Source organism: Atractosteus spatula, chromosome 4, assembly GCF_055471065.1.
Source record: "Atractosteus spatula isolate fAtrSpa1 chromosome 4, fAtrSpa1.hap1, whole genome shotgun sequence".
Lineage (NCBI taxonomy): Eukaryota > Metazoa > Chordata > Actinopteri > Semionotiformes > Lepisosteidae > Atractosteus > Atractosteus spatula.
This window is the reverse complement of record NC_142709.1, coordinates 56,303,312-56,375,400: the sequence shown is the minus strand read 5'-3', so window position 1 is coordinate 56,375,400 and position 72,089 is coordinate 56,303,312. Positions and strand designations below refer to the sequence as shown.

General features: G+C 39.7%; 1 long non-coding RNA gene across 1 annotated transcript; it reads right to left on the bottom strand.

Annotated features, from left to right (window-relative positions):
* Positions 1-29,532: 29,532 nt before the first annotated feature.
* On the bottom strand, positions 29,533-50,179 carry LOC148836635 (uncharacterized). The gene is made up of 3 exons (XR_016090931.1): positions 50,120-50,179; positions 31,856-31,936; positions 29,533-29,683 (listed from the first exon to the last, which is right to left on the bottom strand). It is a non-coding gene; the product is annotated as an uncharacterized LOC148836635 (long non-coding RNA).
* Positions 50,180-72,089: the final 21,910 nt, after the last annotated feature.

Sequence of the window (72,089 nt, the reverse complement as noted above, 5' to 3'; positions counted from 1 at the left end):
ATGGACAGTAAGATGGAGTAATGGAGGGTGCTTCCAGAAAAAGAGACGGTATATTGCCCCTAATTCCAAAAACATGCGAGTGTTTTCTGGCAGCACATTGGTCTTCTGTAATGTTCACCAGACCTAGGGTTAACTACTGTGTCTATGAAATGGAACAGACAGGCAGAGCGAGAAGGGGGTGAGGAAAGAGAGGGAGAGAAACAGACTGAGAAAGCAGGCTGCAGCCCTCCCATTGCTACAATTTGTTTCTGACTGTAAAGACAGAGAAGGACAGACTCCTGGCCAGAGGGCAATGCAAACTTACCTAGGAATTGAGCAAAGTGGCTGTTATATGTGGAAATATTTCTCTTTTTTTCATTTGTTTTTTTCCCCAAGGGGGTGTATGATAGAGGCAACTGGAACTTTGTCAGAATGCTGGGTGAAAAATCGTCCTGTGAGAGGACACCTATTACAAAACATGTGCTTAAAAAATACTACAATCTGAAACATTTCGTAGAAAGGATTAGGCATAAATACTACTGGCTGGGTGAGTTATGGGGTTTAAGGTATCAGTCATGAGGAGCTCCTCATCCAGTCTCATGTCTTTCCTTGAGCTCAAGAGCTGCATCATCATCATCATCATAGCCTTCCTCACCCCCAGGATGGACAGCTTCTCTGAGCAGCAGATGGATATAAAGACCAACCATAATCTTAGAACAACCATCCAGGAAGATCAGTTCTTCTAATCCATCCTACACAGATTGATTAAAAGAACTGAGATTCTTCACTCTTACACAGAGAAGATTAGAAGGAGACTTGAGGACACAACTGGAAAGTACATAGATGTTCATAGCAGACTGTTATGTTAACAGATTGGTTGTGGAAGTTCAGGAGTCTGTTGATCTAAGATGGCACCCCTGGGATCCCCTCATTAAATGGAAAGAGATCATTGGGTCACATAGCTGAAAACAACCAAATTACAAGATTTAATGGAAGTATTATAGACCACAGAAAGCTACACTGGAAATCAGTGCAGGTTTGCCATGTACTTTTCACTTGGGGATCTGACAACCCCAAAAAGGGGGCAGTGTTTGACTAGCATTGCTGTGCAGATATCACCCCCCCCCACACACACACACACACACACACACACACACACCCCAGAGCTACAGGGCACCTGTCATTATAATCCCAAGATTAACCAGGAGGCGTCACCTTTCTTCCATTTCATGAGAGACAGCAATTTCAGCTTCTACTGGCACATTGAAGAATAACATTGAAGATCGTTTGATCTATGAAATGCAATATGACAGGAAAGCCAATGAGCTAAAGGGATAGGAGCTACTGGAAACAGGACATATCCTGCCTGCGACTGCCAACTATTTTCACCCAAATAAATCTGCTATTTCTTTTTTGATATGTGAATGTCACATATGGACCATATAATTCAAGATCTAAGATGCTATCACTTAAGTAGGCAGTGGGAACTGGGAACAAATTTCAGAAAGAGAGATGCTTGTGGGTTGCAGTCATCTATACAGAGAGACAGGGGTCAGACCCTGTTACCCAGAACACCCACAACTTGTGAAGACTGTATACATTTTACAACAAAACATGCATTATTTTAGTAGTAATATGCATTATTTTACTCACAAAACAATCATACATTATAGCAAAATGGCCATTTTGGTTATGCTATACCCGTATGAAAGTTTCCTGCAGTGAATTCATACTAGGACCTTACTCATTCTTACTAGGCTGCCAGTAGTGTACTGATTCAAAAATCCCATTTAGCTGTGTCTTCAGGGAAATTAAGAAATTTGCTTCAACCACATAGATTGGAATCTTGTCCCAGGCACCTATCACCCGTTTTGTAAAACAATTTTGATTCATTGTAATTTTTAATCATGTCAGAACAGCATAACATTTCCCACCACTCCATACTACTAATCCCTCCAGGTTCCTATTAAATTGGCCCTAAAAGGTTCAACAGCTTTGGCTTTTGGCTGAGGCTCTATGGTTTCCTCTTCAGTACCATGGACACAGAGACACCCACAGAGTTGTCTTTTGTTGTCACTCTAAATGGATTCCCTGGTAACTATCATGTGTGGCCTTGAGTCTTCACAACCTGGATGAGCATATGGATTGGATTCACACCGTCAATGCCTGCAAGAATTTTTCATATTTTTTTACATGTGCTTGTAAATTCACCCAGTCAAGACTGAGGCGGTGCAGGACCTTTTACCTTATCACCTTTTCTTTGCTGTGGTTTTGGATGTTATGATGCCTTCAGTGTGTTTTACTAGGCTGTAGTACAACAAAACCATGAGTTCTATAGCAGAAAATCCTCAACACAAATGCGTCATGGGATCTCATGGTAATCCCTTTCACCAATGTAGCAAAATACATTTAACTGAAAACCCATAGGAAACAAAAACAAAAGTGATGTGAAGCTGCAAAAGAAGTGTGTAATAGCAGGATTTACCATTCAACAGCTGGTCCTAAATTTCAGAATTTCAAAGGATGCTTGTGTCTCTTGAGTCTTCTAACAGCTGGCTGGTGAACTGGAAAACCCTGTCTCAGGCTCTTCCAGATACAATCTAGCCCAGATTTCTTCTGGGCTTAGTTCAGCTTTTCAGGCAGGCAGGCAGCACATGAGCAATGCCCACTCATGGAAGGACCATGAGCTTCTCACGCAGAGCCCTCTCGGGGTTTCTTAACAAATGTTCTGCAGCTACAGTATATTGAGGGGCTCTCCTGGGTGTTATTTCCTCAGTCTAGGTTTTAGCCTAGTGAAAAATGAGACAGTTGAAGGAAAAATAGACTTCCCATTTAAAGGGGAGCTCACACAAGCGATACAAAAATGTGTTTTGAATACACTAAGAATATGAAGAAATATTAATAATTAGAGAAACAGTAGTGCTGGGCTTATGAATCAAATTTGCTGAACCTGAATTAATAAGGCACATTAGGAAGATTTTTTCACAGCTCCTACACCACAATATGAAAAGATAGAGATAATAATTAACGCCTATGAGAAGTGTTCTGTAAAGAATGTAACAGCTGAGAAGGCTCTGGGGGCTCAAACACCTCCCGCCCCGCTCTTGTAAGTGAACATACCACAATAAGGGCGTCTCTTATGAAAGAAGACATGTCATGTTGTTCAGTCTAAGTGTGGGGGCAGTGAAGCCAGGCTGAGTGGGTCAGACTGTGTTTAAATGTCATCCCATACGCCACGAGAGGTATCACACCTATAAGACGCATGAACTCACTGCACCTCACGCCAATAAGAGGGCTGCCCACACATTGCTGCAAAGTGAAAATAACTTTTCTATTTTATTAATGTAACAGTCAGCCCACTCCAGACTAATATGGGAAAATAGAAAGAGCAGCACCTGCACAGAAAAACTGGATTGAAAGCACTGATACCCCTCAGTTACTTAAATGTACTGTATCTTTAAACTCTAGCTTGATCTGTCTTATAAATATTCCTTTTTAACATTTTAATAGCTGCCTGCTTTCTTCTCGATTGGTCTAATACTTCAAAGTCTGTAACTGTTAAATTTTTGGCATTGGGTATTTAAATTTCTCAGCTTGGTTTCTCTATAAGTCGTTCCTCTTTTTATTGATTTTGTGTTTTTAGTGCAAGGGTAGTTTGACAGAAATAATTACTCTTGATCCGTGTCGGTCCCTAAAACTGCGCATCATTCCTTACCTGCATTTTTATGGATGCAGAGAGGAAACCAGTAAAGGTAAGGAAAAAGGCAGCCTCCTTGCAGAAGCCAACCAAGTGTGGAATCGAATCCAGGAGCTGTGAGGGAACTTAACTAACTGCCAGACAGGACTGAGAGTCACAGATCCACATATGGCTAATGGTTATGTACATATAGTACTGTACAGAATATTTCAAACCTGAGCCTTCTGTGCATGAGATGAAATTCTAAACAAGAGAAGAGATTTGTGGATACACCCCAAATGCTGCTGTCCTCTGTTTACTTGATTTTGTATAGGAGATTTACCAGCTGATAAGTTATTGATATTCTTATTGAGTACACAGTGCACAAAGGGGTACGGTACAGTATATAGTGTTTGTCAAATAGTGCTGAATACGTTCATATCAGACAGGGGAATATTGCAAAGTTTACTATCAATAAGGGAACATTCAGCCTAACTCATTTAATTTATGAAGATCTACTGAAGTCAATGACCTTAACAAAGGTTTCTGAGAATGGTTCTGCTTTATCAGGTTCCTCAAGAAATGCTTTCTTACTACTGTACATATCCTAAATGTGTATGGCATTTAATTCCAAATGTCCTGTCATTCTAGTGCCTGTTTTAGAGTCTATTGATGTAGAAGAGATAGCTAATAATTTAGAGATCATGTGGAACCAAAATGGGCATATCCGTCAGTCTCTATGGAGCACAGCTCTGTTAATTGATCAGATAACTTTCTTAATCTACCAACAGCATACAGGTGTTGCCTACAACATGTTAAGAAAAAGATTACCTCCAGGACCAGGTCCCTCATTGTAGAATATTATTATTTTTCAGTTGTTTGGACTCAAATGCTCATTTTACTGTAATTCTTTTAAAAGCAAATCACAGGAACAATGTCCAGGGGTCTACCACTGTCTGTGAGATTATGTCTGGCCAAGTTCCGCCCAGTTTGTTTCACTGACGGACCGTGATCTCTCCACTCCTCTGAGTTGCTCGATCTGTCACAGAAACCCATGCAGTATTTTTTTTATCCGAAACTCTGGTAATCCCCCAGGAAATGTGCTCGACTCTCCTTCATGAGGTTTGTAGATGCACGTCAGACCGCTGTCTGAGCTGACACCTGAACAGATGTTTCTTGAAAGATGGGGGAAGAAAAATGAATGTGCTTCTGACAGAGAGAGTGAGAAAGAAGGATGGAATGAAACGTCTATTCAGTTTGACTATACCTGATGCATTTTATAAGACTGTAGTCAAATTCCAGCTCTGATAATGCATTCTTTTAGGAGGGTATGACACACATCAAATTAAATGGTTCATCATTAATTATATTTTTGCAATAATAAATGTCAAATAGACACATTTTCAATAAATTTAAATATAATTACCAGTGTATCAGTTCCCCTTGGTAGAATTGCGATCCTGTGCTGTTGTAAACATTTTAATGTTCTGTAGCAGAGTTTCATAGTGGTATGGTTTATTTATATGACGATTTGATTACATGTCTGAACTAGCAAAAGTGATTCTTATTCATGACTGTTTGGTGTTACATCCTTACGACACACATTTCTTAGAGTGTATAATAACAGTCCTTTCATGATGTCTGCAAGTTCATCACAATGTAGTCATAAACAGTTCAAAGAAATTTGCCTTTGGCCAGCAAAACCTAAAGGCCCTTAGGTCATTTCACAGAAACCAAACCAAGGCAGTAAACATGTAATGGAGCAGCTTGGTGAGAACCGCAAATAATAGCTGAAGGACTGAACAGACATTTCTTTGAACTTTTACAACTGTGATGTGACAAAATATTTCAACATATTGCATTAGGACTGTTATTAAACACCTAGAGGAATGCCTGTGGAATGAAAATAACACGGGTCCTGAACTAGAATGGAGGAACAAGCACATCCTGAGTAGGATCCATTTTCTAATTATATTTAAGATTTCTTGGAAATATGACAGTTTGATCTTCCGGGAACTGGTTGTACGTTCCAAAGATCTGTATTGAAATTGATGGGAAGGGCCTAGGATCTACTTAAGTACTTCTCTTTTGAGAGTTAATGTTCACTGGCATCTCGATATCTTCCCCCAAGCAGCTTGGTGATGCAAGTGCTGCTGCTGTGCAGCTATTGGGTCCTGGATTCAATTCCAATCGGAGGTGGAGTTTGCATGTTCTCTCCAAGTTAGTGGGAGTTTCCACCAGGGGGACCCCCCTGCTTTCCACGCAGCTTCCGAAGATACAGGTCAGGTTAAAATTGGTTATTCTCAATCATCCCAATGTGCTAGTGGATGTGTGCCATGCGATGGATTGTTGTCCCATCCAGGGTGTGTCCTACGGTGTGCTCTGTGTTTCTATGATAGGATCCATGTTGCTGCACCCCTTTCTAGAAATAAGAGCCCTTATGATAATGGATGGAAGGACCTCTTTGCTGAACCCCCCTAGTATGTCAGTCATAGGGGAGCAGGTTTGTAGGGCAGTGCAGCTGACTTGCTCTACCTGCTCCTCATTATCAACCAGCTGCAACTAGAGTAAGCCACAAATCAGTCTAGGAGTGATGACAGGTAGTAGTGGCAGAGAGAAAGCACATTCAAATAAATGCACTCTGAAAACACCTCTTAAAACCCTTAGCATATTAGTGAAGGACTCCCACATTTAATTTTTCTAGTATGAGACTTTCATTAATGTTTCAGTGTTCTATTTGATTTACTTAATAATCACATTTGATTCTTCACTTTTCCTGTTTTCATAAATTGTTATCTTCTCAATTGTGCCCAATAACTTAACTGCTGCTGGAGCTATTTTCAAATGATCTGTCACAAAGCCTTTACAATGTTAAGTGTGTAAGATTGTATTTGTATTTAAATAACTACGACTATGTCCCTAAAAATAACTGTTTTGAAAGAGGAAAGGTAACCACACATTCATATTAGCTTTGAAATCCAAGGCTTAAGTGAAGCTGTAGATTCAAAACTTTCTGGAAGATGCTTGTTACTATATATGTAATATGCCATTAGAAGTATATGACATAATGGAATACATTCATGGACCTCAAATATTTTATTTGATTTATTGTTATATGTCTTTATATAATCAATAACAGTAATTGATTAATGTGTACTGTGTAAAAAATGGTGAGTTCATTCAGGAGTGACTTTGTGACTTTGTGTTAAATGCAAAACTGATATTGATTAACCATATTTATTTTTGGAAATTATTTTAGTATGTTTACTATGTATGATCAGTTCATTCTAAATGTATTGATGAGATTTAGATGACGAATCCAAGCTGTGATACAATTACCTTTCAGAGGTAAATTTTTATCAGCTTTGTAAGTTTCCAATTGACCTTTAAAATGGAAAAATTGTGCTTGGTTTTGTTTGTTAACTGGCATGTGAGCACTGAATAATATATCTGAAATTAATATTTATGACTATCAGTTGCAATTGACTAATTTTAAATTGTGATTATTCAAGCATTAATTGATTAATTAACTTGAAATGCAATTATATTGACTTTGGATGCCTCCAGCTGATATATTTAACTCCTTTAAAGGTCACGACTTAATATTTTGGCCTTGACCTGATGAAGATCTCAAAGCCAAAATACCCTCTTTTAGAATAACCTTTTATTGAAAGACTATTGTTCTAATGTAGTTACCCTCCCCTTTTGGAATGTATTTATTACTATTATCTAAAATTTGGATTTTCCCACTAGGGTTGAAGATATGAGGAACAAATGCAGCAAATTTGCCTGTGAAAGAGTCACACACAGAAACTTCTCAAGCTGCATTTAAATGGACAGAGTATTTATTGAACAGGACAAAAGTAACACTTCTTCTCACAGATGCATAAGATTTACCACTGCTCAGTCTTGAGTCAAGTGTGGCTTGTAAATCATCAGCTTTGCAGGGCCACGTAAAAATAAAATTAAATATGTTCTGTTCAGCTGATAATAGGATCAATGTAGCTCACAGAGAGCTTGAAAATCAGAAGGTCTCTGCTCTCCAGGAATGTGAAGGTACTTAAAAAGTCAGGGATCTGGGCAAGAGAAAAAACAAACAGTGTAATCCTTTGAGGAGGAACAGCCTGTGTCTGACCTGTTGAGGAGCCGTGTGACAGATGCTTTTGCTTGAGGATTCTTTATCATTTTACTATTAATGTTACAGGATGCTGTTAAGTAAGGCTGCATGACCCCTAGGGCACAAGGGCTTAGCACTGAGCAACAGTGTAAAGGGAACAGCCAAATTGCTTTTTTGTAACAAGCTTTCCATGCAGTAATGGCAATAGCAGCTGCACAGTGCAGCTCTGCAGACAAAGTGTTTGCCCTCTCTGAAATGAGCACACTCATAAAAGAGTAGAAATCAATCTAAAGTCCCATCTTTATTACTTTATTCTTGCCTCCCTGACCCAGCATGATGATCATCATCAGAGTAAGCCCTGAGTCGCCAGAGTGCTGGGGTCACTACAGACTAGGCTTTTTCTGTACTGCAGCTCCAGACACTCTGTCATGAGAACAGCAGAAAAGGGGGCAGATTCCAGAATTTATTGGTTTAATAATTTGGGATTTGTGAGTCTCTCTGTGCATAGTTGGTGTCAGGACAGTGAAACAGACAGGATGGCATGTGATGTCCAGGTGCAAATACCTGGCAGTGAAAGTTCTGACACAGCCCAGGATTACAGGGCTTCTGTTTCTTTCTGTGCACATCTGAACACAAACTGCGCATTTGCTAATATCCTAAATTAATGTGAGAATGTATTGCACAGAAGTTGAAATGGTTTGAAGATCTGTTTAAGACAAACCTCTGAAAATAAGGAGGCTTTAAGAAGTTTAATCATTTCAACCACAGACATATCTTTTACAAAAAAATTCTACACTGCAGGTCAGCTTATGCTAAAAAGCATTTTCTTAAATACTCTTTTTCCAATTTTCTGGTTTTCTATATCAGTGGTTTTAAGTCCTGGAAGACCCCTGTATCTGCAGGATGTTAATCGCTAGTGCTAATTGGTACCTGTACTGATCTGCTTCATTAAGGATTTTTTTGCACCCTAGTTACAGTGCACTATTTGTGTGATGGCACAAGCACACTCAGTACCAACTAACACTGCCAGTCTATCCTTTTTATTTTTGTATTCAAGCAGTCTGTCCTTTTCTTTCAGACACCCTCCAGGATCCTAGATCTCCATTGTGGTATCCTTTCAGGGAATACTGCTATCCTCTTCCTTTATTGTTGCTCTTCACTTGTTTCTAGTCAAGGACCAGAACTTGTTTTGAACAGACTCTAGATCACTCTAATCCACTCTGTGACACCCAGCTTCTTCAATGATCACACAGCATCATTCCTACTACACAATGGCACCTATTTGCAATATTCATGAAGATTGGTACTTTAACTCAAAGGGACACTTCTGTATCAAACTATTTAGCCCTTAGCACCTGGTTGTTAATCTTCACTAAATATTATTGACTTTACACAGTAACCCTGGAGCATTGAAGTCAACTTAACGCCATTCTTCCCCATCTTCACATTAACAAGCCTAGAACTCACTCTTCACTGGACACCAGATCTTGGTTAGCAACCATTAACTCCAGCTGATCCTGCTTAGCCTGGGACACCACTCTTTAATAACCCCACCCCCCTTACACATCAGCAGCAGCTGGTGTGAGGTTTCCCCACAAAAGGCCCACCCTGTCCTCCATAATGCCCTTCTACACCATTGAACCTGGCAAGCAACCTATTCAACACCCACCCAAGCAGCACATTTAACATCCTTCAGTACAGGTCTAGCCTGTATTTTCTCAAGCATTCATTACCCACTGACTTGGTTGCCAACTCTATCCCTTACCATAAGAAACCCCACCCCCAGAGCTCTGCTTAAAGTTTAAACTTAATCGGAAAACCTTCTGCTCTTTGCAAATCTTTTAAGTCTCACAATTAGCCCAGAGGAATGACCAACTACACACAAAGCCTATCACACCAGTTCCTTTACCTCATGTGGAATTTCACTCCATCTGTATGCTAATTACTCTTTCGTAGAAGTTGTGTCTAAAAATCAGTTTTTTTTAATGAGCAATAAGTATGACACTTTTCTACAACTTCAGCAACTAGGACAGTCTCTTCTCAACTTGATAATGAAAAATTTGCCTCTTCCTTATGACTACATAACTTTTAAATAATCAAGTGATGATGAGCAGACACAGGTGGGAATGATACTGCTTTAGACAACTCTCACAGTGAGTCAGTGTTTTTCCTTTTGGAAAAACAATTGACTCAACTCCAATTTTTGACGTTACAATTAGCACACCTGAATGAGGGCTGTCACTAATTAGCATTAGGCTTCATACCAATTACAAGTCTCATTCAGCTCTGTATTAGCTGAAAGCAATTTTTAAAACTACCTCAGATAGAAAATGGAAATAATTTAGCCTGTGATTAAGAACTCAACCTACCATAAGAACCATGAAAGTGAAGTCCAAAGAATTAAATTGGAATCCACACAATTTAGATCCACTGTATTTGGGTACTTTTGAAACCAAGTCCTGAATGCAGAAAAGAAAACCTAAACAAGGAAGTAGATGAATTACTGGCTACAGTTAGAACTTGTAAGTAAGAGCTCATTTAGAACAAAAACATCCAACAGACGGGTAGTCCAGGACCAGGACTAAGAATGACTGGCATAGATGTTCTACTGCTGTCAGTGTATAGGATTTTTGCAAGAAAGCCATTGGACATCACTGCTGTCTTTGGTGATTGAACTGCAATACTGTGCATGACATTTGAGCTCTGGTGGCTCTTCATGCCTTTACATTCAGAGCTAGAGAAATTAAAGATGCTGGTAGTGGTAGTTTGATAGCTATCATGCTAAAAGTACATGTTTTTACCAAGTTCCAGATCTGCTCTTACTATTTATATTACAGGTATCTCAATTAGGTACCATTGCCCATAATCACTTAATCATATGTAACAATGTCTGCTGTTGCAGTTATGTCTGACTTTTTGTCTGTCAGACTGGAAAGATAGTCCTGACGCCTGCTGTTCCTTACCTGATAAGTCAGGGTTTGCACCAGATCGGGTTCAAACACCCCACCCCTGGTGCAAACAGGCGATTATCCTTAATCAAATCAAGCCTTCTTAAGAAAAGAGAGGAAATTTAATTTTTCTCAGTTACGGTTACAGCCTTGGTTACTTCGCTCCTGGTCTTGTGTAATGAATGGTGAGGAAAGGTGTCAGAATAGTCTGCAGCTGTTAGGACAGTCGGCTTTTTTTCTCCCATCTCTCGGAGCACGCAGCCCAGCTGACACTATCATCTTCTTTTGTGTTCCAGGTTCAGTGTTGATCCTGAAGTAATACTCTGTGTTGATTAATTAATAACAGCAATTTCAATACTTCTTATCAAGCCTCCTCCCCATTATATTAGGGTTCAGTATTATTTGGAACGGAGGACCTGAGTATTAGATTCTGAGGACCTCGGAGGACCTGAGGACCGGAGAATTATTTGGAATGGGGGATTTGAAAGTCAATTTCAAATGGACTTTCATGACTGCAGACTGTAATGCTGTGGTCAGCTACAACTAAAAGGGTGGTGATGTGTCAGAACCCAAGCGAAAGAGACTGGAGAGTGGCGGAACACCCAAGGAGACCCAACTGATTGAGGCTCAGATGCTCTAGGACAGAAGAAAGGTGAAAGGGAGCAAAAGTGCAGACATGACAGAGTGAGATTAAATAAAAATGAAGAAATGAACAAAACATAGTAGTGTAGGGAAAAGGGGTAAAATTAACGATCACAAATCACTGTTGAAGCAGCGCCTCAGCATTAAATAGGAAAAGAGAACTTGAGTAATGAATTGGATAGTTGTTGATTGAAGGCAGATCACCTGAAGGCAATCCAGTTTGTGCAGCTAGCCCTGGAAAACCGCAAGCCCTCGTGAGAATGTAAAGCTGCAGGAATGTGATCTTGCCACAGACAGCTGTTTATTACCTGAACTTTCCCCCGACATAAGTGTACGTCCTTTACTCTCATGCCAAGTGCTGTTTATCTCCTGTCACACATGAGACTGATAAACAAACTCTCCATGTTCAAAACAAACTAGCTGACTCTGTGACCAACCAAGTGTGGTTCAGAGATCTCAGAGCAAGCCAATGGGCATAGTTGTTCACACTCTTTCGGCTTGCTGTTCTGAAAACAAATATTTCTTATAACAAACTGAAGAACCTAATATGTGGAGAAATGTAAAAAATGAGAGATATGTTCCCATTGATGAATACAGCTAAAGGTCCCATTCGGGCTGTATGAATCTAGAGAACAGGTCTTTGGTTCCCTTAAGTGATTTTCACTTAGCAGAGGCACAGGAGATATGGATGCTCTTGAAGAGTCTGGAAGTGGAAGAATTGGCCATCTGCCACCCTGCAGCTGCTTTCTCTTAGCTTAGGGTATTCCACAGAAGCAGGCCAAGACTCGTTCACAAGGAAATAAACATATTTTTTTGTATTCCACACTGAATAAACTCCCCTCTTCTAGTTCAGGGGTGCCACACTGTGGAACTCTGAGATTACAGTACAGGAGTTTGACTATGCTCTGTGAAGGAAGAACAGCCAGTATGGAATTTTGTCTCCATTATCATGCTTGACAGTGTCCCAGGAGGACAGGTTTCACTGCTGTTATGCTGCTGCTAGGATGGTCTACTACATAAAATTTGAACAACAGAGCGTGGCGATCACAAGCTCCTCTCCCGGCTTTCACCAATCGTCACTTTTCCACACAGGAAGACAAACAAGAGTGTTTTCGCCTGTGAACAACAGCCGGTCTCGGATACAGATAAGAGGAGAGAGTGCTGAAAGAAGGAATTTCTTGGCTGACTGGGAGAGAGAGACTGCAGCCCGGTACCGTTGTTGGGCTGGCAGAGTAAGGGGCTCTCCGCATGGAGGGTAACCAAGGTCTTACACAATAAATTCTTCAGCCTTGAGGACAACACTTCAACCCAATATAAACACAGAATAGAACCTTCCTGTTGAATCAACTCTACACTATGTGAGTTATTTATATGAACAGTTCAACAATTGCATGATCAATAAGTTGCTTTAATAAAAATGTCAGATGCATTAATTAATAAATCCTAATAAAAAGTGCCATGTGCAATATCACTTTAGTTCTTTTTTCATAAATATAATGTATCCTAAATACCTATCTTTCATATATGCAGATTTATATGACATACTGTCTCCAGTTCATATCAAATACACATAGTATTTGACATGGTGGAGATAAAAGTTTCCATGTCTACATTGTAGAATGCAAATTTTTGTATTGTGGCCAAAAAATTACACTTTGAAAATCAAATCACTGTAATTATGACTAAAAGTGATTAAATATTTGGGTTGCTATCTATGGTAGCCACTCTGTGTGAAGTGCCATTGTGTGTTATTTGAGAAGAAGCAGTGGGAAGTCCCTTCTATGACAGCAACGGCTATTTTGTCTGTGTCTGCGTGTTTGAATGGATTTCTGCGATTTACATTTAGAGTAGCGTTTCAGAGCTTCAATTCACAAGCCATTTCCACGGGCAGCAGAGCCTGATGGAGGCAGAACGTGGTGCTAATCGCGTGCAGATCTGGGCTCAGACACCCTCACAGAGAACTGTGGCCCAGAGGATTCCAATCAGCCGCAGACACACTGGGAATGTGATTTGAGATGATTTTACATGGGAAATGCTGAGATCCTATTTATCATTCTGTCTTTTAAAAGAACGGACAGGAAGTCATAGATTTTTTTTTCCAATTGCTTAATGCTATTTTTTACAGACCTTCCTAATCTGTCACCAGCAAAATCCTAACTGAGAACCTTATTTTTGTTCACTCTCTGTCTTTTCCTTCTGTTTTCTATCTTCTTTTCTCTCTCTCTCTGTCTCTTGTATGTCATTAGAACGCATGGTAAACATGTTTTACTGCTGGATCTCCTGTCTGAGGGAACAAATCTGCTTTGAATTTGGGATGGGACAGGCCCATGCAGGGCAGGTTAGGGGGGGGGAACTGGAGGAGGAGGGAGGAGGGGGGAGGGGGGCACGTTCCTGATGTAGAGATATGGACCCAGATGGCAGGAGATTTATCTCCAGCCCAGCTTGTTACATCTTTAAAGGGTTCTCAAAACAATGAGCCCTTTAATCACCCTTCTCTGCCACAACGCCTGAACTCCCTGGCTCTGCTCTTTTATCCTCTTCGATCAAGATACAGCACGAATCCAAACCAGCACTCATATAAACCTAGGGAGTATGGCCTGGCCCCTGTCTGACTATGTGATGTATGCATGACATGGAGGTCAGAGGTCTCACAAGGTCTTGTAAAGCCTAAGTCCCAGTCAATCTTCAATTTTCCCCTGCCCAGCTGAAAACTCAAAAAAGAACCTTCAATCCCAATCCGCTTCAGGTTTTACCCACTGCAGACTCTTGTACTTGAGCCAACACTAGAAGCTGTACAGTGCATATTTGTTAACTTATTTTGACTGAAATTGATAAGGCAGCTATGTGGAGTTGAAATAATATTAAAAAGATTCACTTGTCTGCTTTGCAAGTACAATTTTTCCAAGAAGATGTAGCTTGTCGGCATAAAGCTAGACTGGTTCATGACATTTCAGGTGAAGTGGTCAGGAAGATGTAAATAAAAATATATTCTCTGCTGGCATTTAGGACATTTTATTTTTGTATTTGCTTGACATAAAGAAATGAAAACAACACCCCCACCCCGAAGTGTCTGGAAAGAAACCCCTTATTTAATAGGAAGAATATAGTGATTCAGTAAATCTACAAGGCTCTGTATTTTAGTGTCTACCCTTACCACTAACCCACACTCCCTTCCTCAGTATCTCTGCTCTAATCACCTGCCTACTCTGCCTCCCTCGGTAAATACTAGCCCACACTGCCTCCCTCACTATCTCTTCTCTAACCACTAGACCACAGTGCCTCCCTCAGTATCTCTGCTCTAACCACTAGCCCTCACTGCCTCCCTCACTATGTCTGCTCTAACCACTAGCCCACACTGCCTCCTTCACTATCTCTGCTCTAACCACTAGCCCTCACTGCCTCCCTCACTATCTCTGCTCTAACCACTAGCCCACACTGCCTCCCTCACTATCTCTGCTCTAACCACTAGCCCACACTGCCTCCCTCACTATCTCTGCTCTAACCACTAGCCCACACTGCCTCCCTCACTATCTCTGCTCTAACCACTAGTCCACACTGCCTCCCTCAGTATCTCTGCTCGAACCACTACCACCCATTGCCTCCCTGCCAGTCTCTAAGCAATAACCCTGTCACACAACAGTGCCTTCACTGTTCTGCTGCATCGGCTCACCTTCAGATATTGTTCTCTCAGCTCAGAGAGACTCCTGATAATGAGGAGACATTACTGTGCAGAATGATCACCATCTAGGGGGAAAAACTAAGAAAACAAAAAGCAAACAGGAGGCTGTAAATCAGTGACATACACTAAAAAGAAAACAGCAACATTTTCTAATAGACTGGAATACTTTTTGGTGCCATAAACACTTGATTAAAAAGTGAAAAATAAAAACACAACACGCAGCTAGACTTTCTTTTACTGCTAAGCAGTAAAGGCATTTTGTCTTCCTTGAAATAAAAGTCAGTCCTAGCAATATGACTTAAAAGATGTTTTCTTCAGCTGATAAAGATAAAAGCTCCATTCTCATTCCCAGAAAGAGCTTCCTGTCAGCATGGTTCTCCAGGACAGGAGGGGTCAGTTACTGGATTTTCATGTTCTTAAGATCAACCAGCTCTTTAATTGCTGGATCAGCTAATAATCCTATAATTAAGATGCTAGTTGTACCAAAGGCCTGACCTGGCAGGTGCAGTATCATAACCATCCATGGAGTACACCTAATGCCCCTGTGATCTTTTCTCCCTCACATTTGCTCCAACTTTTTTTATCAGAGTGGGGAATTGTATCAGAATACAGGCTGCAGGTCTCACATAGTCCCCAGCACAATGATCAATTCATCATGTTTCAGTTTACTGATTGCTGCCTTGATTCACACCTTTCCTATACACCTGAAAGATTGTATATGTTACTTTCCTCCTGTTTTGGTCCTAGAATATAATTAGCTTGCTCCTAGGTATCTTGCTGATAATAAGCCAGCTGTATTAATCCCAGTAAGCAGCCCTGAAATTGAGACTAACATAGGGTACATTTCAAGAGTGAAGTGAAGGTTTGAAATGATGCCACCATGGAGTAGAATCTCAACCACATCATCTACCCAAAAAATGAGCTAGATCATTTTTGGTCCACATGTCCTAGTGAGCTTCTTGCTAGCTAAAGTATATATCTTCATTGATCAAGGACACATTGTACTATATTTATGAAGGAGATCACAATTTGTTCCATGAAGAATGCTTCTTTCTGCTACTTTCAAAAATTGGAATGTCATCCTCCCTGTTTCCTTTTAATTCAAGCACAGCTAGCAAGTCCTTGGTAGGCAAGCAGCATTGTGGTTTGATGCTAAGTCAAGCCTAGTTGGTCATCAGGCCAGAAATTAGTTCCTTAAAGTCTGAGAAGACTAAGACTACATGACTCCCCACCTGGATACGACACTAGTTAGTTTGTTTTCCCACAACAACGCAGGTACCTATTGCTCAAAAATATGATAACATTGGCCGCAGAAGGGTCTCAAATCCTCAGAATTCTGGTTAGGAACTGGGAATCCTAGACCCTTTTCCTTAAACTCCTGCAATGGATAGGAAACACACGGAGCCAGGACTGAAGTCCTGCCCTCCTTGTTGTGACACAAAGAAGCAAAAGCTTTGAAGTTTGGGCCTTGCTGTCTTATTTAAGTGTGTGACTTCCAACACAGTTTGTTTGCCATTGGTTCCTTTCTACTCTATTTTTCTCTTGGCTTGTGTGGATTGGTCTGTTTTTTCTTAACCATTAAAGGAGTCTCTGTGGCACTGGTGGCAGTTACTGTTGGTGAGCCAGTATAATGACAAATATTTCTGTATAGTAGTTGGCACAAATCAATACTCAGTCAGACAGACATTCAGAGAACCTGGAATGCAATAGACATGTAGAGGAACCCTATGAAAGTCTACAGTACATTAGTACATTAGTACATTTAACAGAGGAGTTTTGAAACTTTACAATGGTTTTACTGTAGTTTTTTCCATTGTTGAACTGAATATATACTTTTGATCATTGTCAAGCTGGAATGCTCATTTTCAGCCAAACTTGTGTGTCTTGTCAGAATGAACAAGGTGTTAGGCTAAGATGTCCAGGTCCTTGTGGGAGTTCATGATTTATCCTATCTCATCACGAGCTCCAGGACCTTTTCTATACCAAATTTAATTTTGATTATTATGTGTACAAAACTCAATTCTGTTTCATCTGACCATAAGACATTGTTCCAAATGGATTTTAGATATAGTTTGTCGTATTCATGTTACCTACTGTATGTTTGTGGTTCACCTTCAGATGAAGCTTATTCCTTGCAACCTGGCCTTGGATGCTATATTAATGCAGGTGGCGTCATATAGTAGTTCTTAAAACTTTGTATTACAAACATGCCAGTTTGACTTGGAAATTTTTATCTTTGCCATTGGATTTATTTTTGCCTCCTGGACCTCTTGTATCACAGTCCATGATGGCAAGATATACATGTGTCTGCTACCTGGCAAGGCCTCTACATAAGTAACCTTAAGTTTCTTAGTAATGGACACTGGAGTGGATAGTGGTAGTTTAGTTTTATGTCGATTCTTGCCCCAGCTTTGATAATTTTTCAGCTGTTTTTGGAAACGTCTCTGACCTAAACCATAGTGACACATGCTACCACTAAATGTTTTCTGTGTGTTACCTCCTTTCATACCCCAGAGAAACAGGAAACCTTCAGAGGCCTCTATATACAGTAGTACTGGAGACTTCCACTGCACTGCCAAAGAACAGAATATTCTGGATTCAATTTTGTTAGATTTTTTAAAGGACTTTATTTATTTCTTAAGGTGTAAATAAAAGTGAGTCTATGTTTTCAGAATTTCACATAATTGTATATTTCACATACATACAGTACAGTATATGACAAATAACATGTGCTTTGTGCAATGCTATTACAGTTACTCTATAACAACTGTAGGTTTTGTAAGTAAAGTACATTATTTAATCCACAACTCATTCTATTATGAAAATAGTTAATAGAACAAAAAAATGTTTTTGTTCATATTTCATTTTGAAGAACACAATATTTTTAAAAAGAATTTTGCTACAATGCATTGTGGTATTCCCATAGTGAGTACAGTAATGCAGTAAAGCCATACTAAAACTGGAAAGTCCATAGTAATTGCATAAAATCCTGCTGCAAATATGCTTACAGCAGGGAAGTGATTAAACCAGAAAGCAACAGGCAAACACAGGGTATACATGCAGACAAGCATACTGTACATGCAATCTCAGAAAAAAATGATGAGAGAGGACCTGTGCATATGAACATGTGGACGTATAATGTGTGTCCGGTAACACACAGACATCTGTGTGCACAAATCACACAGAGATCGCACACGTAGAGCAAAGCTCAGTAGATACCTGTGCGTCTGTCTGCTGTAAGGGTTTGGGCTCTGCCAAGGGGAAGAGAGATGAGTGATTAGGAACATTTAATATGCTGGGGAAACCAGCCGTACCCATCCCTGGCTGGGAGGGAAGAGACGCTGCTTTTACTGTGTTTATCTTAGACAAGGCAAACATGCCAGACAGACATCAGAGCAGCACAACCCCGAGCAGGTGAGGTCTGTGCTCCTGGTTTAAGGTAATAGCATCAACATAATCTCACCTTTCATCTCTCTCTTTTTTCCCACCTATTTTTAATTAAAGGTTTTGTTGAATATTTCCTTTCCACCAGCCAGACAGCTGGCAAGGTCCTCTCTCCTCCACAGGGGCTGTCAGACTCCTGACTGACTCAGCGGTGCGGAGAGCACAGAGGGGAGGAAGGGCACAGTGAGAGCTGAACAGCCGAAGGGCACAGGCGCATCACAGAGGAGTCGGCCCTTCCAGAGGACTGGAGGTGTGGACTTTATGCAGGAGACTACTCCGCCTCAGAGTCTGGAAGAGCATGTGCGCTTCACAGTGTTCTGCACGGTGAAAACCCCATAATTTTACCAACATGGAGGAGTAAATTACTTTCATATAGAATGTAATGCATTCCACAGATATTTTTATTCCACACTCTGGTGCACAGATTTCTTAATTAAACCAACTTAGTCCTTTTCCCAGGTTTTAAGAAATTGTTGTGAATTAATGAGATGCATAAACTCTACTGTGTGGTAGCCAGAGCTTTGCACAATATATTTTATCACACCAGCATAGTGTCTGTATAATAACAATCATGTTGATGGTGATTATTATTACAATGTATTAAACAAAATGTGTACAACACACAGACAAACCATACACAGTATAGCATATATATCTATCCAAAATAGTACAACTATTACATATCTGGGGACTGGGTGGTACGGTGGCATATGGGCACTGCTGCCTCGCAGAGCTACTACCCTAAGTTCAATTCCCAAGGTGCTGTCTTCTTGGAGGTTGTACAGTATTTCTCCCTGTGTGTGTTTTTTCCAGGTGCTCTGGGTTCCTCCCATAAAGAAATACTGGAAGGTTAATTAGTTTCTGGGAATATTGGTCCTGGGTGAGTGTGTGTCTGTTTTTATGTCTGTGTCTGTCCTGAGATGAACTGGTGTCCCATCCAGGGTGTATCCTGCTTTGTACCCGTTGCTGGCCTGGATAGGCACCAATTCCCTGTAATTGGATACAGCAGTTAGAACATAGATGGGCGGATATCTTGAAACAGTAGATATTATCAGTGCAAAAAAAAAAAACAATTGCAAAACAATTACAATTCAAAAAGAAAGAAAATCTTGCCATAGACCATAGGATAAAATACAGAAGCTCAGAGAAAATACAATTTATTGAATAATCTATGTAATAACAAAAGTTAACATTATAATGAATGAGTCTAGAATCTGTACCGGAATGCAATTAGGGAAGTCCAGGCTTCTGTGTGAGCTGGAAAGTCGATAAGTATGAAATAGGTACAGTACAGTATTTCTTGAATTGGAAACACTCCCACCATTCAAAGCAGTGCTACAGACCATCTCTCAGGAGTCATTTTCGGCACTGTTACCCCACTAACATTTAGCTTTATTGCACCCCTTGGTGCACAGGTCAAGACCCTGCTTTAAACACGATGTCCCAAAACTTTGGTTCTTCAGGTGCAGGGAGAGTGATTTTTGCAGAGCAAATCCATAAATCAATGAATACAAAATGAGCTCATGGTGCAATTCAGAGGATTTTTACAGAGCAGACTGAATGAAGAGGATAACACATCTGTTTGAAAGTCCATGTTTAATTCAAGCTTTGAAATTCTTGAATGCAAATTTAATTAATATAACAGAGAGAGAATAAACCTGGTCTCTAATCTAGTATAAGACAGGCAAACCCTGACTTTCAGATGATACCTGTGACAAGCAGCCATGTGTACTGTATGTGTACCCCAGGTTCAGGCAAAGGTGTGTATGATTATATAGAGCCTATCTGCAGTTCCTCAAATGCTCTATACATCAAAACAACCACCTTGCAGAACTTAGGTAAAGTACCAAGCTCATGCATTGTACTCAATTTCTGGGGTCAGGAATTCAGCATGTTTTGCATGTCTTCTTTAGTTTCTTCCTCCAACTATCTTCCAAATACAGTCCGTAATCCGTTCCCTTAATCCTGATCCGATCCGAGTTCCAAAAGTATGTAATAAAGCCAATCCGCGATGTATCCTTATCCAGTGTCCGTAATCCAAAAACCATAAACCTTTTCTCCTTTCTGTAGTCCGTTATTCTTTAGCCCGATCTTTAACATACACCTCTTTCCTCTCTTTTCCTCCAAACCGCATTCACCTTATCGGCTTCCGCCCTGTTCACTGCCTCCGGGGCACTTATATTTCGGTTCCTGATGCGGCTCAGCTGTGTCTCATTGTTCCTCAGGGTAGACCCTTTCCATGTACAGGTCAGCTGATTCTTTTTGGCAGCCATTTTGCTAAGGTCCATATCTAGTATTTTAAGTAGGTCATTCCGAAAATACCTGTTATGAATGACCCTTCCCCTGGTCATGTTACATACCCTACCCCTGAGATCAGCCCCGTCCTCGGGCTGTCTAAAAAAAAATAAACAATGCATTCGGGAGAGGGCGTCTACATTACCTAGTTTTTTCCCAGGTCTATAAACTGTCCGGAACTGAAACCTTTGAAGACTAAGGCCCCATCGGGTGATTCGATCGTTTTTGTCCATATTTTTCAACATCCATGTTAATGGTGCATGATCGGCATACAGAACAAACTGTCTTCCCAACAAATAATATCTTAAATAGTCAAGAGCCCATTTTATTGCAAGACATTCTTTTTCTATCGTTGAATAATGTTTTTCTGCGGGGTGTAACTTACGACTAATATATAAAATAGGGTGCTCTAGTCCATCAATTTCTTGTGACAGTATGGCTCCAACCCCAGTATCGGAAGCATCCGTTTGAACCATGAATGTCTTGTTAAAGTCCGGCACCTGTAAGACCGGTTGAGAAGATAACGTTGCTTTTAAGTCCTGGAAGGCCCTCTCTTCCATTTCTGTCCATTTTACCTTTTCAGGACAGCTTGTTTTTGTCAAGTCATGCAGAGGGGCGGCAATGGAGGCAAATCCTGGAATGAAGCGGCGATAATAACTCGCCAGTCCCAAAAATGTTCGTATCTGCTTTTTCGTAGATGGCTGAGGCCAGTTTTTGATTAACTATACCTTTCGATCTTGAGGCATAATCATTCCCCTCCCAATCGTATAGCCGAGATAATTGGCTTCCCGGGCCCCCAGGCAACATTTATTGGGATTGGCCGTTAATCCTGCTTCTCGTAAAGCTCCCGTTACTGCTTCCAGGTGTTGTAGGTGTTGTTCCCAGGTCATACTATGGATCACAACATCATCTAAGTAGGCGGCCGCAAAATCACGATATGGTCTAAGTATTCGGTCCATTAATCGTTGAAAAGTAGCTGGGGCTCCGTGTAAACCAAACGGTAGGACCCGATATTGGTACAGCCCCTCAGGGGTGGCAAAAGCGGTCTTGGCTTTAGCTTCTTCAGCCAGTGGCACCTGCCAATACCCCTTCATAAGATCCAGCGTACTGATATATCGGGCATTACCTAATCGCTCAATTAACTCATCGATACGAGGCATAGGGTATGCATCAAACAGCGAGATCTCGTTTAACCTTTTGAAATTCTTACAGAATCTAATAGTCCCGTCCGGCTTGGGTATCAAAACTATAGGACTAGCCCACTCGCTATGGGATTCCTCTATTATTCCCATACTTAACATTTTACATTTAACATTTAACATTTTTTTCTACCTCTTCTTTAATTAATTTCCTTTTGGCTTCCGGTATTCGATAGGGAGGCAATCTTACCCTTTTCCCTGGTTCTGTAATAATCTTATGCTGGATGAGGTGAGTTCGTCCCAGTGTCCTGGAAAAAACATCTTTATTCTGCGATAGGAATTCTTGTAATTCCTGCTTCTGTGGCGGAGCCAGGTCCCCCACGGTTACAGCACCTGTTTCTTCTTCCAAAGGGTCAGGGGAGAAGTGGGTGAGCAGTACTTCTGCTCCATGCCATTTTTTAAATAAATTTACATTCCGGGGTCGGAACCAATACTAAAACTTTGTCCCCAGGCTGAAATTCTCGTACAATAGCTCCCCTATTGTAAATCTGCTTTTGCTGGGCCTGGGCTTTTTCCAGGTTTTCTTTCACAATGGATGACAACATGTATGAATGGTTAAGAAGTGTTCATCTTGATACAATTACTGTTTCTTTGGATGACAACCTTTTAATACTTTTCCACAACATTCAGTTATGAAAGTTTAAAGAGACAGAAAACCTGCTGGATTCTAGACCCTGATGTATAGGGTTTAGCTATAAATTCCTGGTTTAAACAAGTCTTAGTACTTTCACCTTTTTGCAGTGCTTCTTCCTTTCTCCAGCACCCGACTGACATTCTCACTATGTGCTGACCACACTGCTGCAGGAAATTGAAAAGGTTTCATTCAGGATGTCAAATTCCAGAAAAAATAATCATGATCACCTCTGGAAAAAAAGCAAAAATTAAACATGCTCTGTAAGTCAAAACATTAACAAACTAATAGCAGATTGGTTTTTATGCAGTTGTTTGGGAATCACATTTGAAAATGTATGCCAAAGTTTTTCCACAAGTGTTAAGTGTTTTCAATTGTCAAGCATGACATGAACTCAAACAGGAGTCTCTTCTTTGTTTCTCCCCAAATGAGTATAAAACCAAAGCATAGTTCAGTTATTTGCTCAGTGTTGCTCTCTACAGTCTCCTCTTTGGAGCTGACCTGAATACATTCCCAGTTACACATTGTAACTCAGTTTATTACACATGAAATATGTCTCTTCTTTACAGAGCTAATAAACTTTAAATCTGTTTCTCAGTCAGTGGTGGTGTGATTGCTGGCCTTGAAATGAATGTTAACCAAAGTTACTTGAAAGCCCTGCAGCAGTATGGAGCAGCAGTTAACGCCCTAGACTCCTGACTGAAGGCTGGTAGGTTATTGTTATGGTTATGGTTATGAGGTTATGGTTATGGTTAGGATAGGGAACAGAGCTCTTTCTCCCCAATTTTCTCTATGAGGGGATCATCTGGGACAAGGAGGGTTGAACTCACCTTCCAACAACTGAAACCCACACAGTTTATTTTCTGATGCTTTCCTTTTTTTTGGAACTGGAAGACTCCTTTGGTTGTGTGATTCCGGATGGTTGTTTGCTGTTTGAACTGTTTGGCTCTGAGTGCATGTGTTCTGTTTCTTATAGGCCTTTTGACTATGTAATCCTTGAGGTTTTTGTTCTTCCTATATGCAGATATGATTTTGTGTTCCTTTAATACAGTATGTGTGTTTTATACTGTGATAATGAAAGTAGATTTTAATTCTTGGTTGGTTGTCATGCTGAGATGGGAGTATGTCATGATGAGGAGTATTATGTTGTGAAGTGTTTCATTATTTAAAAATGTTTGTACCTCATTTTTGAGAAAATTGTGTGTATCCTCTGGGGTGCAGAACTCTGAATAGTGTATTTTTGGCTCCTACAAAATCCAGATTTTGTGAAACTGAAAGAGTCTTGGTCATGTTCCCTGTTGATAAAGTATGTGATTATACACTGCTTGAAAAACCCTCAGCCAAATTAATTAATAATATGAGCCCCGATATTAACACCACTTCTAATGCTCAGTGGGTGTGTACATTCTGACACTCCTGCAGAGTCCTTTAGTTATCATTCACTGATATCTGGCAGCTGTCAGCACTGACTCAGAAGGAGTACATGGAAATCTATTAATTTGCATCCTGTTCTCTGTAGCTATCCTGCGCTCTTACCATAAATATACCAATTTCTGAACATCAGGTGCTGACTATGAATTACTGATTAAGCTCATGCAAGGATGATATTGTTATCTCTGCATTCCAAACAAAATGTACTCCCTGTTAAAATAGATCACAATAAACACCAATACCAAATTCAGGCCTTGTGTCACTGCACACATCTGATATGAAATCCAAACTAATGCAATTTCATCTTAATTTTAAAACGCACAGGCACAATCTCCAGAGATATTGAAAAAGGAAGGCCAAATATTCCAATTCTTTCAGCAGATTTCTCTTGTTTAGTGTTTCGGGATATGAAATAAGAAACCTTAATAAGAAGGTCTTTCTATCTATTGCAATGCACGTCAATTGACGTGTTGGAGAGCCATACTGGTACATAACAATGTTGTAAACCATCAGAGCATAGAGGACTGAGATTAGTACCAACTCCTGTAGTCACCCACCATCACTTCAAGTCTATGAAACTTCTGCTGCAAATTTTTTTTTTCTTTTTTGGAATACAAGGCATCGGTCTTCTTTTTTCACTGAAGAAAGCAGCTGCAGAACTGCACATTGACTAAGAGACAGAGCGAGGCAGTGTCAGACTGATTTAGAATCACAGTGAGTCAGTGTCTGAATGAAACCAGAATGAGAGTGAAAGTGTTGGAATTTTTAATTATGTGGCATGGTTGCAAATGATTGTTTTCTATTCTTATGCGTTGACAATATTGTAATTCTTGTGCTGTGCTTCAGAGTGAGAGAGTGTTAGAGAGCTAGGAATTGTTGGAGTGAAAGTGTCATAGTGAGAGCACAACAGAATGAAAGACACAGGTGGGGACTGCCAGTGTGTGAGACTGGGCCTTCAGGCACTGAGAAGGGGAATCAGTGTTTGCAGGCCTGAGCGGGGCATTTCTATGCATACAAACTGTCTACTTAAGCCCAGAGGTGAAAGCATATTAATCAGCAAGTGTGTTCATGCACAACTGCACCTTAAAATTGCTGAAACTGGAAAAAGACTTATTTTTCCATTAAAAATAATTAAAAAATGAGGAGAACAAAATAATGAAAAGCTAAAAATGTCTACTGCCAGCTGTAAATGGGAGGTGTGACACTGGACTAACAGGAAAATTAAACACAAAGACTAGTTAAGGCCCTTGTTCAGCACAGGTTATTAAAAGGGCACAGGAAGCTAAATTGTAAGAATTACAGAACAGGATTGTCTGCGTCATAGTGAGTGGATTCTTAGGAACAAACACCTGCCACCAAGCACAATGCATATAGATGCCATTTTATTCAGAAACAAGAGAGCAAGAGAAAGAACAAGAGTGAAGATTCCACTTTTCCGCTTTTTCCAGCGAAGGTAGGCTTCTATACTGGGGGAAACCTGAGTTAGCACCTGCCCAGACACAGAAGACTGTGTTTTTCTAGTAAAGAAATGTCCATTCTGGTCCCTCTTTAGATTATAGTTATAGGGAAGCTGACAAACCTAGAGGAGATGAAGGGCTTTTTTCCTTTTCAGATTATGAGCCATTGGGATCTTGTGAAAATAACATCTCCAGCTAAAGTGGCACTACTGAAACACTGTAAATAACTCTTCAGAGATACAGCCCTTGCTTGACGTTCAACATCATAACAGAAATTAACAATCACAACCTAAAGGAAACACAGAGGAGGTTTTGGTTAGTTTATTGGCTGGGGTTGAAGGGGTATGATGTAGTTATCTGTGAAAATTGCTGATTATGTTTATACAATACAAACTAGAATTTGGTCCAATATTAGGATCACTGACACTGACACTGCAGAAACCCCAACACCACACAGCAAAGTCAATTTTTTCTGAAGGGAAGGTTGAAGCTTGGTTGAGCAACATAAGTTTATCTTCTGGGGAAAGAGTCGGAAGGTATTTCCATGTCATCTGATAAGACAGACAGTATAGTGACATTAAAGGTTCTGTGGCATTTGTTTGATCTAAAGCAGAGGTACGAAAGACATTCCTTTGCTCTAATTTCCATTGTCGCAAAAATACATCGGGGACTCATTTCACCTGAATTTAAAAAAAACATATTTGTCTCTCTTCCTCTGTGCTTGGCAGGTGTGCCTTTAATTTGATGCAGGCAGCTTTTGTGTCTGTGTTTGAGAAGAATGGTAAAAGCTATCAACCCAATCTACAGCTGAGCTATCAGGCCCTCAAGACGTGAGGGATGTGGGTTAGCATTACGGCACAGACAAAGCCTCGTTTCATTACAGTTTCAGACGTCTTCGCTGAGAATCTCTCTGACTTGTAGCTTTCCGGGCTGAGGACATGTGTTGTTGTTGCTCTTCTTGTATTTGCATTTTTTCGGTTGCAGAGTATCACTAAACTGATTTTCTATCAGCACTGTTGAAATGGAATCAACAATAGAGTGATATATCCTAAAGTGCAAAGAAGGTCAGTCAGAGCTTGGTTCTTTACATTGGATCCACAGGCAGTTAAAGTGTTTATCATGAAGCACAGGCACCTTATTAGTTAATTGAACTAAAAGTGTTCACTGAGTGGAAATAATACATTTTTTTAACACTGCTGCTACTAATACTACACATATCACTTGTTGCTGCAAGTGACATACAGTAACCAACACTACTACTAATGTCACTGTTATACATACTGTACTACTATTAGTATTACTATACAGTAATTACTAGTATTCTTTCTACAGCCATTGATAACACTACTAATGTTACTGTCATAATTACTACTATTAGTATTGCTACTATTACTATATCAGTACTGCTGTTGTTAAAAATACTATTTGTGCTATTATCATTTGTGCAAAACTGTTGCTTGCACTTCTATCACTAATATTAATGCTACTAACTCTACATAAAGTAGCTAACATTACTATTAATACTACTTCTACGGCTGTAAGTGTTGGTTTGCTTTAACTTCTGCTATTCCTTCCCTTCTTCATCTTGTCTGTGCCTCCAGTATCTGTCATTCATCTCTCCCAGGGGCTCAGGTGCTACTGTAACTTTTTGGGTGTTTGAAGGCAGAGCCATGGGCTTGCCCCGCATTCCTGAATGAAATTCCTCATCCTTTTGAACTCCAACACCTTACAGTACAGGAAACTCCTTCCTCTTGTTCTCTCCCAGGCTAATCTCCGGTAATTGCCCAGAGTACTGTACATACATAGGTAATTATCATTCCAGAGTGTCGGACTGAAATTGAAAACAAATTGCCGCCCCATTTGGAACACAAAAGGCAACCTAATCCTGAGCACAGAACACAAAAGCTGTGCTTAGCAGCTCTTGGTCTTCAATACAATACCTCTGTAGCACTTGTAGTTTTGTCCTGTTTCTCTCCTGTTAAATACCTGTTATAACAAGTGCTTACACCTGAAAAGAAAGCACTCCTGGTATTTGTGTAATGGCAATGGGGGCTGTGATTAAATTTCAGCAGGCGACTATACATACATGCAACCTACAGTACACTCCCTGAAGCAGGCTCCCCAGGAATAATTTTCAATACAAATCTACTAGTCACGCTGACAAGCTCTAAAACAAAACATATGAAAGGAGAAAAAAATATAATTCTGTGCCTGTTTCCTCAACACAGTTATTTATTAAGTGTCATGTTGCAAATATCATCAGTCATCCAATACCTTTTCTATTTTTTAAGCAATCATTTTTCCTAGTAAGTGGGAGATAAAGCATTCTAGTAAATTAACTTATGTAATAGACAATGTGTCAATCCTTATGACTCCATGCATATAGAGATTATTTTTTATAAATACGTTTGTCAGCATTTCTTATCTGACTGTAGGAAAGCTGATAGGATACAAGAAAATGAATGTCAATTTTAGCACAGAGCCCACGGCCTAACGCATGTGTTGTGAGTTTTTGAAACAGCAATAGCAAGCTGTCAGCTATGGAGTAAGGCCTTGTCATTGCCCATGGCTGGCTGATGAAAGCTCAGGAAACCCCTGTACAGATGACCACAGTCAGGGTCACCGGTGTTTCACACGGGCAGGAGTCACAGCGCTGAACTGTGCGGCGCCACCCGTCTGTGGAGCTGTATTAACTTGCCTGATAGCATGGCTCGATATCAGTAGATATACATAATAAACACTGCGTTCAGTTACCTAATAACGCACTCATAACCTCTGCTCAAATGGGTGTCATGAGAAAGTGCCAGGAGATGCAGCTGTTGGCTTTAGGTCCCTTGCTCAATTAACACTGATAATGAGATTTCTAGCACTTGGGTTTTAACTCTGTGCTTTCCTTCCTCTGAGCTTCAATTCATCAGCAAAGGCAGCCTTGTTGTTTTAACTTCAAGATACCGTATCTTCACACATCTGTGCATATCCTAGATTGCACTACACAGTGTTCTGTTCATGTCATTAACTGCTCCATACATAATAGCATACATGTTTATATCACAATATAAAATGGAAATCATAATGACATCTTTATATATAACAGTCCTGTACTGATCAAATGGATACCCAATACTAATTAGATTCTGCTAAATACCTAATGACCATAACAAGTAACATTCCCATAGCTCATAGTGACTGCTTGGTCTTGAAAGACACTATAACCCTGAAAGATGTTTCTTGGAAGACAATAATCAACCAATGTTTACATGTTACATGTTTTCTGTCTCACTTGAAGTGCAAAAGAAAATGAAAGGCTAAATGATTTATACAGTACATATGCAGATGTGTCCGCCCCAAACCCTACAATAAAGTGTATTGCTAATTAATGTCATCCACAGACTGCCTGTCTGTAGTGTACTTGTACAACCTCCTGGGCTGATGCTAACTCAAAGATTGCAAAACAAAGGTGTGTTCTTGTACTGTGTTTCAGTATGAACTCTTGGATTTTAGCTCTACACACAAAACACAATCTAATACTTAGAAACCCTACAAAATTGCAACTTGAAACCCTACAAAATTGCATCTTGTAATATAATATTTTACAAAACCAACACACAAAATGCTCACACGAGTGGAGACAAACTTAGAAATATTCAAATTTTAACTTTAGATATGTAGGCATTTGACCTCTAAAGGGGCAGAAAATGGGTTAGGTCCCAAATCTTTGACCTGCTAAATCTTTGTTCTCATCCCCTTGAGGAGAAGTGTGTAATTCTGGATTGATGGAATCATTCCCATGTTAAAATTTCTAAAACCCAAATTAATATCACCCTTCTGGGATCTTTTCTTTCTATAAATGAATTCTGGCACTGAAGAGTATTCTAGTGAGAAGTGTGATGGCAGTTTTATTGGAATTGATGTTCAGATTTTGGATAGACTTTGTCAGCTTGTTAGAAAAGTGCATTTGCAGAAGCAGATGAAAACACAGGAATACAGATGCAGAAATGCTTGCTGGCCTGATGGGGCTTCTGTTTGATTCTGGAGTCGCTGGTGCCATGTTTCTGTCCCATCCAGCTGTGCTCCAGATGTGCAGATACCTGTGCCAATCCTGGCATAGAAGTGTCAGGCAGCCCCAGCAAGTTGGCACAGCTGGGGCTGCAAGGTGTTTCACTTTTCAGGCTGTCAGCACTCATTCTGTGGTAACAGAGAAGAGCACTGACTTTTAATTGCAGAGGTTAAAGCACAGGTTCCATGGCTGTGTCTGTGCTAGTTTCCTGCATAAGACATTGACTTTGGCTGATATTTTTCACACTGTTGCTGAAGTGAAATGGCACATAAACAGTTTGCATGAGGTGGTGAAATTTATTGCATATGATTTCAGCTGTATCATCAAAAGTCATATGCGGGACATTAGCCATCCTTATCCCAGACAAGAGCTAATAAAAATAACTTTGAAACAGCAATCCCTATTGGAAAATGTATGCAGACAGAATGTTAATGCAGGTCATCTGTAAGGTGTTCTTGTCTAAAGCATGAGGCATCCGTCACTTTAATGATGGAAACTGTGAGAGGTGTCATTTTGGCATTGCACCAGGTCACAGAATAATCAGTCACCAGCGGCAGACCCTGTTGCTTTTATAAGACCGGTGAAGGGGTAACAGCTAATCTTACCTCTTGTTAATCTGACCTCTTGAGCCACTGTGCCAGCAAACCAGTTGCCAGCAGAGTGGCTCAGCAAAGTGAGGGAAGGAGCGTGGGGGCTGCCCTGGCCCTCACCCTGTGCTGGAATCACTCACTCTGCTGGCAGCTCTTCTAAAGGGATTACCATTCCAAAGTGCAGGATTAAATCCCTACATTGTGCTAAACAGTCATTCTTCCCGTACTTTCAGCACCATGAATTTCAATGTCTCCCTCCCTCTGCCCACATCTCTCTCCTTTTCTGTCTCTACAGCCGCACGAAACCAGAGGTGTTCCGTGACAATAAGTTCCAGTACTGACACCACACGTCTGAAAAAACAGTGCAGCCAAGTTCAGCCAGTGCACAACGGTAGAGTATGTAAGACCTACACAATCTGGACATTAGAGACATTAGTAGGTTATCGGCCCTCTCAATCACCTTTTCAATTTAGAGGCTAAATCATTATGCAAAGAAAAGATCCAAAATATTATGGCTTCCAGTATTTCAGCTTCCATGTGGGGAGAAAGACTGCTGAACATGCAATTACTGTACATCCATCTCAAAGATTAGAATCAAGCTTGTTGGAGACATCAGGAGGCCAGAGGAGATGTGACAATGAGGAAGGAATTAAATTAAACAGTTATTGCATTGTGAACCATGAAATGATGCTAATACATTAATTAGGAACTCTTCCTTCTGTTCTTTCTATTGACTGGGCAGATGTTTAAAAGCAAATGACCGCTAATTACAATAAACTATCAGGTGCTAACTGATGTACAGAAAACTAGCATTAGGTTTAATAATTTCCTTAGTTGATATTGCCACCTATAGCTGACATAATATATAGTGACACACAAAAGAAATGCAACACTCAGGTCTAATGGGTTTAATCAAATACTTTGATCTTTAAATAAAATCACAGATAATGTAAAAGCAAATACAGATCAAAGAACCACTGATAAGCTTTCAGTATTGAACATGACTCACTGTTAAAATGAAAACATTACAAAGTTGCTTTTGGGTATATGTGAGAATTAAAAAAAAATGTTAATAGAGTGGTTAGTTCTTTGAACTTGAAGAGAGGAATTTCATCTCTCCACTGTCAACATTATCGTTGAATGGTCTTTGAGAATATATTGTAGACCCTAACACAGTTTTCACACTTTGTTATTTACAACCTTGCAGTCATGAAACTTTGAAATATTAATTAATTCATATTTATTATATGTTAATGAATATAAACTACTCAACACATTCAAAGCAGAACACAAACTGAAAGAAAAAAATGACCATTAATATCAGGTAAAATCAGCATTGCATTAGTATTCTAATCCTTTGCTGTGGTAAACCCAATTAGTTTAGGTAAACAAAATTACTTTAATGAGCCACTTAGTTGATAGGCCTCAGTCTGTGTGCATTAATATGGGTTCACATGATTTCAGAGTAAATACTGTATATTTGTTTCAGTCAAGTAGTGAATGTCAAGCAGTTTCAACCACAAAGACCAAGGAGCTTTCAAAACAACTGCAGTTATATACAGTAATGTCACAAAGGGTCAAGAAACTTTTAAAGACCCTTATTATCTCTTGATGATGATGATGACATCATTAAGAAGAGGAAGGCACCCAGACACTGCATAGATCAGACTGTCCCTACAAAATAAGCAGCAAGGGAAAAAACTGTCTTACAGATTTCACTGGCTGAGATGCGAGAAAATGTCCATGGGTCAGCAGTATCCCAGTCACTCCACAGAGAGAGCTTGTATGGATCTGAAAGAAACATTTCAAATCCCACGTGAGGTTTGCAACAAAACACCTACTGATACTGAAAGCATGTAGCAAAATGTTAAGTGCACTAAAGACAAAATTGGAACTTTGTGATTTGGATGCAAAGTGTTACATCATATGCAATCCCAACATAGTGCATAGTGCAGCTGGGTCTGATAAGCCTGAAAACACTGATGGGAACGCAGATGGAGCAAAGTACTGTCATATTTTGGAGGAAAATTAGTTTCAGTCCAGAAACTGTTGCAAAAGTTCACCTTTTTGCAGGACAATGATCCAAAGTACACTGATACCAAAGGTCAAAGCTAACCTACAGTGGGTTAAGAATAAGAAAGTCTGTTTTCTCGAGCGGCCCATTCAAAGTCCTGACTTGAATCCTGCTGAAAATGTGTATAAAAACTCAAAGAAAGCTGTCCATAAGAGATCAATAAACAATGGAAAGGTGTGAGCAAATCTGCTATGAATAACAAGCAAATTTGCTCATAACATAGCTTTAATATGCTTATAAAAAATGTATATGCATACTTTTGTAATTTCTAAAAATGGGATGCCACAGGAAGGGTCTGATATACTGCAAGGCATTGTATATAGAATAATATCTGCTCATTAGTTAAAATGTAAATTACTTGATTATTGTATTATAGACTTGTGTTTTCATCACCATTAGTCAATGACAGGTCATAACACACTTCAGGTGTCCTAGATTTAGGGCCTAATCCACACTCTAGGTAGAGGTCTTTCCCAGCTAAGGCAATCAGGAGCCTGGAGCTCTCATTATTAAAACATTCAACCCTCATATACCTCTGCTGTGAGCCCAGATTATGCACAGCTGAAAAACAACTCAACTGAGTTTGCAGAGCATTAAATTGTTGACAATGTAGAAGCATCATTGCTGTATTCTAAATAGGCTGTAACAAGCATTGCAATTGCAGACTGACATCAGAGTAATTGCACAGCAATGGTAGAAGCTTCGTCATGGCACTGCCGTTTTAATGGGCAGTTAAAATGCAGTTAATCAACAGCTAACTGTGCTGCATGCTTATTTGTTCCAATCTAGTACTTGCCTGCTGTTACAATGCTTTCACATCTCATACTCACAGATGAGAACAAAGTCTGCCAACAGCTTTCAGTAGGCAGAGGTAGTCTTCTAATGAAACTGTGTAGGAGGACAGAAACCAAAGAAAGAAACCTACCTAATGCTTCCCTAAAGACCTTTTGCATAAAACATGTAATGAGTAAATACAACACTCAATGTGCAGTTATTAAAAACCTTTAATTTCACCTAAAGGAGCAATCTTGCTAATCTTGCAAGCAGACAAATAGGTCTCTATTTCTAAGTACCGGAAAGATTTTGATGTTTTTGATCATGTACATTTTAGTGTGAAATAAATAAAGGAAAACAATTCAATCAATCATCTGTTTTGCCGTAGGCCCCTTCACAACAGTTAGCCACAAGGAAGTTTAAAGAAATATACAGCACTTGACAACATTCTGCAGCCACAGTTGACCATGTGTACATGGAGAAAGGAATACAAAACCCCCCCAGTGGGAGTAAATAAACCTCTGGGTGCATTAGGCCTAGTTATTGCCCCCATCCAGGCAATGACTATGTGGTACATTAATTAATACATAATAAATCCTAGATAACCTCTTCTATGTCATGTGTTCCTGCCTCCCTGGTTGTGTCTTTGGGGTCCTCTGAGTGAAGTTCTTAAGGTTTCCAGTGTTTTAGGCCTGCCACCTTGAGTCTACCATTGTGATGGTTTTAATGCCAAAAGCTGGCAGTGCAAGATCCCGGCAATGGTAATTAATATAAAATATTGTAAAGTGTGTTACAGTGACAGAGCCAAGAAAAGCTGTGAGAATCTGAGAATAAATAAATTAGTCTTGGGCCTTGACATAAAGGCTGAGACCATAGTGACAGTTTGGAAAGTCATTCCACAATTTAGGGGCCCTGTAGCTAAAGGATTTACTTCCTACTGTTTTTTTTTTGTTGATTCCTAGAACTGCAAGGTAACTGCCATCCTCTGCTTGTATGTTGTCAGCAGTTCACTTAAAATATGGGGGAACTAGACCCTTCGGTGATCTGTAGATAAAAAAAAACATTTAAAGATTGTCCTTCAACTAGCTGGGAGCCAATGTAAAGATCCATCCATCCAATTTTCTAGCCAGTTTATCCAATACAGGCTCCATCTGAGGAGACTGAGGACATTTGAGGAGTCAGACCCTATCCCAACACGAATTGAGCTCAAGGCAGGATACACCCATTTCTTCACAGGGCACACACAGATACATGACAACATGCACACACTTGCTAACCTCACTCACATACCAGTATGTCTTTGAAATGTGGGACGAAACCTATGCGAACATGTGGAGAACATACAGTACAAACTACAAACAAATAACACCCCATGTCCAGAACTGAGCCCAGACAGCAATGCTAACTGCTGTGCAACTGTGATACTAAAAATATTTTCATTAAAGTAGTCACAAAGTCATTACAACTAATAATTGAAAAGATAGTTAATGGTGTATCCATCTGTTCCTCTGGAAGATTAGCTATTATATTAACTCGAAGGTAGGGATTACTTTTTTGCAATTTTTTCAAGGTTACTTTACAAGTAAACCTTTCAGTTTTGAGCAGTAATCTAGTGCGTTGTGAAATGGAATTGAATGTGTGACAATTGACAGAGGATCCTCTTTAAATAGATCAGGGATTGACTGCCTCCCTTTCCTCTTCTCCTTTGCTCTCCAAGGGACAGGTCCTTGGGTGCTTGAGCCACAAAAAGTCCTTGTGTGAGTGAAAACAAGGTTCACAGAGCTCCTGATGTTTGAAGTCCTAAAATTCAATGCTTTCTTTTAAGCTTTTTTTTTTAAAGTGATCCCTTTGGTGGCCTTAATTACAGTGAGGAGTGAAGAGGCAGACTATGTTTAGAGCATGTTTTCTAGCCATGTCTTCAAAGGAATGAGCAGAGTGGATCCTTTCAAGATATTACAGTTACTGCTGCCACGTCTGCTGAAACCCAAGAACTGGACAATCATCTTTTAAAAGGCACCTCCATGCCAGATCATGATTAGGAGTTTCCATACTGTACATCACTACCCTGTTCCCATCGCCATTAGTTCGTCTTTTATTGTGCAGAAACCATTACACACCTTTTTTACACATATATTGTGAAACTCACAATATAATGACAGAAAGATGAGGTGAAAACTGGTTTCGGTTAATTATATCATCATCTCAGTTCTTACCCACAACCCCTTCAGGGTGTTTAATTTCAAGAATTTTGGGATAACAAGTAAGACTAAACAGCCAACAACAGTTGAAAATCAAGAACCTAAAATGCAGTATACAGAAGCTAATTGGGTGATTAAATTTTAACCAAATACAAATCTTCTGCTTTATTGCAACACTTTGCTCTACTTATTATTTCACTGTCTTAAAGCACCCAATTAACCTGCTAACAATGAAACCACACTTGCTCAGAATTCTAACCACTGAGCAACTCAGTAAAATGTCTAGGTACAAATAAATCTGGAATCAAAAATCTCTTTGTGTCATCAATATTGCAAAACTTCTTAATTACTAGCAGCAAGGATACCTCGATTAGACTGCCATGTTTTGTTCATTGTCATTCTCTGCAGATCTGGCATTAACAGGAGAGGTGGAATTAACTGCTATGCTGGAAACAGCAGTCCTACCTGTATGCGTGTTTGCTCAAGAGCATCACATTTCAGTCATATTGATCCCTTTTAAAACGCCTCACTTCTCCTTCGAAATGACTGGTTTTAAAGGCACTATATTAGATAAAGTTAATTCTTATTGAACTCAGTCATGTAGAAATTATAGGTTCCAATCCATACTTTCTTTCACTGTGTGTCTCCTCCTGTTGCTGTAGTGATTGATTCTAGTATATTCACAAAACAATAAAGATAAAAAATCAAGTGCTCCTTTTAAAAAATGAATCTAATATGAAAAAAGCTCTTAATAATATTCTGCAACTTTCTGCTTAAGCTCTTTTATTATGTGTGGAAGTAGATGATGGAGAAAAAGGACGATGAGAAGGAGAGGAACGAACTACTTTTATGTAGAAATGTATTATACAGTAGATGATGTTATGCCAGAATTAAAATCCCATGTACGGCTCCAAGTACCCACATCACACAGACAACAGGAGCATCAAACCCTCTACTCCAAAAGACCAGCCTCCTGGCATGGTGATTTTAATGCTAATAAGCAGAGTGACATCACTATGGATATTAAGCCATGTTACATAGGCATTAACTTGTGGAGCTTTCCTGGATACTTAGAGCTCATAGTGTAGCACCCTGATCACCAGTTACTTTCAGAAACAGGGCCTGGAGTCCACATTGTCAGACAAAGTAAAGCAGGTTGCTCTATGTGCTACCCCAGATGGGTCAGATGGGTCAGGTAGGACTTTTTAAACCCTTTGCCTAGCAAATGGAGATGGTTGGTACCCAGTGTCAAACCAATGCATTCTGCTGGACAGTGAGCACAGTTGAGCAGAGAAGACGAAAAGGTAGGTGGGTAAAATGAATCAATAAGGAACAAAGCCCAGTGAATGAGGTTACCAATCCCTTCCTGTAGAGCACACACCATTATCCACCTATGAGAATGTGAGTAAGAGACCCTACAGGGACCTATCCATCCATCGCTGACTACCATTCTTCCCTGGGTCAACATGAGATGGAGATGTAGATGTGCAGGTTAAGAGATCAAACTCAGGCAGGTTCTACATCACCTACTGTATTTTAAGGCAGGTTGGGCAAACATACCATATGCCATCACTTTACTGGACTAATAGGGGGGACAGGTATCCAGAATTGCCTGTTGTTTGTTATATTATCAATTAAATATTTTGAGCCCAAAAAACACACTTGCATGTGTGATACAATTATGTCAGAAGTAAACCACAATTTTTTTGAATAATAATAGACTACTGGAAACACGTTCATTATATCCTTGAGGACCCTTCGTCACTGAGACTTGACGACAACTATGCGGTCAATCTGTGTAGGCTGCCAGCATTTTCACATAGTAATGTTGAGATCCTTCATTTGTCATTTGTACATCCTGGTGTAGACATCTAGTGCTTGTAGGCTTGTGTATTTTCCTCCAGTCTCGTTGGCATTGGGATACTGTGATTCCTTCAACTTGGATTAATGTATTCAATTTCTTATGGAACAAATGGTTCTATCTCTTCAGTTGGTGCACTCAAAGCTTCACCATACCATTTTGTATGATATTTACAAAATTGATAGAACCAACCGTCAGTGCATTTGAAATTCACTTTCATGTGTTTGGCCAGTGTATTGGCCGCAGGTCACAATTCAACACCACAGACACCCTTTTTGCAGACAAAACTTCATTTTACTAGATTTTTGTCTGTTAAACCTGAAGACCATTAAACTGAAGTCCATTAAAGCAAAGGTTTAGTGTAGCTTTATTTTCACATGTAATTGATTTCAGCCCCAAAGTGACAGCACTGCCTTGTAGGCCTGCTTTATGCAGTACAGCTTGGCATTGCCAATCACATTTTTGATAGCCCAGCTGTGAACTGTTACACATTGTTTTACATGTTATTACAACATTCTCTACAGACGTTGCTCTGGCATGGCTCTGTGCTTTACAGAGGGAAATTAGATATTTGTGCAAATCATTTCTGTATAAAAAAACAATGTACAATCCAAGATACACCAAGCGCTTGCTGACGCACTCCTAATAGATCGTTTCCATTAAAAGGCTCATTTCATCTGGTACTTGACCTGATGAAACATGAGTCCCATCAGTTTTTACCAGTGAACGCGTTTCTGCTATTTTGTGCTCATGGCTGGTGTTCTCCTCGAGGAGCTCATTGAGCTGAAACATAAACTGATTCTGTAATAAAAACTGTAGTACAGTCTATTAGGCAGAGCAGCATGACAGAGACACTTCCTACTGTCATCTGTAAACTGGCTATGTTGGGGGAGTTATCAGAGCAGCAGGCAGAGCCTATGAGTGTGCCTTTAGCTATGAATATCTACCCAAGGAGATGGTGCGGGCATGTGGGATCTTCATTCCAGAGCCCATGTGCTGGGAGATTTGCTGCTGCCATTCCTCACAGTGAAGTGTATTTAAGTGTAATAATTACAGGCTCCAAACAGGTATTAAGAAACGATAAATCATCCCCATGTTCACACAGCATACGCAAATGATGTCAAACTACTGCTATGCTTTGCGGATGCCGACGGATTGATGCCAGTGTGAGTTTATAGAGCACTGCAGGAGGCTCCAATATCCTGCCACTGTGAAGAAAATCCATATAAAATTTTGAAAGAAAAGAAAAAGGAATGAAAGCTTTGTACTGTACAGCTCTCAAATGACGCAGCCAGTACAGTAGTGCAGGTTAGGCACTGTAGTCGAGAGATTGGATGTTCTAATCTGAGCTAAGTCGAAAGTCAACTATGCCTGCAATTATCAAAGCAATAGAGCAAACATGGCTGAGCATTTCTGGGACCAGGTGAGCTTTAAAGTGCTCTGGATTTCCTTGTCTTTCTGCACAACAGCCCCCTCTCTCTTGCTTGCTACAGTAGGTGCCTTTAGGTTTGCTGCATTATCAGTGCCCATTGGGCCTTTATCTGATTGCCTTAGCTTTGCTGTTGAAGCTGTGGGGTTCACAGCATGGATGGACTAAGAGTCATTTGAAATGACCTAGTGAGTGGGCTGTGAATAATTTTCTTCATTGCCTTCAGCACCAGTGGATGGCAATATTTAAGTCCTTCCTGGCCTTTTATTTACAAGTGGAACAATGTATTTACAGTTCTGGGAACTAGGGGAATGCCATCACCTGCCTAGGAATGCCTCACTTCTCCCTCATTAAAAGTAAGGGGGAAGCTGTGTTAAAAACACAGCACCTGAGTAACTGAGGGGATCTATGGATTTAGAAAAGCAGTTTGTATGCAGAGGAGAGATTTTTCAGTTAGCATTGAAAGATGAATGCTGAGAACCAGAGTGCTGTGATTCTGGTTCTCTTTCTATCCTCATTCTTCTTACCTTTCTGCTTTCAACACTGTTAACCATGATATCTTACTTTATCGTCTTGAGACTGTGTTAGGAGTTTCTGGCACTGCTCGTAAATGGTTCAAGTCTTGATCGCTGTCACTTTGTCTCACTTGGCAGATTTAGGTCTGAAATCGGACATGTTAAGTCTGCTGTTCCTTAGGGCTCAATACTGGGCCCCTGCTTTTCAGCGTTTACATGTTTACACTTAGTCAGATTTTAAGATCACATGGCCTCGATTATCATTTCTATGCTGATGACACTCAAATCTGCATACATACCAAACCTAGCACTGATGTGGCTATCTCTATTCTCTCTAATTGCATCTGAGATATAAAAAATAGATGACTCAAAATTTGCATTAATCGAAACTGTGACAAAACTGAATTCATGGTTATTGGCACCCCCATCAACTTTGTAAAGTCAATGCTGTAACCCTATCTGTGGATGGTAGTGTATCTGAACTTCAGTCTAAATTGAAAAACCTGAGGGTGATATTTAATTCAGGCTTGACATTCGACTCACATGCAACATATTGTCAAAGCATCTTTCTTTCACCCCAGAAATATTGCTAAACTACGTCCTATGTTATCGCTAACTGTGGCTGAAAAGCTAATCAACACGTTTGTCTTCTCCCGAATTGACTGCTGTAACGCTCTACTCATTGGGGTTTCTAAATCCACATTGAACAAATTCCAGTATGTTCAAAATTCAGCAGCCAGCATCCTGACCTGGTCTAGTTCAAGTGATCACATTACTGCTATCCTGGAATCCTTGTACTGGTTTCCTGTCAAGTTTCGTGTCGACTTCAAAATCCTCATGCTCATCTATAAAGCTCTATGTGGCTTGGTACCTCAGTATAAGTATATACTCTGAGTTATTATCATCCTACTCGCCATATCACCCTGCAACTCACAACTGGCAACCCACTGAAGCTAAGCAGGTGTGAGCCTGGTCAGTACCTGGATGGGAGACCTCCTGGGAAAAACTAAGGTTGCTGCTGGAAGAGGTGTTAGTGGGGCCAGCAGGGGGCGCTCACCCTGCAGTCCATATGGGTCCTAATGCCCCAGTATAGCGATGAGGACACTATACTGTAAATAGGCGCTGTCCTTCGGATGAGACGTAAAACCGAGGTCCTGACTCTCTGTGGTCATTAAAAATCCCAGGCTGTTTCTCGAAAAGAGTAGGGGTGTAACCCCTGCGTCCTGGCCAAATTTCCCATTGGCCCTTACCAATCATGGCCTCCTAATAATCACCCTCTATGAATTGGCTTCATTACTCTGCTCTCCTCCCCACTGATAGCTGGTGTGTGGTGAGCGTTCTGGCGCACTATGGCTGCCGTCGCATCATCCAGGTGGATGCTGCACATTGGTGGTGGTGGAGGGGAGTCCCCATTACCTGTAAAGTGCTTTGAGTGGAGTGTCCAGAAAAGCGCTGTATAAGTATAAGCTATTATTAATTACTCCCTACCTTGCAACCTTTGCTCTCCTAATTCTGGTCTCCTATCTATCCCCCAAGCCTGTCTTCATTCTATTGGTGACAGAGCCTTCTCCTGTTATGACCCAAAATTCTTGAACTCTCTCCCCAAGGATATCAGAGAGTCACCTTCTCTAAACTCCTTCAAATGTAGACTCAAAATCTTTTTAGATGAGCCTTTACTTAACTGGTTCTGTTCTTTACCCCTCTGCTCCTACTGTAATAAGTACCCGCATCTACTATCTGCTCTCGTTTTGTATTCTTATTGTGCATATCTTGTGTTTTTTTATGGTTGTTGTTGTCATTCTGTAAAACTCTTTGAGAAGCCACCTTTAAAGGCGTTATTTAAAATAAAGTTTATTATCATTATTAAAAACAACAAAAGATAAGTCATATACTCTCTTTTTTATTTGCACCAGATCTTGGGAGTTTATATTTGCAAACTTTAATAGATGATTTAAAAAACTATAATAAATTACTCACTGCTTAGTGCAATAGTTTCCTGACCACATGGGGTTATGTGCTAAGGTGAGACAGAAATTGAAAACCTTAATATCTTCCACTCCTTGTATGTACTGTGCGGTACACCTTACTAAAGTAAATTGGTGAATTTAAATTTTAGAGGATATTGAATTCATACCTGAAGAAGGCTCCATGGCCGAAACGTTGCGTTTTCTTTCTTCTCTTTTCAACATGGAATAAACCTATTACTTGTTCATTGCAGCCTATGCATGCTGATGCAGCTACCCACCTGAACTACTATTTGAAAAATAAGTGCTAGGTGATAGGAAAAAACATGCACTCCAGACACTGCACTGCAGGTGTCATTCACTTCTGTTAGGGACTACATAGTGCAATAGTTTCCTGACCACAGGGGGTTATGTGCTAAGGTGAGAGAGAAATTGAAAACCTTAATATCTCTGCTTGTATGTACTGTGTGGTACACCTTACTAAAGTACATTGGTGAATTTAAATTTTAGGAGGATATTGAATTTAGTCCTATACCTCTGGATACAGAGTAATAGTACATGGTGTATGCTTTCGATGGTGTTTTGGATTTTTTTTTTTGGACTGAGATTGCTGCCTTGAGTACAGCACCACTCTATACTGGAATCATGTTAGGACAAAATGGTTTATTTTTTGTTTGCTTACGTACCTATTTAATTTGTTTATCTTCTTCTCAAATATGTGTAAAATAAATAAGTAAGTGCACTGGATCCAGCCATTACCTTTTGTCTGACTAGAAATTATTGCTATTAATTGTATTTGATTCTTTTCTTAAAGGCTACCCCTTGCAAATCTTCCATGGCATAATGAAATTTCTTGTAATGTAGTATTGCAATTTCTTCTGTCTGCAATATACAATACAATACTAAACCATAATATTCAAACAATTAACATAGATAAGATTCAGTACTTTGTGTTGGACTTTAATACAGGTGAATTACAAGTTCTAGCTGCAATATTATCATATGGAGCTAGAGTTCAATTGCAACAAAAACCAGGGCCAGATTCTTGGTTGAGGAGCCCTGTCCTTACAAGAAACATTCCTTATGGTCTGTGTTAAAACCATACTACCTTTCTATTGAACTGCGTAATAAATAAGACCCTCCTACAAAGTATAATTCATAATTAATCGGAAAACAACTCACTAGGAAAAATAAAAAACAGAGTTGATGTCATCGCCCTGTTCATCCACTGTTGAACCTGTTACACAGCTCAGAATTAATAGCCACTGTTTAAAATCACTTTCACCGCTGTGCAGCCAGGCTGCTGTCAAGCTGTAAATTCTGAGAACTGAACGCTCCAGGGCCCAGGGATCAATTTCTGGACCTGTCTGTACCAAGCCCTGCAGAGCTCAGTCTGTTCGGCATGCCAGTGCAGTGGGAGATGGATAGGCCTCCTAGCTGCGCTTTCCAGCAGTTTAACAGACAGGGAGAGAGGAGTTATTAGTACAGCACCCGGAGCGCCCTTCCCCAGCAGACATGCAGTGCGCACTGATTGAATCAATAGACTGGGGTGAATCCAGCTGTCTGAAACTGCCTATTGAAAAGCAACATAATTTACTCCCCTCTCCAGCTAATGGAGTCACACTGCTGTCAGGGAGAGAGTGGGAGAAACAGAGGAGAGACAGAGGGAAATGGGGAGAAGCTGAGAGTGAGAGGCAGAAAGGACGTCAGGGGTGCAAAGAGTGAAAGATAGAGGGATGGTGATAGATATTAGGCCATCAGGGTGGAGTGAAGCCAGAAGGGCCCCCTGGGCATATTACTCTACAGGATCACATACAGACGGGGCTGTTCCATTCTATATTCCTCCAGCACAGGGCTACAGTGTGGGACAGCTGAGACTAGACTGTCTCAGAGTCAGAGTTAAAGTGAGAACGAGGTGTCTCAGTGTCGGTGTCAAACAGAAATGAAATATCGTCAATTTCACGATGGGCTGAAAATGCTCAAACAGAGAAGACTGCGAGGAGACCTGATCCATGTATTCAGAATTTTCAAGGGCATTGACAAAGTTACCCCTGCAGACTTCATCAGAATCAACAGTGAAACACGAACCAGAAGACACAAGTGGAAACTATGCAGAAGTGCTTTCGAAACTGAGAACAAGAGGCACTTCTCTACACAAAGTATTCTGAGAATATGGAAAAGGCTACTAGGTCAAGCTGTTGAAACTGATACCCTCACTACTTTCAAGAAACACTTGAAATTGGATCAATTAGCTGCTAACTACAAATGACCTCCTCTTGTTTAAAACCATTATTAAGAGCCAAGGACTGTTTCTATGTCAGTACTGAGGTGAAAACTAAAAGTCTCTCTGTCATAGTAAGGTGAGAATAGAGTGTTTTTATGTCACTCTTAAGGAGGGAATATACAGGATTTCTAAGGTGAAAAGGAATGTGTCAGTGTTGACAGTAGAAATTAGACAGACTCAATATCAGTATTAAAGACTAAATTACATTTTACAGCCAATATTTAAGCACAAAAGTGGACTGATTTACATAACAAATAAAGGTTAAAAACAGGTTAGTATCAAATTCAAAATATTTGGAGTATTTAGTCTTTCGGGTCTTTAGAAAAACCAGAAAAGCTCAATATGTGTATGAAGTGCTAAGAACTGATCATTATAAAATATTCAGAGGTCAGATTGGAGAGTTTCAGAGGCAATATAATTGATTGGACTGAGTTTCATATTGCATTTCAAACGGTTTAAACAATAGTTAGAATCCTGACTGGTGTAGAAAGCAGTGCATGTGCAGGATATGGAAAGATAAATTAATGATTTACTCTCTCCTAAACAGCAGTGACTGTGATTAGCTGGCGCAGGTGTTCCAAGAGACGCTCTGGCAACTGCACTCTGCTGGTGAGAGGAGGGTAGACAGAGCTGGACCAACAGCAGGGTTCAGTAGGGTCAGCCAGTGGGTCTTTTTGGACAAAAGAACAAAAGCTGGAATGGGAGAAATTTGTAAATTATCTTTTAATAATTCCTTACACTTGTATAGCACTTTTTCTGGACACTGCACTCAAAGTGCTTTACAAGTAATGGAGACTCCCCTCTAAAGCCCAATATGCAGCACCCATTTGGATAATGTAACAGGAGTACATCACTATATTAACCACACATCAGCAATCAGTGGGAAAGAGAACAAAGTAATGAACTCAGTTCATACATGGGCTTTTTAGGAGGCCATGATTGATAAAGGCCAGAGGTAATTACTAATGTGTTTCACAACACTTAAGGAATTATTCCAACAGATGGATGTTAGTTAGCCATCTTCAATGAATTGCCAAACTCTCCAGACATTTTTTCTGGGGTTCTGCCATCCTACAGATGCAAGGCCGCCTGCTCTGCACATTTCACAGATAAAAGTTGACTAACTCTTCAACATGCAAAAATTCATGTCGCATCATAGAGTTCAACTTCAGGGGAGTATCCCATTTAACATTTCAGTGTTCTGCAAACTTGTATAAATGTGTAGTTCTATTGTAAAAAATACATTTATTTCTCACTGTAGTTTTGTCTGTGTACTCTATCCACTGAGAACATAAGGAAATAGGCCCATTTAGCTCATTTAGTTTCTAATTGATTTAAGGATATCATACAGATCTTTCTTTAAAAAGACAGGATATTGACTATAAAAACATGGCTCATTAGTTTGCTTCAATCTCTGGTAATCTTTTGTATCCTTATCTGTTTTAAACAATTCCTTTTAGTTTCTGAGGTCTGTATCAATTTGATTTGGACAAAAAGGCAGGTGTATTTTAATGTTTAACTGCTTTGCTTGTATGTGGCTTCTGTTGAGTCTCCGATTTAAAGTGAGATATCTGGTGTCAGGTCAAACAGACAAGAAGAATAATATGTTATTGATACATTGATAAGACAAAGCTCACTTGTATGGCCAAGCCAAGTTTCAGTTCCATAATCACATAGTGATTTCAATAGTCTTTCTGCAGATAATGAAACACATACAGTACAGTGTAGTATGTCCATTGATATGTTATAGACTCCCTTTCTAGTGGCCAAAGTGAAGTCCATTAACACCCAGTCTACACTCAATAAATATTTTCAATACACTTCATTCTTGGGTGTTGTTATCCTGTTGATTTATACTATGTGACTTGCAATTGCGCTTTTTATACAGTAGGGTCAGCCAGCCATCCTGTATCATCTTGTGTCACAGAAATGAACAGGCTACCTATAGTGATGGTTTGTATGGGTTGAACCTTGTCTGTTCTACAGGGGTGTTTTTCTGCCTGTCAGGTTGGCTTTGTCCCAATGTACCGTGTGCATAAGGTAAAATAGGCTGAGGGAGAGAGTGTTAGTATGTGCCAGCACACCTGCAGTGCATGTAGAATAAACATGTTTTGGGTTGTTGAGTCTGTGTGATTTCACTCAGTTGTGCGTCTCAGATCTGTATCTGACAGTAGCTGCTGGAGCCCTGTGGACAAATTATAGTAAAGACAGTCTGGTTAGAAGATTTACAATAGAACGACACTGAAATTCCAACACACAAATCTGCAGGATTCGCCACATCGATTGTTAATGCTTGATGTATTGGTCTGGGTTTATTAAAATAAGAAAAGCAATTCTGTGTTTAATAAAGAGCTGGATGTGCTGACACAGAAAAAAACTGTAGGACAATGAAAAAGCCTCCTCCCAGGAGACCCAGCCAATCAGACAGAGGGATAACTCTGTGTGCCAGCTTTCCCTCTGGACTGCCACCCTGCCAACAGAATGGACCAGGGTCACCAGGCAGAATGGCTGGCAAAAAAACAACTCTCTTCCAACTACTCAGAACTCCAGATATAGGTGTTATTATCTTTTGGATGAACTATGATATCAGTATTCAGTTAAATGTCTGGGTTATGAAAGTACCTGGAAAATATATTAATGTATACTTTTTGCTTGCTTGTTTAGGTTCCCATTTCACTTGTGTGTTTTCTTGTGTGGCACAGCAATCACATAACAGTTCTGCCACTGTGTAAATGAGCCTCACTTAGTAAGCCTCAACAGAGCCCATCTGGAAAAGTAGAGAAATGAGTTCTGCCTTTGTCACTTTCAAACACACACACACAGCTTGAAGCAGAAGGTCCTGTAGGATTTCCTGGTGTGCAAAAATCACCTAGGCCTGACTTCTCTTCATGTGTTCATGACATCACTGTGAAGACTATGGCAGGTAACACTGCAACAAATTTGTATCATTCTCTGAAGATCAGCATTTCATTTTGTAGAATTTGTGTGGTTAGTGAAAACACAGAAGTTGGCCCGCACAGTAGACACTATAACGCCTTTCAAAAAACATGTCAACAACTGAGGCAGGTAATCTATTTTAAAGTGTACAGAATCCCACTTTGCACAAAAAAGAAAAAAAAAGTCCCAAGGAAATCTCTTTGAACATTGCACTGTCCCATCTCTCAGTCACTTGCAATGATTTACATCAAAATTTCCAAAGGACACCACTTTCCTAAACTAGCTACACTAAAACCAGGATTGTGATTTGTGCTGCTGCCCTTCTTAGTCCTCATGAGTGCTTGCTAAGCTCAGTCTGACTATCAATCATGCATCCTTCTACAGTACAAAAGAAAAAAAAGCTCAGTATTTCAGTTGTCTCTAATGTCCCTCTAATTCCTAAGAGTCCCAAACAATATGTTCCATTTTACAATATGTTCCTTTTGCAATAAAAACCTATTCTTTACCTCCACTGGCTGGGTTCTTCTGGCCAGACCTCCAGGACTTGAATGAGTGCTGGGAATGCCCAGGTGATCACTGGAGGGGGGGGGGGCAGATATAAACCATCTGGTGGCTACTTGTGGATCTTGTCTGTATGCAGATTTCCAGGTGTCATGGTGTTATGTTTCTCCTTCCTCCCTTCTTTTTTTTCCTTGCTGTCCCTCTATTCAAGGTCCATTCCTCACTGGCTCAGCTCCTCCACACACCTTACATGTCACTTCTGACTGTGTGGTAACTGATGAGCATCTGATTAAGCAATGTGCCACTCATTTAAATGAAGATTGCTGGCAGCTGTACTGTTTTTGCTAGGGCAGCAGACAGACCTTTAAAGGAGAGGTACAGTAAGTAGTCACAAAAGAGAAAAAAGACATACTCAAACAAAACAGAGGCCGCTGGATGCATAACACATGTAAAAGTTCCCCCAAGCCACTGTCCAGCTCCCACTTCTGTCACCCAGTGACACAAACACAAGAGTGAGAAGAATTGCATCAACAAATGAGGAAGGAATGTATTAGTTATTATTTTTAGCCATTCACAGCAATTTGGCCTTGTCAGAACACATTTTCTTCTTTTGGACTGGATCCTTTATGGAACAGGACACTCTTATAAATCAGTGTTGCAGTTGGCAGCAGAGCAGAGGTGTTGGTGATTTTCAGTATGAAAAATCTTACTCAGACTTAGTAATGAGGAAAATGGAGAAAAATAAATGCATACATTACCTTTCTGCATTTGAGAGAAAAAGAGAAAAATTGTAATAATAAAATATTTTATATAGTCACGGGCATTGACTGGTATGATTTTGCATTGAAAGCTTTCCTTGCTGTCAGTGTCTGGCATGGCCTGTAAGTTTATTGTTCTTTTTGTGAGGTGGGGAAGGTTCTTTAGCAACAAACAGTTTATTAGGAAGTTACAGTAAGTAAGTTATTGTACTGTGTACTGTAGTAAGTAAGAAGTACAGTATATTCTTGCTCCTCCATTCCATGCTCTGCCTCTGGCACAATCAGGGTTGGGTTTGCAAATACTGCATATTACTTGTGCTTTATTTTTTTGGCTACACTGGGAAGACAAGTGGTCATAGATGTGAGTTCTGCACAGACACACATAGCAATGAGGTTAGATCATATGAGCATGAAAACAGTTAATCTTCCCCACATAACAGGGACAGTGTGAGCTGAAGGTGATATACTAGGAGGTAGTGTATTGTAGCATGGCCTCTGTAGATCCAAAGTGTTGCCTCATTCATTTAATTCCAAAACCTCAACGCACTGTGATCGTGCACTGTTGCTTCTTTTTCTCTGTTACTACTGGAAAAATATCCACAAACAGTCACCTCTGAAGACGTGCATATCAATAACTGAATGAGGCTCCTTCAACCACATGTCCTACACTCTAACATTTATAAACAGCTATGCACCAAACTAGACAGAGATTGAGGGAAAAAACACATCAATGAGAAAATATGGTCATATCATTATAAGGTCTGCAAAGAATCAAATTGCTTTATCTGCAATAAAGCTGCCCCATTCGTTAAGCTGTTCGGACAGTGACCGAAACCTTGTTATTAGGGTGAATGCCTGCCTAGTGATATTAGATTATTTTCCAGCTATTCCATCTTGTGGATTTAAACTCCCTGAGTCTTTTAACAGACCTGGGGGGACAGTAAACAGCTGCAGATGGAGCTGGGAAAAGTGGACTCTTTACAAATGTCCATCTGCCTATTTCCAGAGCTGAAGTACAACAGAGATGGAATAGTAAGTTCACCAGAGCGAGGCAAACAGGAGAAGAGAAGCAGGTGCTGTCAAAGAGCAGGTGAAGAGAGTTGAAGTGTGGCAAAGGTGCCTTGAATTCCTAATTTGGCATGCTACAGCTTGGGGAACACTGAGGCCAAGGAGGGGCGTGAGCGAGCAGCTGTAATTAAAACTATATTTCCTCTCGCAGGGATCACAACTCAAAATCCTTCCTGTCTCTGACCTGTAGGCTTGAACTCCTCACAGCTGCCCAAGGGGCACATGTGGAGCTCTTCCTTATGTTTTCCCATGACAAGAGACATAAGTGGGAGGGGACTGCTGTCAGTGTGAGAGGGCTCCTCATCAATCCACTAGTGAACACAATCTTAGACATAAAAATCCTTAGGTAGAAATACAAAGGCACACAAGGCAACCACAGACACATAACTACAGAGCGATAGACATACATACAGTATATACGAGGGCACAAGCTGACAACACTTGGAGTTGTGCATACTGTGCTTCACCAACATCAGTAAACAGTGAACAGGGCCTTCGCAGAACGCATTTGTGAAGATGCTGTGTGGTATTTGTGAGATTTTAACACATCAGGAACAACAAGGATTGAGCAATTGAGTATATGCCAGGAAAAAGCCAGGAAAAATTGGAAAGAAATAGCTAAGGGACTGAAAAGTATGTGATATTACCCCTCTGCATCTATATAATTCTATGTGATTCAAACCTTCTGTATGCTTTTGCCTTGTAGAATACATTTGTCTTCCGACTTAAATTTTTGTTTTGCTGCTGAGTAAAATTTGAAAGTACGCTTCGTTCTACATGTGAGTTTCCATTCCTCTATTAGAGAACATCTCAACTCTTAGCTTAGTTGTGGTTTAAAGGATGCCATTTTCAAAGCATTCTAATACCCAAGATGGTGATTTTTAAAAGTTGTTTTAAATATCATTCTATAAAGACAACCCATGTTTTTGCATAATCTGTGGATCATGTCCACAGTGTCTGGTTTCTCTGCCTATTTTAAAACTTATTTTAAAACATCTGACTTGGTTTATGTGAATAGATACTGCCACTGCGATGAGTGGCATGGGTCAAAGACTGGTTGTTATCCTCAAAGGTAATAAAAGTTTTAACCTCAGGAAACAAACGGAGATGCAAACCAGAGAACACAAACAGACATTAAGGTAAAGTGGATTTAAGATTTGGATTGCTTAAAAGATAGACTGGATGAGTTTCAGTTTTGTTGCAAACAGTTCCTTAATTGTTGAATTGATAATCATATGGATTGATATACAGTAGCAATTAAGGAGCAGATTGTATAAAAAACATTACAATGGAAAGGATTATAAGACCCACAAGTTGCATAGCCCTGCAGTAAGTAATGTTCATTTACATTAAGAGACACTTGACCGTGAATAACTCACAGCTCTGACTGGCCTACAAGGGAGAAAAGATATCTCTTTTAATTAATGGGTTCTTAAGTGAAAGCCACACAGTTCATTACCAGATGTTAGATTTACATCTGACAACAGCAGTGAGGAAAATAACCTCTTCTAACATAATAACCTTAGAATAAGAGAGACAACATGTCCATCTCTGCTTTCTGGGATGACAAATTCAAAATAAAGGAAACTTCAAATAACCATAGAGACAAACCTTCACTCAAGATGATTTCCAGCTGTATTTTCTACATGTCCTTCTAAAATTGGGTGCCTGAAGTTGGATTGTACTGTAACTCTTTCTTTCTGTCACAATTCTGGTTAGTGTTTATAACCCCCTACCCGTCCAGGTTTTGTTGGGAACAGGGTGTGCCTGAGCTAGAGGTCTGTGGCCTGACATCTCCCAGTTCCAAGAAGTAGTTCCTATTGTGGCATGTAATGATCGGTGTTGTGTAACACTGATCTAAACACAACTATGTGGAAATCGATGGTACTCATTTTGTGGCACCTCAAACACTCACCTGAGCTATCTCCCTCCCTTAAGAACTGAAATTCCAACTAAAAGTTACAGTTCATTAGGAGTTAGGAGATAAAAAAACTAGCACAAATAAGCAGAACGGATTAGAAATTCAGTATAAAATGCACAGAGCAGACACAAGCACTAATTAAATAAAATCTTCTTTCTGAAGAAGAAACAGATAACTTAGACTTGACTTAGAGAAATGGCAGTAAAGCATTGCAGTATAGCAGGCAGGTGTATATTGGTACTGTATATAGTGTATAGTGCTGAGACTGGCAGGGTGGAGGACCGTGAGTCCAACTGTATGACTCTAGGAATGCAGTTATAGTACATGACTCCAGGGTTTTGCAATTCCAGTCCTGGAGCACAACAGCACTTGCAGTGTTATACTGTACCACCTGAACTTTTTACTACATAACTGGTCTAATTTATTGTGTAGTTGGACCGATACAAGACCAAGTTGAACGGTACTTGAAATATAGAGATCCATGTAAAAGCAGTTGGATTGCAGTGCCCCTGGTTCATATCAACTTCAGCCAGGATAAAACCTGGAGATTTTACCTAAATATATACTGTAAGTTCCTCAATATCATTAGAAATGCTCTTCTCTTATGCCTCCTTCTCATCTGTTCCAATCCTGAGGGCTGAAAGGTTAGTTAGAATTCACAGGATTCAGTCAGAAAGCACAAGGAGCCAGCTTTCAACCCTAGAGCCACCATTCACAAGGAGGCGAGTTCTATATGTTTATTTATGATTAATTTTTCATCAATGATCGCTTATTTTTTGTTCTTTTGGAGGCTGACCAAAATTGCTGGTGTTATTTGCTTCCATGTTTTTAAAATTTTATTAGTTTCACAGCTCAGTGTTGCTTATTATTTTCGTATTTTATTCTATGAATCTAGTCATATGTTTAACAATATTTAATATAATGCTACCATCATTTTGTGTAAATCTAGTATTCTCTTCTTAAATTGTGATTCTTGTCTTTATAATTATATGGCGGGCTTTTATGTCAAATGCCTTGAGGCTGTGCTCTCTCTCTTTATACTGTATACTCTCTGTATTTAGTATGGATGTGTAAAGACTGATTGTTTGAATCTGAGAATGCAGTCTCACCGTGTGAAAGTGGATCTGAGCAGAGCTGCTTGGCCAGGTGCTGGGCAGGCAGGAAATAGGATAGTCAGTAATGGGCTGTGAGAGCTGGCAGCACAGAACCTCTGCAGGTTAATAATCACCCTCTGTGCTCCCTCTGCACTGTTTACCATACAGCCACTAGCCACTGAACTCCCTCATCGTTGGAACTGACTGTGCTTACATTTCCAGTCTTTGGAACAATTTAGCCACCCTAAATAAACACCATTAAGATTCCTTTCAAGGCTGATGATTTCATTGTGCTTCTGGTAAAGGTCAATGTTTTTTTAAACTTGTGAGTCCAGTCCAGCAGGTCACTGCCAGGACATGTTAGGATCGCGGCAGAGAGGAGCAGCGGGGACGGATGTAACAAAGAGAAATCCTGAGCCACAGCTGTAAATAAGTGACATGCTGAGCCTCGGTGTGCTCAGATGCTCAGGATCAGAGTGCTACAGCTGTACTGTATTGTTTAGCTTGATATTAGAATTGACATGCATGTTGTAATTCAATTTTAGGTTATTAGGTTGTGGTATTTCTTTGTAGCTTAGGCTAAGATTTTCAGTGTTTATGATTGTGTACAGTAGCTCAGTGGTTAGAGTGCTGAGTCACAATGTGGAATTTAACTGGCCAAAGGATTGAATGTGCAGACCTCAGTAGTTTTTAAAATGTGCTGGTGTCTGTCATGTTGACCACTGTTGTGTTTGGAGGCAATAGAAAAACACTCTATGACCTCAGGCACCATTCAGATAGGTACAGTGCATAAACGACGAGTAATTATCTTGTGAGTGTGTGTGTTGTGGGAAAGGGGAGATAAGGCAGACTAGAGGTAGACATTCTGTATAACTTACTTACAGGATGAAAGGACCTGGGAGTTGTTCTATGAGAGCAGGTCAGTTTACATGACATCAAAAGGGCATTGTGGTACCATCAGATGGGTAACTGACATACTCACAAGATACTGTATCAACATTTTCACTAACATATTTTAAACATCACTTGTAAGACATGATAGTTATATCTGAATGACTACTAACTCATCATGGACAATTCCTGATTAAATGTTTTTGTACAGTTCATCAGTATTAGCTTATACGTGTAAGTAATTATGACTAATACATAAAAGTATCATTAACAGAACATGTGTAAGTACTGAATTTGATTTCAATTGGTGCTGAAGAGTCACCATGATTTTCAAATGCCACTAAAAATCATAATGTGAAAATTATGTGAGAGAATGAAGAATAACTTAATAGAATTCAGTGTGCTACAACCATTCTACTGTAAGAAGACCATGTAATCACCAAGAAGGGCCATTGTTTTTGCCAAACTGATACTCCAATATAAAGCTGCCAAGTGCCATTTTCTGACAAAGGGAACCAGTTCCATTCAACATGTGTTTGTTGCTCATTTGGTTGTTGTTTACCGCATGTTTTTGTTAACAGTATTGCTTCCTAATGGTTTTGATATTTACACCCTTCTCTCTCAGCAGTCATGGTACTTTTTATTGCTGAAGCTTAACTCACAGTCCAGGTATCTATGCTGTGCTTCCAAAGTTGCCTGGCAAAACATTTCTTTCCCCAGTGCTTTTACGAGTGGTTAGTGGGCTCTGCAGTGTGGGCTGCTCTTGTTTCCTGTTCAGCTCTGGCTCAGCAGCACCGTGAGTCAGTCCTGATGTGGGGTGGCAGCAGGGACTGCAGTGGAGCTGACTGGAACTCCTGAGACGAAATAGCCTGGGTTCAGGGAGAAAAGTCAACATGCCACCCCGCACTGCCCCACAGCCTGGCAGCTAAGAGCAGAGAAAGGGCAGTTGCAATGGATCAAGGGTAAGGGGTCCTCACACAAACATGCCTGATATTCTTCCATTAGTCACCCTCCATCAGGTAAGTGGGTCACCTTCTCTTAAGTAATACTACCTTACTCTGCTTCAGGTAACCCAAATCACCTGATCCCTGATAACCTTATCTGGGTCACATTCACTTTCTACTCCATTGGGCCCCTGAGCAAGGCCCTTAACCCCAACTGCGCCAGGGGCGCCGTATAAATGGCTGACCCTGCGCTCTGACCCCAAGCTTCTCTCCCTGTCTGTGTGTCTCATGGAGAGCAAGTTAGGGTATGCAAAAAAAGACAAATTCCTAATACAAGAAATCATATACGGCCAATAAAGTGATCTTATCTAACCTTTTGCAATTTCTCCCAGGTCAGTCTCACTTTGGTTTCTTCACCTGATCACTGTCCATCAGTTATCCTGTCCTAGGTTATGAACCCTCAGGTAACCTGGATCACTATCTTACAGGAAGCCACTCCTGACTCACAGCCCTAGAGTAGTTTGACATGTGGTCATTTTATTTTACTCATTCAGTAAATACATTGGAATCATTGAATGCTTCTTTTAGTTTTTAGAGATTCAAATTAGAACAGACAAAAGGATGGTTAAACAATATATTTCAACACCAATATTTTATCTAAGTCTTCCAGCCATTTAGCAAGCAACCTGACACAGCATGAAATTATTACAGACAAAAATGATTAAGAGAAGCAGTTAAGTAGGGAGATTACCCTCATCCCACCACTAAAAAGGGTTCTGCTGGCATTATAATTTAGATATCTTCTGTATGACTATAAACCATCCAAAAACATTTTGTTATTATGTAAGATGAAGTTACAGATGATTGGTAGAAAAAAATGAAAGAATATACCTCTCGCATTTTTCAAAACATATTTTCAGCCTCACAGCATTGTCCTTGTTCCAGGGCTTTGTCATGAACATAAGCACACCCATTTACAAATGTTGTACATTTGTAACATGTGCATGGATATACAATACCTAAATATCTAAGAGTGAGGATGTATTATTAAAAGCATATAATTCAAATCAAAAGATGTTATGTTAAATTTTTAGAATAATTGTAACAAGAACTAATTTATAATATTGTGTAAAGTTCGGTCACCTCATCTCAAAAAGATACTGTAGCACTGGAATCTGTTCAATGAAAAGTAAGTAAGTTTCAAATTCAAAGGTCCCAGTTATACTGACAATATCAGCCCAAAAATCCCTTTCAGGGTCAACAGTGAAACATGAACAAGAGGATTCAAGCTGAAAGTAAAGGGAAGTGTAGAGACAGAACAGGAGGCAGTCCTCTACTCAATGGGTAATAGGCATCTGGAACATGCAGCCTTGATGTTGAAGCTGTTACCCTGGCAGCTAAAGAACTGACTGGATGAGATCCTTAGATTAAAGAGGTAGGAGCTGTGTGGTCTCCCCATATTTGCAACCTTATTTATGATTTTGTTTTCTGAATCTACAGTACATACATGCAGCCTCTAACAAGAAAACCTGTACTCCCAGAATGCACACATAGACCTTCTGACACACACGCACACAAACCTACCTGTATCCCCAGATCACAATCTCAGGTACACACATACCTGTATACAGAAAGCACATGTGAATGTTTCTAACTGTGAGCTAGCAATATAGCCCATCTGCTGTAGCTTATTTAGTTCTAGTAGATAATTAATCCAGGACCTCATCCAGCTCTTTCTTGAAAGAAGCCAAGGATCTGGCTTCAACAACATGGCTGGGTACAGTAGCTTGTTCCAGACTCAACCCCTTTTGTAAAGAACCTCCTGTTCTCATTTTTGAAGCACTTTCAGTTTTCCATTTGTGTCATCTACTGTAGGTTTGTGTTTCGCTGTTGTGCTGTAGAAATCTATAGAATTAACTTAATATTGCCTTGAAGGAATTGAAATACTTGAATCAAAAGAATACAATCTGTACTGTATCTGGTCGCTCTTCTCTGGACTGATTCCAGAGCAGCAATATCTTTTTGGTAGCATGGGGAACAACAATCTAAATGAATTGTAGTATTTTTAGATCAAATGTTACCCATTGATTTAAACAATATTCTATTTTCCATTTTTATAGTACAACAACACCCACCTACCTGTTTCGCCTATTACAAATTCAGACACACACTTACACACCTGCATACCCTGATGACAGTCTTGGAGACTCCAGCACTGCTAAAAAAAGTCTGGCAAAGTGATCTTTCTTAACTTCACCTCCTCCTCTGAGGGTAATTGACCTGTCACTTTCATAATAATGATGAATTGCTGGTAGAACAAAAGAGAAAAGTGAAAATAACGAAATGAGATTAAATGACAACAAAGAAGGCAGAACAAAATACAGAAATACATATTATACAGAGAAAGAATTTTCCAGTTGCAGTAAATCTTCCCTCCTCTCAGGGATAGGAACCACCTAAACCATTTGGCTCTAGATCTAGCTATGTTACAAACATTAACATTGGCCAAAAGTTTGGTAATCAAAGACCCTTCCAAAAACTCAGAGAAAAGTCTGTTATGTGGGATTATGCAGTGTCACCATCGAATTTTCATTGTTATGATGGAAAAAGCAGCATCTGTTGGACAGGCAAGAATCCAAGATCCTGATCCCAGTGAAGGCACCAGAAGACACAAGAGCTGGTGGAGATAGGTGAACAAGACAGGTACTGCAGAGGCGAGGGCGGAGATTCCTGAGCAGGACATGTGCTAAAGAATTGGTCTTTTCCAAGAGCAGAAGAGGGAAGCTGCGCAGCCAGACAAGGCTGGAAGGCAAGGATTCAGCACAATAGTGCTAGTCTGGCGCAAGACTGAGCTGGAGTGGCAATGGATAACAGACAGGGAGGTGGCTGGCAGAGTGGTTCAGGAACCACATAGATCTTCAGTTCTTCAGGCAGATTATTCTTCTCTGAAGAGGGATGGTTGTGCTGTGAGCACTTCCCTAACAGAAGGAAGCTCAATGAAAGAGCACTGGACCATAGGCAAAGCTGGGTTTAAATATCCTGGACTAAATAGGATGATTACCCATTTAGTGAGGGCAGGTGGCTGGGACAAGTAGCCTGAACAAGTTCTCTTGGCTCATGGATGTGTTCGACTCCTTGCCCATAGAAATCAAGGGCTGCAATCTCTGGCTCACCTGGGCATAACATTCATAACATAAGTTCTAGGGAGACATGACCAAATATACAGTACTGCAGCAATGACAATTACTGTATGTCAGCTCATATGACCATATGAAGTGACAAAAGAGAACAGGGTTAATAGTCCTCTCTATCTTAAATGTCTGCCTATGTATGAATTTTAAGAAATAATTAAAAGCGTGGGTTAATAACTGTCTAAAAATATTTTTTTTACTTCAAGCAAAAAATAGCCCACCGTGTTTTATCTTTTCATATTTAAAATTGTAGTTTTTTTCAAGGAGCTCATTCAGTCCAAAGCCCACCTACAGGTATGTCTCTGATCATCCTTGATACCGCACAAATCGAACAGAGCAAGACAGTCAGAAGATGACATCTGGCTGACAGAATAAACTGGTTTACAGAATCCAGCATGTGATTCTAATTTAGTAATAACCTTGTATCCCAAAAAACTGTCTATTCCCTAATTCAGTTCTTGCCATCCTAAACCCATTTCTCCTCCTGCAATCACCCCAGCTGAGCTCTCAATTATTTAGTTGAACCACAGATTGAACTCATAAATAGCTTAATTAGAAAGATGGCTTTCGGCTCCTGAAACATTTTAGATTTACAGGTACATACTGTACAGATTTCTACTGATAATTTAAAAATCTCCAGCTGTGTAAGAACTAATCTACTTAAAGAAATAATTAATTCAACAAAAAATTTAATTAAGTTATTAGAAAACACAGAAACTTGATACCTCTGACACAAGAGAGTCAGAACCAGTGACAGAGAGCAGTAAATGCTCTACAATGGTGTGACAGATTCTAACGAAAACAATATTGAAGTAATCAGAAAAGCAAAAATCAAGGCCAAAGGACCCTGAAGTCTAAAATTTGATGCCTTGTCTAAGAAAAAAAGGTTATATCATTATTGGACTTAATTAGCATCACAACAGCAGATGACAAACTTTATCATCACAATTGTCATTGTCATTAAGTTTGACCAATCGGGAAATATTTTAATGTGGCCTTTTGCTTCTGTTTTCCACCATCCATTTTCTTTCTACCTCTGCAGTTCTTCATTTCATGTTCAGGGTCTTTCTGACACTATAATTCCATTCCGTTCTCACCCCGAAGGTGCCCACAAGGATCTGTGCTTTGCAGATGCATGTTTTCAGATGGTTATAGTTATGTACAAATGTAATATTTTCTAAAAACACCAGAAAAAAATGTTTGAGTTTGAAATGTTTCATATTGTAACAAATAATTTATAACTTTCCTCATAATATTTAAGTTTTGTGTTTTGTACTGTGTGTGAACATTTCCATGTGTAGGATACCTGCACTTTTCTAAAGCCTCATAGGTGCATTGCAAGCTATTTAATCTTGATTCAAACAACTACTGTAAATACTTTAGGAGTACTGGAGAAAAATAGCATTTAAGATTTTCAAAATTCCCATTCATATTCTGTCATAAACCCAGGTCCTTCAAAGTTAATCCTCACATTGTTAAATTCTGATAAAAACTCTCAGAATCTTAAAGGAGCACGGTCATTTTCTAATCAAAATTAATTTTATATATATGATTTTTTTTACAGTTAGGAGATCTACAATAAACAAATTTGTCTTCAACACAGGTTGGGAATTTGCCACAACGAGCCTGTTTTAGGAGATCAGGTCTCATATTCTAATATGTGAATCCAGAGACATCTGTCTTTTCTTTCTAAGTCCCTATCCCTCCTGCTTGCAGAGCGGTCCATGGGTGAATCTGTGTCTGATTGCTGTGTGTTTGCCCAGCAGGGTGACCTCAGCCCTATCATTATTTATGGTAATGTCTAGAACCTTTACTGCTCTTGTAATGGAGCCCCCAGCACATTTATCAAGTCTCTGTTTTAATCTCCAGCTCGATTAGCGGAAAAAAATAACTCCGATATCTGTGAGAGAAAGCAGCTGGGACGAGCCGTCGAAAAGTGGGAACTCTTTCTCATTCTTCCCAAAGTGGCGGTAAATAACCCTGTGTCATTTTAATGGCACTTCAGTAATGTGCTTGATGGTGTAATAATTTCAGGAGACACATTGCAATTCCTATATGTTTTATTGTAGCTGTCTCATCTGAGAGGAAGCACAATTCTTGTAAGAATGCAGGAAATTCACTTAGGGATCACATTATGAGTTGGCTTCTTATCAATCACAGACAGGTATGTCAGCTGTGGAGAGAGAAGCAGAGAGATTGTGCTTACAATTTGTGGATAGCACTTTCTTTTGGTTTTACAGTGAGGTTCTGCACTGCCTTGTAAAATATTGCTAAATATTTAACACATCAATTAATAAATAAATCAGAAAAGGAGTTCTATGTAAAAGATGATTATGTCATAAATTTCAAAGAAGAGCAAGATGGTACAATGGTTAGCACAGCTGCCTTGCAGTGCTGGGGTCTCCTGGGCTCAATTATTGACCTGGAGTGCTATCTGTGTGAAGTTTGGAAGTTCTCCCCTTGTTTGTGTGGGTTTCCTCTGGGTGCTCTGGTTCCTTTCCACAATCAAAAAAATACAGAGAATTTAATTTTCTTCTGAGAACACTGGTCCTGGTGTGAGTGTGTGCATGTTAGTGTTAATGTGTGCCCTGTGATGGACTGGCATCCCTTCCAGGTTGTACCCTACCTTGCACCCGTGGCATCAGTCCTAGAGAGCCACAGAGTCCCAGCTCCACTCTGAATGACTTTTAATTGCATCACACAGTTGCTTAACTTTTTCCAGGTTTCTGTTGTATTTATGCTGTTTCAAGCCATATTTGTGCTGCACACAGAAAAATGTAAAAGAAACACTCATCTTGTACAGATTATTATTGACTAAGCTGACACCTGCTGATTGCTCTCTGTCTGATTAGATGTTAGGGAGCTTCCTCACTTACAGTAATAGATGCCGATCAATTAGCTATATACCTGTAAGTGAGTGTGTGTAAAGATGCTTCCAATCACTTAAATTAGTAATTGAGAAAGAAAGGTGTCATCTTAGCCTTTGCAAGAAAAGAGCAAGGAGTTATTGAACGTTTCTAAAAAAATGTATTATCAAAGAGTACATCTTAGATATGTGAAGCAGCTTTAGTTAACCAGGTTACAATAAGCCAAATAATTCAACCCCATTTAAATTAAAAAGCTAACATGCTACAGTATTTTGTCTACCAAAGAACATAAATGTTTAAATAGAATAATTTAGATCTAACGTACATATTGCAGTACATATTGTTTGATTTAGTCTTAAACATATTTAATTTTGCTTTTTATCCCTTAATATATTACCTTACATTTCACACATTATCCACCATCAAATAAAAACATCAGTGTGAAGTAGTCTGTATGGTCTCTAGACTTGTAATTGGAAAGTTATACAGTAGTTTGAAATCTTCAAAGACTTTTTGAGGGAATTCCTTCTTCTTCTTCGGAACCCGGAGAGTCAGACTCCAGAAAGCTGTATAGGTTATCCTGAAGTCATCAGTTTTGAAAGAAGTTAAGTGGTAAGTTACTATTTAAGTCATTTGAGCTCATCTGATACACAGCCAACCTCCCAGTCATTCTTCACAGCCAGAGCAGAACACTTATGACTCATTGGAACACATTTCTTGACAAATTGACAAACAACTTACATTTCCTCCAGTTCTTTACAAATGCCTCATCTGGGTCATCCACCCCTGTCTTATATAATAACAGGCAACCTTCACACTACGTATTAACTAATTATAAATTGCAAAAAATAAAAATTGTGCCCACTCTTGGCTTTTAGGCAACAAGAATTTGTATTTATTCTGAATACCAAACTTTTCATGGAGGCTAATTCCTTCAACTAAGTGCAGCCATTAAAGTCCTCCAAAGAGATAGATGATTTGGATTTATTGCTAAGCTTGAGTTTGATATGCATAATAAATCTTCAATTTATTTTAAATGTGTATCTTTTTATGGATAGGTCTGAAAATTGGACTTTTGCCAATCCAAAATGGCCAGTATGTGCTTTTTCAATCACTCAGTCCCTCACTTAGAGTCCTTTCTTTCAGTGTTTTATATTTAACAATCACAACAGAGATAATTTACCCATCAGGCAGAATTTATAGACTCAGTTCATCCTGTTGCTCACAGTTCACAGCTGCGAACTGCTACATTACTGAATGCTGACATCTCTGCACATGAAACAACACAAGGTAAAAGGGACATTAATGTCTTACGTGTCTTAAAAGAGGCATTTATATGTTATTAGTAATGGTATGGGCATGAGGACGACAGAATTCCTGTAGCCTTTGCTGTACAAAGGGTAGGAGCAAAAGGTGAAATTGATGCAAAAATATACATTTCAATCACACAAAAATGCAATTTTTCAACCTCTGCAGATTATTTGGGGAAGACCATTTTGTCTGTAACTACTGTATGTTGTACACTCATTAAGGTTAACAAATGCTAAACTTCAGAAGTTTGGTTCCAGAAAACAATAAATACATGTACATAATAAATTGACATCAACCACAAGACCTGGAATTTGGATTTTACTGTACATATAAATAAAGACTTTAATGTTCACTTTACAACTCTCAGATTAGGCTAATCAACTTTAATGTATAAAATATATAGCTCATATCTGCCTTACTGAATATAACTATAAATAAGTTGTTTCAGTTCCTACAGTAATATATATGAAAGCAAGAATCATAAATCTCATATTGCTGATGATTCTGATAACTCAATTTCCTAGGCAATTGGCCTCTCGTCTTTGGTCTCTGGTCTCTGTAGTACTCTAAAGTTTCTGCAAACAGGCTTCTTCTAATTTACCTCAGATCATTTTACAGCTCCCAATGAAGAGACACAAAGAATTAATTAAAAAAAAACCTCGGAAAGCAGTTCTGCCATACTGAGCTCGCAGTGAAACTACTTCTTAGGCCAGCAAAGTAAAGTAATATTCAATTAAATGATTATTAGGATGGTAAATAATTCAAACAAAGAATTTTAATAAGATGCTTTAAACTTCATAATCTTAATTTTCAAGACTGCTTATGCATTGACACACAAATTTGGCACCTAACTTAGTGTTCTTGGTCCAGCAATAATGAATTATTAATACTTATCAGCTTCCTTGAAGGAGGGCACGAATTTTCCTTGGCGTATGGCTCACAATTTATACGCAATTATGCACTCAGACTTCTCCTTGCTTGGATGTTGGGTTCTGGATCCTAGGTGCTGAGTCATTCAGTCTTCTTGATTTAAAGTACATCCAGGACTTGGGCTAGAGATTGCAGGAGAGGTGAGCTGTGGCTTCGTATCAGTATCCTTTGCAGAGGTGAGCAGCTAAAGAAAGTGGTCCGGAAGTTGATTCATGGCTTGTGCTCACCTAGTATAACAACCTCTTTTTTCAAAAGTCAGTGCAGTTCTGTACATCATGGTAAAGACTGACCCACAGGTCAAAACTGACATATTCTTTAAAGCAACGGGCAAGCAAGAAGTTAAAAAATTTGTGGCTATCAATCCCACAGCACAGTCTCTTCTTGATAGGAAATAGAGCAGGTTTATAGTGCTACATATTATGAGCCACCATGTAGTTTTAATGATCATTGGTCCTGTTTGGGCCAAAATGACAACACACAAGTGGTAAGCCCATGTTATGTGTATTGTCCAGCAAACAAAAAGCTAATGCATTGTTCTTTTTTTTTTTTGCTAAATATTTCACATTTGCATCAGAAAATGTTTGTAGAACATATCATACCAGTAGTGTTTGAAACAGAAGATGAAACTCTGAGCTCGGAAATTGTGAACAGAGCAGTCTCTCTTGTCCCTGTCCTGCATCTTAAGTAATTTAGATACAATTTGGAAACATTACAATTTCAGCCTAGGATCTAATTAGATATACACATAATGTAAGTGCTGCATTTAGAAAGGAGGACCAGAGCCTGGATTGAGCGATGGAAGAGGTGGAGTCCCTCAAGGTTCACTGCGTGGACCATTTTTGTTCTGTCTATACACAATATACTGTATGGCAAATATAGAGCAATCAAATGCACTTAACTAAATCCTGCTGAAAATGAAAGAGTAGAGAGAAAAACCAACTATCAGCACATAATTAGGTCACGATGATCTAGATAGATTTCAAAACTGCAGAAACAGGCAATCTCAAATAAACATAAGTGTTAGATTTTGCTATTATCTATAGTTAAGAAAAATTAAGGCGTGGTTATCCTATGGTTGATACAAAATTAGGAATGATGAGAATTACTGAGTGTAGTAGAATAAACCCTATCTGCACCTAGGTAATGTAGGTTATGTAGCAATAAGAAGGCAAATAAGAGGATCAGAGACTGAGAACAGAACACAAAATCTAAGGTGGTGAAGTTGAAACTATGTAATGCCCTAGCCTGAACACATCTGGAGTACTGTCAATAGAGCTGGTATCCACTCAACGAGTAATGAGGGCAGACTGATGGAACTTCTCTATCTCAGTAAAAAGGAGAGTTGGGGGAGAGTGAGGTTTTTGAATTGCAAAGGGAATAAATAAAGCAGGGCATCAAGAACATACTGTAAGTGGAAACTTGTTCAAAGCCAATTTCACACTAATATTAGAAAATTCTTTGGTTGGAACAGATTAGAAAAGCATAATGTGGAGTCTCTGGGATTTGTCAAAACTAAGTATGATGCTGTGTTCGAATCATATAATTTGTTGAAAAATGAGTGTTTTATATGTCTGACTCCAAGGAGGGTCGACATTAAAATACTAAAAAGCACTGAACTGCTTAATGGTCAAGGAGTTATCCTACAGAAAATGTGTAAATATTTACATTTCCTTTGTTAGTTATCATTCAGGTTGCAGATTTGAAGGATTTATAAATAGGCAAGTCCATCTCTTTAGAGATGCTCTTCAATCAAGTGCATTGCTGGTGGGAAATATCAGCACAAAAGCTGGCGTGACTTCTGCTCTGGCCCATACTGCTTCAGCCAAGGCCAGCCTGGCAGGGCCATGCAGATAGTCACTCATTTATAGCACAGGCTAGAGTATAAGGAATTCTGGGTAATAAGCTTACGTGTCACATTATCAGCACTGTTCATTACTGTTTACAAGACAGTTTGCATTTCTATAATTAAATATTCTTCAAAACTGTGACCTAAAACACAGATGTTTCAACAAAGCAGCTTGGGATTCATAAGTATCACTTGTGGAAAATAAAATGTAGGTAATAATGTTTGAAGATTTTTTAATTGGGAAGGCATTTGACCTTTAACTTCTAATAATCGATACATAAAATAGAAAACCCAATTAAAACAGGGAACAGACAGTGCTTGGAGAGGCTAAGGGGTTTGTCAAAATCATGGTTGATGAAATTATAAGAGTGGGAAGCTTCCTTCTGTCTGCGACTGCATTTATTTTTCTGTGGTTATTTTTAATTATTTGGAGACATTGAGAAGGCCTGGTGGCTGCTGTCCATGTGTGGGGAGCTCTGTTGTTAAATTGATTTAGTCACCACCATGATGCTACGTCTTTATCGACCCACTGCTGGCTGAAGGTCTCCCAAAGATCCGTTCACAAACCTCAGCTCCTTGCATTCACTTTGCCTCCTGTCACCTTCTTTCTTTCATCTTTGCAACAGGGGAGAGACATTGTCTTCTAAGCATTTATTTGTCTCTATACTGTCCCTCAATGATCCTTTTTTTTCTTGTTGTGTGTCCATCCTATTGCTGTTTCAGTTTCCTCGCTCCTTCAGCAACACCACATACCTGTGACTATGCTCCTTCCTGTTTTTTGTATTGAAAAGTTATTTTGTAGTGCTTTTTCCACCTTTGTATCATTTATTTTTTGTACACAAACTGGAGAAAACCCATTTAGCCCTTTTTCTGAATTTTTGCAGGGCTTTGTAAGGGTATCTGAATTGCTGAATCTTACAGTAAGCTGACAAGTTAAATTAATTGACAAAGTTAAATTTAAGACTTTTTCATAATTAATGGCACTGTTCAATGAGTTGGATGTGTTGTAATCATGTCGTTTCCATAACTCTTCCAGATGTCTTTCGCTGTCCAGATGTTGACAGATGTCTGATTGATAAGGTAGTGGGGAGAGGGGACTCTGAGCATCTGTAAGGATAGGCCAGTTTGTCAAATAACAGTACATCCTGAAATGGAGTGGACAAAACATTCCCCCCAGGGTGTGGATTGCCAGTATGCCCCTCTTTGGCTGCCTCCAGTTCCTCTCTGGAATCAGAGCGGGTTCTGTTGTCCCTGCTGATAGCACAGTCACCAGCAACTTCTAATCTCTGTCTTCCCTGTCCCTGCGGTATTAATATTCTGTTTTTGTGATTTGTATCACTTTAATAAAGAGTGCACTCATCCTTGTCTCTGCCATGTTCAGTTTAGATACCACTGTTTCATCCTGTCTCAGTCTCATCTGCAAAGGACACTGTCAATGTTCACAGGCTGAATCTACTTTCTTTACCATCAATCTTTCAAAAAAGAACCAAACCTTGCTGCCTCTAGGCATTGTATAGGTCATTCTATTTTCCTCTTTTGCTGTCTTATTTTAAAAAAAAACTGTGTATTATCAGAGTACTCCTCTATGTGATACTTCTGGCCATGATTTCAAAGAGGAAACATGAGAAAGAGGCAGTGTGGTACATACACAAAAAAAAGAAGGGTTCTTGCATGAATTTCTATCCTTTTGATTATTTTGTTATATATTCACCTGGTGTACGCTTTTTATTTTTATAAAAGAAGACTAAATTGTTATTTGAGATTTATTCTATACTTCTATACATGGGGAGAGTTAGAAGAGGTAAAGTGAAAGAGAAAAGAACAGATCATCCCTGTACTTCACATTCTCTGGATTACAGAACCAACAACAAACAGTGGTTACCTCAGCTGTCTCACTGCTCCAGAATCCTGGGTTTGTTTCAGACACAGGCTACATGTTCTTCACACATTTACATGGGCTTTTACCAGATTTCCAACTTTACTTCCCACACTTCTCTTGGAAGGTTTTTGTCCCAATGGAAAGCAGAGAAAACTTGATCACCAGCAGAATGCCTTTGATCCCTCTCATCTTAATGACCAAATCTAGTTCATGGAACTAGGCAAAGAGACAGTAACATTAGAGTTCAGATTTATAGTTAAAGACAAGTATAGGGTTAAGGAAAGGTGCACAAGTCATATACACTTCGTGTCATTGTGACTTTTGATACTGCAGAAACTGCAGAATTTCCTGGAGAGCTTTAAGTAGATGAATGGTGGGTATAAGTGTGCAGATCTCAGCCCATCTAACTGGCAGCAGGCTGAATCCCCCCAGTCCACCCCTCCCCTCCTCTTGTACTCTTGTATCATTGGCTGGGACTGTTACAGACCCATTTGTCTCAATTAGATCAAGAAAGATGGTTCATTCATTATAATCAATATCAGATATCCTCTTTTTCTGCTCATAATCCAGGTCTGATAGAGTGGTCCAGATGGAGCTGTTAGCCCTTAGACATACATCTAGAGAGACAGAATAAGTTACCCATTTTAGTAATGTCATTGTTTTCCAGGAAATTGTGGAAATTAGCCAGGAATATGACCACCCTTTCACGGTCCAGAGGAGAGAGAGAGTGATGGGTGGCTCTAAGTGAGGTGTGTGTGTGCGGTGGGGGGGGGGGGGGGGGGGGTTGCTGGTAGTGACAGGAGTGAGGCAGATGGGCTCCATGTTGCTGCAGAGGTGCAGGGAGCTGCCACAGCATGAGAGAGCTGGTACCATCTGTCTCAGAGGTACAGCACTGTAAGGGACGCTTACCTCTGTCTCAGCCACACAGGAGCACCTGCAACAGTGATTTCTTAACAACAGAATCGGTTCAAAGTGCAAGACTTGCAACGACCATAGAACACTCACTGTGCTCAGCCCGATACACCTCAAAATGACACATGTATTCCCGTGCATTTTTAATAGAGTTCAAATATTTTTAAGATGAAATGCCCGTGTTATCCTTATGAAATTCAGTGCGGTAAATGTGGTCAATGTGGTAAATTTAACATAGTAGTTTTGTGCTTTTCCCAATGTTCCTCCACAATTTGCTGTGGTTTCCCACAGTTTTAGCATACCTCCTCTGTGCTTTACTATACTGAACACCATGGGAGAACACCACGGGAGACCCACATGCTTAATTTCATTAGGGCAGGGTAGCAGTAACAGTAATAGTGTGTGGGAAGTCCTCTTGCAGTCTAGCAATACAGCCTGATATGTATGATTACAGGATAATCTAACCTTTCTAATCTGAAGCTCTTGAAAAAGTTTTATTTTCCTCCTCAGAAATCAAACCAGCCAGCTGCTCCCTGTTTACTGATCAAAACGAGTATGTATAAGATAAAACAAGTGACATTATGAGCCTCAACCCCTCAGCTGTTATCTCAGCTGAAATTGGATTTTGATTTGGTCTGGTGATAACTGCCCCCTGTGTTGCTCCCTGTGTTTTTTTGCAGTTCTCTCCTTTTGGTCTTTTATATTCCTTATTGTCTCCATCAGCACAGCTTGCACTTGTTTTCTTAAAAACTCACTCACAATCTTCCACTCTGGGGTGTCCACACAGCTCAAGAAGATGACAACATAAAAATGTTTAGGAACAATTATTATTATTACTATTAAATCCCCTCTTCATAAATCCCCTGTTTATTTTGACATACAATAATTCTTTAGACCAGGGGTGCTGTCTGCAAAAAAATCATGTTTGTGTGTGTTTCCACCAGGTGCTCCAGTTTCCTCCCAAAGTTCAGTAGATATACTGGTTAGTTAATTAGCTCCTGGGAAAACTGGCCTTGGTGTCAGTGTGTGTCTGTCTATGGCATCTGATGGACAGATATCCCTTCTTGGTTGTACCCTGCCTTGAGCCCATTGCTTGCTAGGATACAGTCCAGCTCCCCCTTAACCCTTTATTGGAAGAAGTGGTCTGAAAATGAATGGATGGATGGTTCAAAACACTGATGAGATAACTTGTAAGATAATCTATTGATTACCAATAGAAAGTGAACTGTCTCTTTAAAAGTGATGCTGTAACAAACTGGTTTCAACTGAAATATGAATCCTTTTGAACTGGAAAGCAATGGTTACCAGTTGAATCATTATTAGATTTTCCATTAAGGATACTGTAGTCTCCAATCATAGATTAACTACGTTAATTTAGTAATTGTGCCATAGAACAATATAGGACACATGTAAGCCAATAAATACTCTCTCCCAGTCCCTCTATTCAAACCGCTAGACTACACTGCATCTTTCTATTTCCTAGTCCCTTAGCTTGATTCACTAGACTTCCGTACCTTCCTCCATTTTTCCATATCACTCAATTCTAACCGCTATCCCACACTGCCACCCTGCCTGTCCCAGTCCCCGAGCACTGTTCACCAGCCTAAATTGGCGATCTAAGTCTCCCATTCCCTCAACACTGTTCACCAGTTTACACTGCTAACCCATGTCTCCAGGTCACAGGCAGTGTCTCTCTGCCTATCCACTCCTATGACCTTGAAATAATTCCGTGTGTCCTGAAACGTAACTGAAATCGGCTTCAGTCCAGGAAACACTGTTTTTCACATGAGTCACTTCCCCAACCACATGTAGCACACTTCTTCCGCAGGTTTATCTGCTAGACAGAATCTCTTTTCTGTCTTTAATGAAAATGTAGTGATGGGGGCTGATTGAGAGAGAATGTTTACCTCTGCATTCTTAGCTGACATTCGTTCGAAGCATAAAGGCTAGTTATTGCACTCATTTTTTATTAAAATTTGAATCAAACCATAAACGTGCACATTATCTCTGCATATTAAAAGAACAAAGGCCACCCTCCCCCAAAGACAACAGCTGAGGCACACAATCCTCAGATGGCAGTGAAGTTTGTAATCTGGAAAACATCCTGAGATGAGAGGGCAGGCTGCACAAGACTGGGCATGCCCAGAAAGCTGCTTGTGCATACTGGTGCACTGAGTCTCACAGACGGCATTGCAGCGCTATTCACATGAGCTTTAATTCATTACATTGTTTCATACCATTCCACAGCTTTTTTTTTTAATCGCTGGTTGTTAATTAATTTGACTCACCACTGTAACCCATATCAACACAGCAGGAAGATTACAGGGGTGCATCTTCCAAAACAGGCCCAATCAGGACACACACACACTTCTTCTACCCTGAGAGCCCGGCAGCACCATCGTCAGATGTAAAGCATCCACAGCATTCCCATCCAGGTCTAGCCGATAACTCCGGGAGCTCAGATACCTGGCAAGCTTAAGGGGGCATTTGTCAAGAATATTCCAGTTCATCATCAATTTGTCCTACCTTGGTGGCAACCCACTCCACCCCTGATGGAATCGCCTTCACAACCAGAAATAAGAAAATACAAAGGGACACAAACCAGAGCAAGATCCTCACTTGGGTTTCTAGCAGCTACAGTGATTGACTCACGGTTGTGCAGGAATTCATCCATCCATTTTCTAACTGCTTTATCTAATACAGGGTCTTTAGGCAGGATACACCCTGGACTAGTCCATTGTAGGGCACACACAGACACAGACAAGCACACACCGACACCAGGGCCAATTTTCCCAGAAGCCAAATAGCCTACCAGTATGTATTTGGATGTAGTCATTGCAAAGCTTAAGCATAATTATGTCTTAAGCATAATTTTTATTCTGTGTTTTCAAAGACATCTCTGCTTTTATAATTTAGCATAAGAATGCAGTTTTTATAAGTAAAAGGGCTACACCTGAAGTTGGTACAGTAGATATAAAAGAGAGAAAGTTTTGTAAAATGCTTCTGGCTCTAGGACTATTTGGTGAAAGTTGAACATTACCTGGATCACTCTCACTTCCTGAGAACAGGAAATTTAAGAACTCTGACTTAAGGGGTCATATCAATGCCAATTATTAGTTTAGAGTGTCTTGTAGCCATAGCAATGCTGCCACAAGTGGCAGTTAATGTTCACCCTAGCTAAATGCTATGGCTGAGTGAGAGGTGGAGTGTCCAATGTTGTGAGAGGACATAGCTCCAAATTTAAGGGTAACAATAATATTTGAACAAGAACATTTTAAGAGTTTGGAAGTGAGATCCAGATACTATTTTCCAGGAAGTAAGGTCGGTACTTCCATATGACCCCTTACTGAAAATTGAAAATGAAAAGAAGACATTGCATTGCTGTGATTGATTCTTCAGTCAATATTCAGCTTACTGACCTACAATTGATTTTCCATCTTCTGAGAAAACCACTGCGTGATCCCGTTGAACCACGTACATCTGTAAACACAGAGTGAAAGTGATGTAGCAGCTGTAGTCATTGCTGGAGGCCTCTCGCCTCTTTCTCTGTTGTGTCTCCCCCTGCCCTCTCTCCCTGTCTCACCAGCCATGATCTTGCAGTCAGGGGAAGGACGGCGCAGTGAGTTATTAGTCTGCTCTGACATGGCAGCAACAGTAATGACAGAAAATCTTCCATCGGCCTGTAATTATAACATGCACTCCCTCATGCTAGCTTCTCTCATCCTATTGAATCTGTAAAGAGAAAAAGTAGCTTTTCTCGGAAGCCTTTCTGGGTAAAGCAAAGCTTTATTTTTAATTTTTTGAAATGTTCCAACATCACAGAGTTAATATACAAAATATAGAGAGGTAGGTAGAATTAATGCTTCCAAATGGGAAGCAGGTATTGATGTAACATACAAATAAAGGTTGTTAAAAATAAAACCTGCCCATCTGGCACATCTTGTTCCTTTGAATTCACATTCAGCCTCTAATACTGTATTAATCAAGATTGGTGTTGGCTAAACATTAATTTAAAGAGAAAGGGAAAGACAATTTAAAGAGAGAGGGAAAGACACACAGAAACTCCAGGAAAAGCTAAGAAGAGGTAACTCACAACAACCTAATATAGCTCGCTAACAGTACGTGAGGAGGTTAGATGGTCACAATAGCTTTGTAGTCTTTTTATAAATTTATGTTACATTTGCAGTTCACCAATCAATTAAGTTACAGTGATTCCAAGTTACAGGTGAAATATTGTACCTAGTGGTCTAGATCAACAACATCTTTCCTTAAGTCTGACTTGAAAAACAACATCAGGTCTTGGTCATGTACTGGTTTTCATTGCCAGTGGCACTAAAATTATTCAATTACAATGGAGATCCTTCACTAACCTGAGATATATTTTTTAAAACCTCTATGAAATATTCAATCACCCTCACAATTTCTTCTCCATCTTCCAGTATTAATTCCATATTATCACACAAACTGTGTTCACTGTACTTTTTTTCTGATGCTGTTACTGTGTGTGCTATTGAAGAAACAATTTATGTTATTATAGCTTTTCTTGCAGTGATTTTTGAAGAAGCTCCCTGAGCTGACTTAGTCAATGTTTTTCAGGATTTTGAATTCAGATGAAGTCCCCACATGATCTAAAGATCAGGTATTCCAGGCAACCTGTGTACTCCAGAGGAATGAGGAAATTTGGTTGTGCACATGCATATTGTGATTAAATGTAGAAGTAGACATCATCAACTCTTAGTCTACAATGCCAATGTTGAAGAATAATGTAAATGCTATTTTGGTGTATCTTATTTAAATTATTAAAATGTTATTACTGTGTATAATGATCAGATGGATATAAATTATTGCATTGTATGTGACAAACGGAGGGAAATATAATTGCACTTCAATTATTAAAATGGTGTTTTCTGCAGAAGGTTTGGAATTATACTAACTGGATTAACACCAACAGCAGAAGAAGAGCTGCAAGAGTTTGTGCTGATTAATCAGAGCTCAATGGAGTGGGGTTCATCTATCCTACATTTTAACTTCCTTTTCAGGTTTTTATTTGTTAGCCTTAATCATACATAAAGGTGTTTTAATTACTATAACAAGTCTCACTGGCATCAATGCAATAATCTGACTCCTGCCGAAGAGGAAATAAACACACATACTCCATCCCCAGTTTGTCATGTCTCAGTTCAGCTGAGTAAACCCAACACAAAAAATCTGGGAAAGGTTTTGCACAGCTCTTATTGCAAGACTGCCAGAGACACACTTCCACACCAGAAATTAAATGAAAAAATAAGCTAAGTGTCATTTCATACAGTTTTCACCAAGTTTGTGTCTTATGTCCTTTTTGGGCCAGAAGTGAGCCCTCAGAAAACTCTCCTTGAAGAGGAAGAAAATAACAAAAAATATTACAGTACTTCTTCCTGTTATTCCTGTTACATCTGCTCCTGTTCTGTCCCCTTCTTTTTTATACCTTGTTCCTTTTTTTAATTTAGACTCCTGCTTCCCATTATCTCACTCCTGCTTCATACAATGACAGAAACAGAGACGGGGCAGTGGAGATGGAAGGTGGAAAAGGGAGAAGTAAATGGATTGTAAGAGGCAGGGAAAAGGGAGGAGATAATGAAGACTAACAGAGACACAGGGGTGCCAGAGAATAAAGAGAGAAGGAGAAGGAACATGTAGCTAGGAAGAGGGAGAAACAGAAAAAAAGAAGGAAAAGATGGAGTTAGAGAAAAGAAGAGGTAGAGGAGTTCAAATAGAGACAGCAGGCAACAGGAGAGAAATCAAGCTTGAGAGAGGGA